This window comes from Telopea speciosissima, chromosome 5 (assembly GCF_018873765.1).
Source record: "Telopea speciosissima isolate NSW1024214 ecotype Mountain lineage chromosome 5, Tspe_v1, whole genome shotgun sequence".
Classification (NCBI taxonomy): Eukaryota; Viridiplantae; Streptophyta; class Magnoliopsida; order Proteales; family Proteaceae; genus Telopea; species Telopea speciosissima.
Genome location: NC_057920.1, coordinates 45,842,268 through 45,914,356, shown reverse-complemented (window position 1 = coordinate 45,914,356; position 72,089 = coordinate 45,842,268). Strand labels below are relative to the sequence as shown.

Here is a 72,089-nt window from a genome sequence, read left to right as displayed (position 1 = left end):
AACTTTAGCTCTGGCACAAGACCTATGTGGGACTCCTCCTTCGTCCCCAAATCAGGGCAACAGAGAATACTATGCATGGACAAGAGCGCATGACGATTTCCATATGTGTCATGTCAATGAGGAAGGGACGGTTAATGACCCAACAGGGAACATCCACCCAGTTATTTCAAGCCCTGAAGAGAGTTCCGAAAGTTCAGGTTCTCAAGGGGAAAGGAAGGATCGCAACTTCTATAAGTCATTAGCAGAAGCAAGAAAGATGTACCAAGCGACTTTGGAAGCATTTCACGCTGTTAGCCAATTGATACCGAAAGATTCTCACACAATCCAACAAGTGGCTAAGAAGTAAGAAACCCTATCAGGAATCCTAGATCAGGCCCAGAAGTCTATTGTGGCCTTGTCCGATGAGGGAGCTGAAATCCAAACTTGTCCCAAGGGTCCCCTTATCATCACTAATAGTGACGAAGAGGATGGTGACTTTTGTCCAGTCAAGTTGGTCATCAAAGGAAGAGAGTCAGAAGTTACGAAAAGCAGGAGTGGCCGACACTTCAAGAATAAGGATTTGACAGTGGAAAAATATCAGTCTAGCCAATCAACGGTGGTCGTTGAGCCAGAAAATTGAGTACTAGACCAATTAAAGAAGGCCCAAGCCAACATCTCAATCTGGGAATTACTAATGGCGTCACCAACCCACCGAGAAGCTATTTTGAAAGCTCTCACCAAGGTTCAAGTGCCCATAGAAATGGGACCTGAAGAATTATCTCACATAGTGGGGGCCACCTATGCCATTCAATCGCTCTTTTTCTCAGAAGAGGGCTTACCCCCGGGAGGAAAGAATCACAATCGGGCACTCTACATTACTGTGGAATGTAACAAGAATCAGGTCCCCCAGGTTCTGATAGACAATGGGTCCGCCCTCAATGTAATGCCTCTCAAAGCAGCAAGATGCATGGGTTTATCTCTAGACAAGATGAAGTCATCTAGTCAAACCATCAGGGCATACGACAATTCCAGGAGGGAGGTAATTGGGATTCTTATCACCAATGTCAAGATCGGACCAGCCCACTTTATTATAGACTTCCAAGTCGTCGACATTCAAGCATCCTTCAATATGTTGCTTGGAAGGCCATGGCTGCATTCAACAAGAGCCTTAGCATCAAGTCTTTATCAGAAGTTGAAGTTCATATATGACCAGAAAGCGATTACCATCTTCGGAGACCCAGAATGGTGCACACTTTGGCCAACATTGAAGTAGGTGGTTCACCCTCACAGGAAGAACAACTGGGTGGGTTTGAAATTGGCCACATTCGCACTACCTCTGCAAATGGAGAAGATTGGAGTCTAGAGAAATTCCCGATGATATGGAGCAAGGCCTCTATAAAGATCATGAAAAAGATGAAGTACTTTTCGGGACTGGGGTTAGGAAAGAACCAACAAGGGATACTAGCATTCCTAGGAATACAGGCCAATGCTAATCGTTGTGGATTAGGGTTTAACCTGAAGAACCCCAAGAAGAAAGCCACAGGACGGAAGAACAATGCAGCGAATGGTACGCCGTACTTCAAGACTTTGAACGGGTACTTCATGAAAGAGGGAGAAGACTTCCCTTACTGTGGAAATCAAGAACCATGGTTCAATCAAGAGCAGGGCAAACGTCTACCAGGGCTTAAAATATTCTTCGAGAATGAAGTGGATTAGGTAGCCATGGAATTGGATCAAGCCAGCAAGAAAGAAGCTCAAGAAGATCATAGGATCGGCGAGCTGTTCGAAGTGGCGGTGATCATTGAAGAAGAGGAAGAAGGACCAGCACCACATCTTCTCATACAACCCCTCCAAGGATCCATAGCAGATTGGGCAAGAATGATGGAAGATTTTTGTATTAATGAATCTGAAGTTATAACTAGCTATAGCATAGTTCTGTCTAAGTCTGTCCCTGAGTCTATATCTGAGTCCCGTGGCAATGTTCAGTCTGCTGGGTCTATCTGTACCTTTCCCCTTATCATGAACGAAATTGCTCAAAAATTGCTGATTCTGAGTATGCTTCTTCTTCTTCTTCTTCCTGTTCTTCTGATGATGATAATGTCCTAGAACATTGTCACTTGTTAGAACAATTGGAGCAAAGAAGAGCCCAACTTGTCTGAGAGGACACCAATCTCATAAATATAGGGACCGACCAATGCCCTCGAATGATAAAAATTGGTTCTTCTCTCAATAATGATGAAATGTCCCAAATGATCTCTCTCCTTAAGGAATTTGAGGAAGTTTTCATCTGGTCTTACAAGGATATGCCCGGTATCGATCCAAGGATTATACAACATAAACTGTCGACATATCCCGATGCTCGTCCAATCAAGCAGAAGCTGAAAAGAATGCAGCCGGAATGGAGTGAGAAGATCAGAGAAGTGGTCATCAAGCAATGGAATGCAGGATTTCTCCAAGTAACTTAGTACCCTCAATGGTTGTCCAATATTGTCCCAGTTCCTAAGAAAGATGGGAAAGTCAGAATGTGTGTGGATTTTCGTGATCTGAACAGGGTCAGCCCTAAGGATGATTTCCCATTGCCCCACATCGACATCTTAGTGGATAATACTGCAGGCCATACTTTGCTATCCTTCATGGATGATTTCTCAGGATATAACCAAATTAGCATGTGCCCAAAGGACAGGGAGAAGACTGCCTTCACCACACCGTGGGGAACATTTTGCTACAAGGTGATGCCTTTTGGGTTGAAAAATGCAGGGGCAACATATCAAAGAGCGGCCATGGCTATCCTCCATGATATGATACATAAAGAAGTAGAGGTGTATGTCGATGATATGATAGTCAAATCTGTTGACCAACAGGGCCACTTTGTAGCCCTCAGGAAGTTCTTTGAAAGAATAAAAGAATACAAGCTGAGGTTGAATCCTCAAAAGTGTGTATTTGGGGCGAGAGCAGGAAAGCTGCTAGGTTTCCTCATCAGTGAGAGAGGGATAAAAGTGGACCCTGACAAAATAAAGGCCATCACAGAAATGCCACCACCCCAGACAGAAAAGAGGTATGAGGTTTCTTAGGCCGCATTCAATACATTAGTAGGTTCATAACTCGGTTGACATCTACTTGTGAACCTATCTTCAAACTCCTAAGGAAGAAAGAGCCGAAAGAGTGGAATGAGAAATGCCAAGATGCCTTCATGAAAATCAAAGAGTATCTACTCTCTCCCCCTATACTTGTCCCTCCAGTGCTCAGTAAACCTTTGCTCCTATATTTGTCAGTAGGAGAAACAACGGTCGGATCAATGATGGCCCAAATTGGCAAGACAGATGGAGAAGAACACGCAATTTACTATGTGAGCAGGAAATTGTTGGAGTATGAAACTCGATATGCTCTTATGGAGAAAATCTGCACGTCCCTGGTTTGGGTAACTAAGCATCTAAGGCATTACATGGTATCACATCCCGTCAAGTTGATCTCGCGAATGGATCCAATAAAGTACCTTTTTGAGAAACCAGCATTGACTGGGAGGATGGCTAGGTGGTTGTTGCTATTATCAGAATTTGACATAACTTATGTTAATCAAAAATCTATGAAAGGGCGAGCAATTTTTGACCATCTGGCAGCATTTCCCTTAGAAGTTGATTCCCGAGCAATAGAGGACCTTTTCCCAGATGAAGATTTGCATTCCATAGAAGCGAAACCAAATGAAGTGTGGCAATTGTACTTTGATGGAGCCGCCAATCAAAAAGGATTTGGCGCAGGGGTATTACTGATAACCCCAAGTGATTTTTATTTACCAATGGCCTTCCAGTTAGAATTCAGTTGCACCAATAACATAGTAGAGTATAAAGCTTGTGCTATTGGGTTAGAAATGGCTTTGTCTGTAGGGGTGGACAAAATCACAGTTTACGAAGATTCCTCCTTTATGATCTGTCAAACACAAGGAAAGTGGAAGACTAAGGATGAGAAGTTAAAGCCCTACCGAGTTTATTTGGAGCAATTGATCGAATGCTTCAATGAAGTCTCTTTTGAGTATCTACCCAGGGATATCAATCGGTTCGCTGACACTTTAGCCACTTTGGCATCCATGGTAGAATGTGATACTCAGGACAAGATCCAGCCGTTCCTAATAGAAAGGAGGACCCGCCCAGTAAATGGAGAACCAGTCAATGCACTCACCGAGGATGGAAGGCCTTGGTATGCTCCCGTGATTGATTACATCAAGGAAAGGATGTACCCTGAAGAGTTTTCAGAAAAAGAGAAGAGGCATTTGTGAAAATATGCTACTCAATTCATCCTCTAAGGAAACTTATTGTACAAGCGGTCTTATGATGGTATCCAACTATTATGTGTAGATGAGGATCAGACTCAAACCATTATGGAAGAAATCCATCAAGGAATGTGCGGACCACACATAAATGCAAGGATGTTGGCCAAGAAAATTCTCAGGATGGGATATTATTGGGCCACTATGGAAGCTGAGTGTGATGCCTTCATCAGGCTATGCCATAAATGCCAGATATTTGTGAATATTATCCACATTCCTTCAACAGAGCTACACTCATTGAATGCCCCTTAGACGTTTTCTACTTGGGGAATCAATGTAGTGGGCAAAATAACCCCAAAAGCTTCTAATGAACACCAATTCGTGTTAGTCACCATTGACTATTTCACAAAGTGGGTAGAAGCCCAGTTTTATGCAGTCTTGCCCTCAGCTAAAGTGGCAAAATTCATAAAAGAGAATATCATCTGCAGATACGGTGTCCCTCAGCAATTGATCTCGGATCAAGGCTTGCACTTCAGGGGAAAAGTGGAGGAACTCTGCGATAGGTTTGGTATCAAGAGGCATAAGTCTACTACTTACCGTCCACAGACTAATGGAGCGGTAGAAGTAGCCAACAAAAATATGAAGGTCATACTACAAAAGATGGCAGATACACACAATGACTGGGCAGAGAAGCTTCCACTAGCCCTATGGGCATATCGAACTTCTATCCGGACCTCCACCGGAGCTACCCCATACTCTCTTGTGTATGGAGTAGAAGCTGTGTTGCCTATAGAAATTCAAGTCCCCTCTCTTCGAGTTTTACTCGATAGTTAGGTACCTGAAGGAGAATGGGTAAGGAACAGATATAAAGAGCTCAATCTCCGGGATGAGAAAAGGATGAAAGCCATAGATAATCTCAAGAAATATCAACAGAGAATAGCTAGGCCGTTCAACAAAGGTGTACGCACTCGAAGCATTGAAGAAGGAGATTTAGTTCTGAGAGAGCAGCGAGCTTCTGTTCATGATCCGAGGGGAAAGTTCCGGCCCAACTGGAGCGGACCTTACAAAGTCAAGACCATATTGCTAGGCCAAGCGGTTCAACTCTCTGACCTTGATGGAGAAGATCTTTGGGGATTAGTCAACATGGACCAATTGAAGAAGAATTTCATCTGAGTCACTTGACGTGACTTGAACTACGTTCGACCTAATTCCTCCTAAGGGATACGTAGGCAACTCGATATATCTGAGTGCGGTCTCAAAAAAAAAAGAAAAAGAGGGGGACATTGTATTGGTTCCCTTCCATAAACTCTGCCAACCGGCATCCCCTGTATGTATGGGTAAATCTCGCCACTTGGCCTTCTATTCATTGACTTAGCGTAGGTGAAAAATCATCTAGAGCTGATTATTAACAAAGGATTTATTTGTTCTATGCAACAAAATGCTAACCTGATCCTTCATGTAGGTAGTATGAGGGGACCAAAGAAAGAAGGGTTGGACGAACAGTTGCGCCAGTGGACCCTCTGGATGAATGTGGATGAGCCCACACTTCTAGAGGATCTCCATTTAACCGTGCTGGGAAGAATCGGTTGTTTCAAGCTCTATCATGACTTACTCAAAGAAGTGTCGAAGTGCTGGAACCCCCAATTACATGCATTTTGCTTCAGAAAAATCTGGCTGGCTCCGACCATTGAAGAATTCCGGGCTTGCATGATGGCACCCCCTCGAGGAAAATTGTTCTTCCCAACCATGAAGAAAGAATAACTTTTTAAAGATTTGGAAGATTTCTTTGCCATGAATAAGAAGGAGGTAAAGCAAGTTCTCAATTATGACAAGGTAGATGCGTTGAAAGTTGTGAAGATCTTCAACAACAATAGGTTTGAAGAGGAAGGACAGATCAGATGCAGAAAGCGGGCATACTTGTTCTATATGATTGGGAGGTACCTGTTAGTATCTCCAGGAAGAGGCATGACTCCAACGATTGCGAAAGTAGTTAAGCAGATTGAAGGAGGATGCGACATCACTCCCACCATTTTAGCAGAAACATTCAAAGGGTTTGATACCATGAGTCAATCTCAGAAATACAGAACAGACTTCTTTCATGGATCTCCAGCAGTGTTCCAAATGTGGTTGATGGAAAAATTGAAGTTGGTAGCACCAATTCCATGTCCTCACCTCCGACCCATGCATTACCAAATAAAAAGGGAAAAGCCAGAATCCCACAAGATCCAAGACTGGAAGAAATATTTGGAGGAAAGAGATGTTCAAGAAATCAAGTGGGATTGCCCCTGGATGAAGGCCGAGGTAGAAGAACCAAAAACCCTCGGGTACAATTATGTGAGATTCATGGGTCTGACTCATACCAGTTTTTACATCCCTTCCTTAGTATCTCTAAGGCAAGAACAACCCAAGTTGAAGAATGTCAGAACCCCAGAGATATTGACACAAGAAGTGGTGATTCTGTTGTCCGAAATGTGGAAAAATGTTGTAAACAAGTGATATCAGTCCAATGTTCCCATCTTCATTTGTTTTCCTTTCTCATGTAATGGAACCATTGATCAATGGAATTCGTGCTTCTAAGGAAAAGGATTGAGTCATGTGTGCATTTCAAAGAAAGAAGTATCCAATGAATTCATGCAATAATGTGTAAACAACTTGTTAACATGTATAAAAGAATAAAGTGTACAAAAAAAAAATAAAAAATCATAGCACATCTGTACAATGAAACAAAAAAAAAAAAATATCATACAAACAAAAAACAAATCAACAAGAAAGAGTAAATGTACATAGCTGTGCCAATTAAAAAATATATATATATATATATATATATATATAGAGAGAGAGAGAGAGAGAGAGAGAGAGAGAGAGAGAGAGAGAGAGAGAGAGAGAGAGAGGAAATCATGGCTCAGGGGAGTAATCGTCGACATCCAGGCCTCCCCCCTCCCCGCTCTGAGACATCCTCAGGCCATCTCTCTCGACCTTGACTCGCACGAGGTTGAGCTGCAGCTGCTCGTTCATAAGCCTTAATCTCTTGACCTCTCTCCGATAAGGGTCAAGCTCAATCTCTCGACCTCTCTCCGATAAGGGTCAAGCTCAACCCTCTGAAAAAAAAAAGCATTAAAATAGAAATAAATAAAAAAAAACAAAAAAAGAAGAAAAGAGAAAATAAGATGAACAATCAGCTTAGATTTACCTCACCAGGTTGCAGCTCATCCAGGGGGTTACGAATGGACACAAGGTCCTTATGGCGACCACTCCTGAGCAGGTGGGACTTACGCCACCGCGTAGATCTGGGAAAAGTGGTTCCGGGGTCATCCCTAGGTCTAAAGGTGGGGACCCAAAATCGTAAAATCTCGTAGCTCCATATCTATAATAGATGGTTGGGAGTTAGCAAAGCGAGCTCAAATAAACAAAAAAAAAAGGGGGGGGGCAAAGTTGAGGAAGCTTACCCAAGGACATAGCAGCATCTGATCAGATTCGGCAACCCTACAACTAGATAGTCCATCATATCCAGGAAGTAGGCATACGCCGAACCACCCCAATCATAGCCCGTGGCTAAGTCGAAGTCCCCAAAAAAGTGAACATATGCGGCATCGGCTGTCACCATACCCGTCATATCCCTGAAAATCACCTCCGCCAGCAAGAAGAGGAGGAAGCATCCAGCCTGCTGATCCTGAAGATCGGACGATGACTGGTCTGTAATAACCCTCTCATCCCAGGAACCCCTCAGGATCGATGCGGGGATCTCTCTCCCCGTAACAGCGATCCCCAGCAGTTGCCTGTAATACTCCAGGCGCTCTGACAGCTCTGTCGAGGCTATAACCCTCTCCTCCGGAGTCAAGGTCACGGGTACCCCTCCAAAGGGTAACCCTATGATCATGTAGAAGTCTAAAGGGGTGACCGTCGCCTCGCCAAATGGAAGGTGAAACGTATGGGTGCTCGGCCACCACCACTCTATCGAAGCCCTCGCAGTCGGGCTATCCAACTTGCAGGCTAGAGATGCGGCGATGTGTCCCAACCCGATCTGAATCACCAGCAACTGTACCGTCGGGCAGAGTGAGCGGTACCACTCTGAAACAGCCTCCAGCCCACAATACTTCTTGGGTGAAGGGAGAGGCTTACCATGGAAAGAAAAACAATGCAAATGGTCAGTCAAAGTGGTTGTGACAACAGTTAAGATAAATACAAAAAAAAAAAGAGAAACTGTGAAAATAAATAAGGGGCATTGCCTCCATTTACGTGCCAAAGACACTTAGGGTAGTATCAAATGGCATCACCTTGATTTACGTGTCACTGGGTACCTAAGGTGGTATCTAGGGACATCGCCTCCATTTACGTGCCAAAAGATACTTAGGGTAGTGTCTAATGGCCTCGCCTTGATTTATGTGTCACTAGGTGCCTAAGGTGGTATCTAGGGGCATCGCCTCCATTTGCGTGCCAAAAGATACTTAGGGTAGTGTCTAATGGCCTCACCTTGATTTGCATGTCATTGGGTGTCTAAGATGGTATCTAGGGGCATCGCCTCCATTTGCGTGCCCAAAAGACACTTAGGGTGGTGAGTAATGACCTAACCTTGATTTGTATATCACTGAGTGCCTAAGGTGGTATTTAGGGGCATCGCCTCCATTTGCGTGTCAAAAGAAACTTAGGGTAGTATTTAATGGCCTCGCCTTGATTTATGTGTCACTGGGTGCCTAAGGTGGTATTTAGGAGCATCGCCTCGATTTGCATGCCAAAAGATACTTAGGGTAGTTTCTAATGGCCTTACCTTGATTTACGTGTCACTGGGTGCCTAAGGTGGTATCTAGGGGCATCGCCTCCATTTACGTGCCAAAAGACACTTAGGGTAGTGTCTAATGGTCTCCCCTTGATATGCGTGTCATTGGGTGCCTAAAGTGGTATCTAGGGGCATCGCCTCCATTTGCATGCCAAAAGACACTTAGGGTGGTGTCTAATGGCCTCGCCTTGATTTGCGTGTCACTGGATACCTAAGATGGTATCTAGGGGCATTGCCTTGATTTGTGTGCCAAAAGACACTTATGGTAGTGTCTAATGACCTCGCCTTGATTTGCATGTCACTGGATGCCTAAGGGGGTATCTAGGAGCATCGCCTCGATTTATATGCCAAAAGATACTTAGGGTAGTGTCTAATAGTCTCACCTTGATTTGCGTGTCACTGGGTGCCTAAGGTGATATCTAGGAGCATCGCCTCCATGTGCGTGCCAAAAGACACTTAAGGTGGTGTCTAATGGCCTTACCTTGATTTGCGTGTCACTGAGTGCCTAAGGTGATATCTAGGGGCATTGCCTCAATTTGCATGCCAAAAGACACTTAGGGTAGTGTCTAATGGTCTCGCCTTGATTTGTGTGTCATTGGGTGCCTAAGGTGGTATCAAGGGGCATCGCCTCGATTTGCATGTCAAAAGACACTTAGGGTAGTGTCTAATGGCCTCGCCTTGATTTGCATGTCACTGGGTGCCTAAGGTGGTATCTAGGAGCATCGCCTCGATTTATATGCCAAAAGATACTTAGGGTAGTGTCTAATGGTCTCGCCTTGATTTGCATGTCACTGGGTGCCTAAGGTGATATTTAGGGGCATCGCCTCGATTTGCATGTCAAAAGACACCTAGGGTAGTGTCTAATGGCCTCGCCTTGATTTGCATGTCACTGGGTGCCTAAGGTGGTATCTAGGAGCATCGCCTCGATTTATATGCCAAAAGATACTTAGGGTAGTGTCTAATGTCCTCACCTTGATTTACGTGTCACTGGGTGCCTAAGGTGGTATCTAGGAGCATCGCCTCCATGTGCGTGCCAAAAGACACTTAAGGTGGTATCTAATGGCCTCGCCTTGATTTACGTGTCACTGAGTGCCTAAGGTGATATCTAGGGGCATTGCCTCGATTTGCATGCCAAAAGACACTTAGGGTAGTGTCTAATGGTCTCGCCTTGATTTGTGTGTCACTGGGTGCCTAAGGTGGTATCAAGGGGCATCGCCTCGATTTGCATGTCAAAAGACACTTAGGGTAGTATCTAATGGCCTCGCCTTGATTTGCATGTCACTGGGTGCCTAAGGTGGTATCTAGGGGCATCGCCTCCATTTACGTGCCAAAAGACACTTAGGGTAGTGTCTAATGGCCTCGCCTAGATTTACGTGTCACTAGGTGCCTAAGGTGGTATCTATGGGCATCGCCTCCATTTGCGTGCCAAAAGACACTTAGGGTAGTGTCTAATGGCCTTGCCTTGATTTACGTGTCACTGGGTGCCTAAGGTGGTATCTAGGAGCATCGCCTCGATTTGCATGCCAAAAGATACTTAGGGTAGTGTCTAATGGCCTCGCATTGATTTACGTGTCATTGGGTGCCTAAGGTGGTATCTAGGGGCATCGCCTCCATTTACGTGCCAAAAGACACTTAGGATAGTGTCTAATGGCCTTACATTGATTTGCATGTCACTGGGTGCCTAAGGTGGTATCTAGGGGCATCGCCTCCATTTGGGTGCCAAAAGACACTTAGGGTAGTGTCTAATGGCCTCACCTTGATTTACGTGTCACTAAGTGCCTAAGGTGATATCTAGGAACATCGCCTCGATTTGCATGCCAAAAGACACTTAGGGTAGTGTCTAATGGCCTTGCCTTGATTTGCGTTTCACTAGGTGCCTAAGGTGGTATCTAGGTGCATTGCTTCAATTTGCATGCCAAAAGACACTTAGGGTATTATCTAATGGCCTCGCCTTGATTTGCGTGTCATTGGGTGCCTAGGGTGATATCTAGGAACATCACCTTGATTTGCGTGCCAAAAGACACTTAGGGTAGTGTCTAATGGCCTCACCTTGATTTATGTTTCACTAGGTGCCTAAGGTAGTATCTAGGGGCATCGCCTCGATTTGCATGCCAAAAGACACTTAGGGTATTGTCTAATGGCCTCGCCTTGATTTACGTGTCACTGGGTACCTAAGGTGGTATCTAAGAGCATCACCTCGATTTACGTGCCAAAAAACACTTAGGGTAGTGTCTATTGGCCTTGCCTTGATTTGCGTGTCAATGGGTGCCTAAGGTGGTATCTAGGGGCATCGCCTCGATTTACATGCCAAAAGACACTTAGGGTAATGTCTAATATCCTCACCTTGATTTACGTGTCACTGAGTGCCTAAGGTGGTATCTAGGGGCATCGCCTTTATTTGCGTGCCAAAAGACACTTAGGGTAGTGTCTAATGGCCTCGCCTTGATTTACGTGTCACTGGGTGCCTAAGGTGGTATCTAGGGGCATCGCCTCCATTTGCGTGCCAAAAGACACTTAGGGTAGTGTCTAATGGCCTCGCCTTGATTTATGTTTCACTAGGTGCCTAAGGTGGTATCTAGGGGCATCGCCTCTATTTGCATGCCAAAAGACACTTAGGGTAGTGTCTAATGGCCTCCCCTTGATTTGCGTGTCACTGGGTGCCTAAGGTGGTATCTAGGGGCATCGCCCCGATTTGCGTACCAAAAGACACTTAGGGTAGTGTCTATTGGCCTCGCTTTGATTTGTATGTCATCGGGTGCCTAAAGATGGTATCTCGAGGCATTGCCTCGATTTGTGCTAACAAATATCTAAGGAAGGGACTAATGGTCTGGGTTCAATCTGCGTGTTGTGTAGTGCTTAAATGGTATTTTGAGGCATTGCCTCGATTTACGTGTCAGGAGACACTTGGGTCTCACTTCTAGCCGATAGTCGTAGGGCAAGGTCTAAGGTCTAAAGGTTCATCCAGGTGATAAATTAAATAACCTATAAAAATTAAAAGCATAACAGAGTGGGACTACTGACTTGGCCCCATATGGAGCGGCAACCGTGGCGGGCGGTGTCGACTAGGGTAACCCCTGAAGGGTACCATGCAGCTCGTGCGTCTCGAGCAGTAGTTCCAAGCATTGGCTCCCTGTGAGAGTGGATTGCAAAAGGAATGAAAAAGGTAGGGCTCCGCAGCAAAAATGGCAATAGAGAAGTGAGGGGAGGGCACTTTTAGTTATAAAAGAAGTCATCGCGCCCACGGCACCGTGGAGATCTCCATGGCCCCGTGAGACAACGGCCCACGACACTGTGGAAGTTTGCCCACGGAGCCGTGGGATCTGGCACGGAGCAGTGTATGCGGAGCCGTGCAAGCACGGAGCCGTGCAAGCATGGTGCCGTGCACCAACATATAAGGGTGTCAATTTGGGACCGGAACCGGGAACCGTCACAATACCGTCCTGTTAAAACCCAGTACCGGACCGTCCCGCTAAAACCCAGTACCGGACCGTCCCATTAGTAAATGGGACGGTACTGGTATCTAATTTTGGTACCGAATAATAAATGGGACGGGATGGTTCTGGGATGGGATTCCCAAAGGTACCAGTACCGAAATACCAATTAGGTACCGGATGGTACCGAAACTACTAGTACCGTTTAAAAAGAAAGAGTATATAAGATATTTTTTAAAGAAAAGAAAAGGGTATAAGAATTATGACTCATTAGGGTTTCACTAATTGCCTTTTGAATACGAAGAGGAACAACCGGTCAATAGCCGTAGCTTGAACTCTCTCCTCACAGAATCTGCTACAGTGCTACTCTCTCCTCCCTTCTCCGTCGACCAACTACATCTACCAGGTTCTTCCTTTTGCACTTCATACTTCATACCATACTACCATGTGACATGTGTGATGAATAGAGTTTTGTTTGGGAAAATCAAAGAGGAAACGCAACAGGATTCTTCCATTTTGTAGGACTTCTCTAGATTTAAAAAAATGAGACGCTTATTACATGTGATCTTAGGGAGTTTGAAGAAGTAAAACTATGATTTCATAATTTAAGTTGCTTTACAAAAAGCAGTTGACAACTTAGATTTCATGATAGTGAAAAAATTCCACAACACTAGTAAACCCGCTTTGTTAGAAAAAATTAAACTTCTTCTCCCTTTTTCTACAGTGCCTAGAACCATTTAAGAACCGGTACCGTCCCGTCCCGCTAGTAATCGGGACTGGGATCTAGGTTTGGTCCCGTTAACTAGATGGGACGGTACTGGGATTGGCACTTTTGGTACCGGTACCGTCCCGTCCCAAATACCGGGAACCGTCCCAATTGACACCCTTACCAACATAAGTCTGAGGATTACTCCTCATGCAAGTACTCATGAGCAAATGGATTATCCAATTACGATGAAAGCCACTTGCAACCCGAATCATGGGGCCTCGTGTACAGTTTGACCGAGGTTTCAATTACTTCTGCACTTACGAAAGTCACAAGTCTTCTTTACAGGGCTCACCCATTATTAAACTTTCTTTTTACACATCTGTGGAAGCATCGTAATCCCAGGAAAGTACATCTGTCCTAATATTCCTAGTGGTGTACGTGCCATACTAATCCCCAATAAAGTTGTCAAAACCCTATTGAGTGGTGCCTTATCACCCTCTAAGCTACATATCCCCAGTGGAGTCCTCTAATCCTGATTTCCATTTAGGAAGGTGTCCCTTCACCTTCAAAAGCCGTGGTTCATCACCCTCAGAGTCATGCATCCCCAGTGGAGTTGTCAAAGCTATACATCCCCAATGAAATCATTAAAAATTCCCCAGTGAAACCCAAAATCTGATCTACGGTCGAGTGGTGCCTTATCACCCTCAAAACTTGATTTCCGGTCGAGTGGTGCCTTAGCACCCTCAAAACCTAATCTTTGGTCGAGCGGTGCCTTATCACCCTCATATCTTCGGTCGAGCGGTGCCTTATCACCCTTAAACTTAATCTTTGGTCGAGTGGTGCCTTATCACCCTCATGATTAATCTTCGATCGAGTGGTGCCTTATCACCCTCAAAATTTGATTGAGCAGTGCTCGCATGATAGAGATTTGGTTTTTTCGAGTTTTTCTTTTGAGGATTATTGAAAGATTTCATCGTGATTAACCGTCTAGTTTTGGCAACTCTGTCGCCTTTGAGCAAAGCGTCAGCAATACATGCTCTTGGTGACAAAATTAGTTGGTCTTTTGTCTTTACCCTTCGGCTATTGGCACAGGCCTCGGCCAAAGAGGGGCAAACTGTAGACACTGATTTGTGTCACCCCCTGATCGGCAATGATGACAACGGGACATGGATGATGGATGATGCAGTTTCCCTCTTTCTGGACCTAAGATACCTGACCCATAAACCCGAGAACCATTCTGAACACAAAATGACCCATTTTAGGCCCAAAAACAAGGAAAAATGGCACTGCGCCCCCACGGCGCCGTGGGCTCCTTCCACGGCGCCATAAGCTCCTTCCCATGGCACCATGGGGATGTGTACCGGATTTTCAAGGTGCCCTGAGGGGGTGTGACATCAGCAAGCTGATGTCACCCACGGCACCGTGGAAAAGTTCCCCACAGTGCCGTGGAGGACTTATCTGGCCAGGAGATAGAGGGGACCCCTCCCTATAAATAGGAGGGTCCTGCTACCCCAAAAAACAAGGAATTCCGGGTAGAGAGACCCTTCCCAAGTGATTTCCACCTTCTTTTCCTCATTTTTCACCTTCCTTTCTTCCCTTTCTCCTATGAGAGTGTGAGTGAGTGAAATTTTCTTGGTCGTGGATAGATCCTTCGATTATCCCTTCGAGCATAGAGCACTTCTGCTCCTAAGCATTGTTATCCCGTCAGTGTACGGATAGCAATCAAACCCCCTTTATTCCAGACGTTATTTTGTCTATTTGCTCCTCTTCAAACCATCTGAAACAGCCGTTACTCTGCCCAGAAAGAATTGGCGTCAGGTCATTCATCTATCTCCCTTGAGCCAAGGGAATACAACCATACAGGTATAATTACTGCACTCTTGTTGATTCAATGTAGTCCTTTCATATTTCATCATTTTGGTCTGTATTTTTTGTATATGTAATGTAGTTTATTATGTTCTAGTTCAATTTATAACAGTTGAGTGTAGTTCATAATATCTCCCATCCCCGCAATAAAAGAGAGAGAACATTCGTCTTTATGTAGCATTTAAGATAGAGAGACCGGCTTCGGCCGGACGAGGTGGGTGCCTAACACCTTCCCACACTCGTAACCTGACCCTTTACCCGAACCTTTGGTCAGACCATATGGAGTCACGTAGCCCGATTCCGTTCACAATGGATAGGGCTACACCTAATGGGTCCTAGGCCCTAACCCTAGGTGGCGACTTCACATTATGTTAGCATATTTTAATGCATGATCCCAATCCCCATTTATCAACATTACACATTGACATTATTATCCATATCAATAAGATACAGTCATCAAGAAGAGGTTGAGGAAACCCTTGCCGGAGCCCGGGAGGACCACGGTACTTACAGTGGGATAGCTAAGTAATTGATGATAGCTCCTCTGAGGAGTTACTAGATTAGGCTACTAGGAGTTTTCTCCTTTATCTTGTCTCCAATGCCCTCTGAGGAGTTACAGATACTTCTTTTGTCTGTTTCTTTGAGGGTTTTGAGGAGACAGGGACTTTCAACTGGGGTAGGTCTACTTATGCCCACTTCTTGAAGATGTTGGATGTGTTGCTTTCTGTGCACCTGGCTTTATTGGCTGCGCCTATGTTCTTTGGGTATGCTTCGCTTGCTCGGCTTTCCTTTGGTCCGTAACCTTTCTTTTGTTCTTGATATCGCTTTCTTCTCTTACTGACAGGTATGGTGTTATGAAGTCTTGGGGATTCATGCCCCTTGTTTTCCTGATGAAGTAGCTCCGTACATCCCTAGAGCGACTTGTTGGGGGAAGGCAGGGTGTTCCTTCATTGATGAATTGCAATTGCGCCTTTAGCTTAACAACTTGTCAATCAACCAGGTAACATAAAAGAAACTTCTTTAGGCATTTCTATCTTTTCTGAATTGATCCCCTTTTGTATTGGCTTTACTGAGTTGATTCTATTGGCAGATCCACTGGCAACCCTATGATGAGGAGCAGATTAATGATGTAGCTGACCTAGAGGAATATCGGTATGTCTCTACGCTTATTCAAAGGCGGATAGCCTGCAAAGGTCCAACTGGGGTTGAGCTTTATCTTGGGGAGAGAGTTACCCTTCAATGGCATTCTGTTCAGATAGTGCCTCGACCTCCTCCTTCTCATATGCATTCTCCTCTCCTATCTCCTAATATTGAGGAATTGAGGGTTGGGATTTCTGCATTGGAGATGATTGTGACTAATCAGAACTATCAAGACTTCCTTTATCGAGAAATAGTCTGTGTTCGCATGACTCGAGAGGGTCCCGTGGTACATTCTTGAACCTTGTCTCCCTTTGTGGCATTCTTTTTCTTCTTTTCTTGAACTTGACAATCTTGTCTCTTTCTTCTTTTTTTCTTTTCTGCAGTATCCAGGTCATCGTCTGATCCTTGGCGAGTATGGATTGCCCCCTTCGCATGGTTGCAGCATGAATTATCGCCCCTCCCATGCTACTGGTGCCGGTCTGCCTATCGCACAAATAAATGTTCTCATTCCAGGATACCTGGGATGGACCATACCTTCTAGATTTGACACCACTCTCCAAACCGTTCTCCTTGCTTGTGAGGCTTTTGATCATGATCTATGATTCCTTATTCCTTTTGCTAGAATATGTTACCTCTTCCATTTCTTTCTTTTTTTCTTTGATTGATTTTCGGGTCTTGGTGCTGACCTTTGTTTTATGCTTGGTATCATCATAACAGATTAGTGCTAAATGAAATGCCGATATGCGACGGATGCAGGCGAGCATGGACACCGAACTCTTGGAGCGGACATATGATATCCAGCGGCTGGTGACTACTTTCTCTTCTGTGTCCTTTGTCGTCTCCTTTCCCTTCTTTGGAATCTTACTCTCTTGAAGTAATCTTATTCCTTTACCCTTTTAGAGTGGCCAACTTAATGAGATGATGGAATCTCGGGACTTCTTTGGGAATCACTGTCAGCAATACTCAGAGGAGAACAACCGCCTTCAGAGGCAGTTAGCATCTGCGGGACTCCTCCTATCGCCATCCATGGCACATGATGATGATGATGATGATGGCGACGTTGATTGTGATGATGATGATGGCGGTGATGATGATGAGTTTATTCCGGAGGCTGAGAGCAAGGCTTCATCCTCTGGTGCCTAGAATTAGCCTTCTCCCCCTCCCCAAGTTATTACACATACTTTTTCTTTTATCCTTTTTAGAATGTTGTATGGATTTTGGATGTTGGTTGTTTGTTTTCTTTGTTTTATCTTATGAACAAAACATGTTAATTATTTTGAGACATTTACTTTTTCCTTTGCAAAGCACATTCCAAAATGTTTTTCATTTAATCTCTAATTGTTACATGCATGGGAATGGAAAAGCAACGAAAGAAGAGATAGATGGAATTGATACATAGTTCAATAAGATCACCCTACAAATACATGTTTCATCCACAATTCGTCTAGTAGATTCACGACTTTCGGTGTTAGCTCTTCTGGTGGTGGAACCTTCACTGTTGATGCTTTTGGAGTTAAATGATACTACATGGGTACAAGATGAGGCAAATAGAAAGTGGTATGGGTCAAACCCATCCACCACACATAATCACAACCCTGGGTCTTAAAGATTGGGGCCTCTGTATTCCACCAATGGTAATTCCACTGAATCTTCTGGTCCATTCTTTCTTCCAAATATTTCCTCCAATCCTTGATTGCATGAAACTCTACTGTTTCTCTTAGGATTTGAAAATGCTTTAGTTGTAGCTTGGTGTTGGGTATTGGTTGGACCAATCGTAGCCTTTCCAGTAACCATGTTTGTAAAATTGCAGGCGATCCTGCATAATAATCTATGCCATATTTTTGGGAAGCACTCATGTCATCCAGACCCTTGAAAGTCTAAGCTAGCACTATAGGGGCGGTATCACATCCTTCCAGAAGCTGCTGAACAACATCGGCCATTACAAGGAGAACACCTTTTCTCTGGGTGCACAACAGGTATCTCCCAATCATGCAAAATAAATATGCTTTCCTTCTGTTCTTTTGTTGAGCTTCTCCGACGCTTTCCTGCTTGGAAAAGATTCCTGCTTCTTTCATAATGTCAACTCCGCCATAGTCCATGACCTTCTTTACTTCCTTCTTGGTCCATCCGAAGAAATCTTACAAAACTTCTTCATAGCTATTGCGTAGAGGGGGACGAAAAAGCCTTCCTGGTGGTGGTGAGAGCATGCAAGCTCGGAACTCTTCAATTGTGGGGGTTGTCTTCACATCTCCAAATCTGAAAATGTGTAGTTCTAGATCCCAACATTGGTATACTTACCGAAACATGTCATGATGGATCTCCACATACATTATCCTCCCAAGGATAGGTAAATGTACATCTCCCAAAGCGGTTGATCATCCGCACTCATGTCGATGGTCGATTTACGTAAAGTCTCATTGAGAGTTGCCCTCTTTGGGGATGCATCTTGCCTGTACTCAATCGAAGAACTTTTTAGTAAACTAGAAAAGATCTCTCTTTATTTTTTTTTGGACTCAAGGAATAGTCAGCTCCTATTAGTAACATATGAGAAGATGCCGGGTGGCAGATTTTTGTTGGTGGTGGAATTGTTTTTTGATGGGTGGTGGAGATTGTCAGGTGGCGGATTTAGGAATATGCCCCTGATGAAGGGTTGTTGTGACCGCACTTGAGCATGCCAAGTTGCTTACGTATCCTTTGAAAAGGAATCAGGTCAAACATAGTTTATGTAGACTTGACGGCTACACGAAATATTTTTTGAGTTGGTCCAAGTTGATAAGGCCCTTGACATCTTCTCCATCAAGATCCCCGAGTCGAACAGCTTGCCTGGTTAGGATTTCCTTTACTTGATAAGGTCCACTCGAATTCGGTCTGAACTTGCCCCTTAGGTATTGGACAGGTGCTCTTTGCTCTCGAAGAACCAAATCTTCTTCTTTAATGTTCCACAAGTGAACTCCTTTATTGAAGGCCCTCGCAATTCTGAGTTGGTACTTTTTGGGGTGATCCATGGCTTTCATCCTTTTCTAATCTAACAGGTTAAGCTCATCATGCCTTGCCTACATCCATTCTCTTTCGGATAATTTGTTGGCCATCAATACTCTGAGGGATGGTACTTGGATTTCTACAGGTAATACTATCACACCCCAAACCACCCCCTGGGAGGATTTAGGCAAGTGACCGAATATCCTACGACATCCGCCAATCCCCAAGGATCTAGAAGCAGTATTTACACGTCACAAACCACACATTGAGGTTAAAAGATAATAAAAGAATATCAGAGTGCAACGGAAGATCAAATTACCCACAGACGATCTATATCATCAATAAACAAATCCCAATTTCCTATGTTATACCATATACATATCCATTTATGTTCAATAAGTACATTATCTTGGTTATTACATTTCTTAAAAGAAAGAAACTTAAATAATAACAAAATCGATGAGGAAGATCTATAATTCCATCGACAGCTTCTTCGCCCATTACCAAACCCGTACCTGCAAAATCAGCTAAAAGAGAATATACAAGAGTGTGAGCTCCACCGAGCCCATGGATGAAACATAAACCATACAAGCGCATGCAAGCACAACCAAATGAGTCCTACATGAGATGCAATTCATTTTATTTATTAGCCACCTAACGTCACAACTAAGGCGGGTTAGTGCTACTACAATCCACAATACGTGTATCCCTGGTGCGGGCTTGGTTACCCCTTCCTGCGATACACCCATTGAGTTGTCGGAGAGGACCAGCTAGCTCTAGCATCTCCCTATCCAGGTCAGCCTGACCAGCCATCTGTGATCATCCTGTGAAGTGACCATCAACATATAACTCAATGATCACATTTCTTTTCTTTTGGATTATATTGTGGCATAAAGCCCGGCATATAGCTCAAGCTCACATTTCTTTTCCTTATTATGGTTTTAAGCCCGGCATATAGCTCATAATTGAATTGTGGCTTAAACTTGGCATATAGCTCAAGGTCACATTTCTTTTCCTTATTATGGTTTTAAGCCCGGCATATAGCTCATAATTGAATTGTGGCTTAAAACCCGGCATATAGCTCAAGGATTATACAGTCGCTCCAACAGGCATCCAACACCCTTAACCCCTGTTGGCAAGGGTGCGTAGCACGGGTGATGAAACTCTAGCCCCTTGTCTATATGGTATTGTATGAGTCAAGTGGTGTCAACCGTATCCCATAATACGGGATACCACAGGCCTCATTTTCAAGCCGGCTATGACATCTAATCTAGCAATTCCACATACAAGCATTATCATCCATTTCCAATGTTCATCAGATAAGATTCAGAATTCAAATGAGAATATAAAACAATTTAAAATAATGAAAGATAGTAAATATTGTTGTTGTCATGACCCATCAGTCATGTTACACCTACATTCATGGTGTAATTCCACTCACCTTGGTTTGATCCTACTGGTTCAGATGTTTGTTCAGTTTCGGTCGGTATCTGGCTGAGCACCTCGAGCACGGAAACAAATCCTAAAGTAATAAATCAGAAATATGTTATTTTAATTATTCAAAACTATTTTGGATAACCCAGTGTTAGTCTAGGCTCCTAGGTCTAACTCGGTGCTCAATCCGAAATCACTTTGAATTCTCTGGGCCTTGCACTGGGCTTTAGGCCCATGTCCCGGTGCCTCATCTGGAGAATGTGGCTTAGGGTCAATATTGTATTTTATCACTGTAGTATATGGTTCTAGGTCACAATATCCTTACAACACAGTCCCTAGGTCAGCAGTGCTGCAGGACCAACACAGACAGGGTTTCCAAGCCCTGCGGCGCCCACTTGGGTACCCAAGGTAGACATAATTATGGACAGATGTGAGGAGGGGGTATTTTGGTCATTTTCCACCTCCTTACACTGTTTATAGTCCATATGTGGAGGTCCCCCAAGTCAAATCAGCAAAACAGTGAAGTTTTCATTCACTGGGTGATGTTTGCATCACCCAGTGCCATCACCCGGAGATTGCAAAACCGGAATCAAGCTGAGATTCGAAGGTTTTGAACCATGGGCAGTGCATGGATCTTCTCCTCATGCATGTTAGGTCATCTTGGACCCCCACGGGTATACTTTGCACTGGTCCTTGTGGATTTTCACCTGGGCCCACTACTTGGCTGCCAGAAGCTGCCCAGACAACCCAGTGAATAGTAACCCAGCATAGCTTCAGCTGAAAGCCACAGTTTTGGCTGCATGCAAAGCTAGTTTTAGGTATAAAATAGTAATCCAAAGCTGCTACCACCTAGGGTTAGGTTCCATGCAGCCAGGGCATGCACTCAGGACTCCAAACAGTCAAATAACAGTGCATCTGGCAGTGCAGCCATGTACAGCCAGATTTTGCTTTCAAGACCAGCAAAACAGATCTGTATTTTTACTCAAATATCTCAGATCTTCCATGCTCCATGCTTGCATGGCAAATCTGGAGCAATTCTAGGCAGTTCCCAGCTGTTTTGGGCTGCCAGATGGTTAGAAACTCAACAAAATCACAGAGATTCAAAGAGGAAAGTAGTAAATCATCAAGGCAGCAGGTAGAGCTTAGGTGTTTATACCTGCATAGGTCTAAGAAGGCACAAAATCTAGGCCCAGAGGTGTAGGCTGCAGTCTCCTCCCTTCCTTCTCCTTTTTTCTTCTTCTTCTTCCTCTCTTTTCTCTCTTCTATTCTCTACCACGATTTTAGTAGTGAAATAGGGTTTAAAACAAGGCCAAGGCCCTCTATTTATAGGCCAACCCATGACTAAGGCCTGTTTGGCTGCCAAGGCCACTTTTGAAAATGCATTTTTAACCGCATTCTCAGCCATTCTGAGCACTCTGGTGGGGTCCACAGTGATCCGAGGGCATGAGATGGTCCCCCAGACTCCCCTCATCTTATGGAGGGTGCCCATGTCCAATATGTGTGGTCCCCATAGATTAAATCATTAAATTAATACAGTTTTGCACTTTTGGTGATGTCTCTGGGTGATGTGTGCATCGCCCAATGCCATCGCCCAGAGAATTCATCTGCAGAATTATTTGGATTGAAATGAAATTTCAGTCTATTTAGAGACATAATTGGATCATGGTTCCTTCTAAGAAAATGAAGTTCTTTAAATCTAGTTTCTAGAAAAACTGGAATCAAAGGAAATCATGATTGTATTATGAAGTTATGTTATTTTTATTACGCAAAGGTTAACCTGTCAAAACAGCTGGATCCGATTTTGACAGCAACTTGAGCTAAACTTTTAACTAACATAGAGACATATCTAGGTAATGATGTCTTCTAAAAAAATGCATCCCTATGAGTCAAATTTCGAACAAAATTGGAACCAACACAAATGAAGTTTGGGTGGTGGAGTTATATCATTTTAACTAAGAGAAGGTCAATCTGTAAATTAGCAAAATTTGTCATTTTTGTTGGGATTTAAGATGTATGTATGGAATTGAGTTCTCATCATCAAATCAATCATGCAAATTGATGTTTGGGTTTAAAAATGTTTTATCTAAAACATTCAAGTTGATGAAGGTCATCATTGGTTTAGCCTAGAACTAGGATTTAATTCCAAGGGTCCTAGAATCAAGGGATGGTACCTTCCTTAGCCAGTACATTTGGTGGTGAGCTGTACAGTCACAAGGAGTTGGTGTTTGCCTTCTTAATGGTATGTAGGTCCTCACCAATGGGGCTACCTCATTATGTTCAACCTCGGGTTCAATGCACCACAGTATACTGGTAGCCTTGACCTCGGATTCTGGGCTTTCAACAAAAATTCCAATTAGCCCCTATTTTTGGGTAGGGGTTTTACAAATACTGTCTCTATTTCATAGACCAATGAAAAAGGAGTTGCCCCAGTAGAAGTTCGAATGGATGTCTGATAAGCCCATAACGCATATGGAAACTTGTCTGTCCAATCTCTATGAGTATCAGCCATTTTTTGCAATATGACTTTGACAATTTTGTTGGCTGCCTCCACTACTCCGTTAGTCTTTGGTCTGTAAGTTATAGACAGGTGTCTCTTGATACCAAACTTGGCGCAAAACTTATATGTTTTTCCCCATAAATGTGCTCTCTGATTGGATATGAAGGCGTGTGATATTCCATATCTGCATATGATATTTTCCTTGATGAACTTTGCTACCTTCGCAGCCGTCAAGACGACATAAGACTGTGCTTCCACCCATTGGGTGAAATAATCTATGGCAACGAGAATGAATTCTTGTCTGTTGGATGCTTTCAACGTCACCTTCCCTATGATGTCAATGCCCCATGTGGAGAATGGCCAGGGAGCATTTAATGAATGGAGTTCTGTGGGAGGAATGTGAATAATGTTGGCAAATATCTGACACTTGTGACATCTTTTCACGAACGTGGCACAATCTGCTTACATGGTTGCCCAATAATACCCCAATCTTAGGATCTTCTTGGCGTGCATTTTGGCATTCATATGCAGTCCGCAGATTCCCTGATGGGTTTCTTTCATTATTGTTTGAGCTTGTTCCTCATTTACACAGAGTAGTTGTATGCCATTGTAAGATCTTTTGTACAACAAGTGTCCTTGGAGGATGAATTGTGTGGCATACTTTCATAGAAGTTTTCTTCCACTGTGAAATGTTCAGGATACCTCCTTCCTTTGATGAAGTCAATTATGGGTGCAGACCATATTTTTCCATCAGCTGTCAAGACATTCACTGATTCTTCATACGCCGGCTCACATCTTTTGTCTACTAGAAATGGTCGGATCTGAGTATCTGAGTTGCATTCAACCATTGAGGCGAGGGTGGCCGAAGCATCTACAAATCTGTTGTTGACTCTTGGCAAATATTCGAATGTGATTTCTTCAAAATTCTTGATTACCCCTTCCAAGTGTTCCTGATAGAGTTTCAGCTTTTTCATCTTTTGTTTTCCATTTCCCTTGAGTTTGATAGATTATGATTGATGAATTCCCATAAACTTTCAACATCTTGATTTCCAATGCCATGGTGGCCTCTAGGCCAATCACACATTCTTCATACTCTGCGGTGTGGTTGGTACATGGGAATTCTAATCGGAAAGCAGAAGGGAGGTAAAGATCTTCTGGGGTTATTAGCAATATCCTAGCCCCATATCCCCTTTGATTGGCTGCGCCATCAAAATACAACTGCCACCAGTCTTTGCATTCTTCTTCTTCCATGAATGCTAAGTCTTCATCCGGAAAAAGATCTTCCATTGGTCGTGAATCCGATTCCACCAGATGTGTAGCTAGATGGTCTGAGATTGGTTGCCCCTTCATAGACTTTTGGTTGACATATGTTATGTCAAATTTTAATAATAACAACAACCATCTGGCCATCCTTCCGGTTAATGCTTGCTTTTCAAATACGTACTTTATCGGGTCCATCCTTGAGATGAGTAGGATCGGATGTGAAAGCATGTAATACCTCAAACTTTTGGTTACCTAAACCAAGGCGCTACATGTCTTTTCCAAAGGGGTATAGCGAGTTTCGTACTCCAACAATTTCTTGGTCAAGTAGTAGATTATGTGCTCTTCTCCATTTTTCTGATCAAGCTGCGCTACCATTGATCCCATTGCCATTTCTTCAATGAATAAGTATAATAATAGCGGTTCGCCCAACACTGGCAGGACAAGTACTGGCAGATGAGTTAAGTACTCTTTTATCTTTACGAATGCCTTTTGGCACTTGTCATTCTATTCTTTTGGTTCTTCTTTTCTTAAGAGCTTGAAGATAGGTTCACATGTCGCGGTTAGGCGTGCTATGAACCGGCTTATGTATTGGATGCGACCCAAGAATCCTCAGACCTTTTTTTCTATTTTTAGTGATGGCCTTTCGGTTATAACCTTTATTTTGTTGGGATCCACCTCTATTCCTCTTTCGCTGACGAGAAATCCTAGAAGCTTCCTTGTCGTTGCTCTGAATATACATTTCTGAGGGTTCAATTTGAGCTTGTAGCCTTTGATTCGCTCGAAGAACTTTCTCAGTGTCGGAAAATGCCCCTGTCGGGTGACGAATTTGATGATCATGTCATCCACATGCACTTCTACTTCTTTGTGTATCATGTCATGTAGGATGACCGTGGCTACTCTTTGATACGTTGCTCCTATGTTCTTTAGACCAAAGGGCATTATCTTGTAACAATTAGTTCCCCATGGTATGGTAAACGCTATCTTCTCTCTGTCCTTTGGACACATGCTAATCTGATTATACCCAAAGAATCTGTCCATAAATGACAATAGGGCATGTTTTGCTGTGTTATCCACCAGTAAGTCAATGTGTGGCAATGGGAAATCGTCCTTGGGGCTGACTTTGTTGAGGTCTTGAAAATCCACACACATCCGTACTTTTCCATCTTTCTTGGGAACTGGGATAATGTTGGACAAACATTGAGGGCACTGTGCCACTTGGAGAAATCCTGCATTCCACTGCTTGATGAGTTCCTCCTTGATCTTTTTACTCCATTCAGGCTGCATTCTTCTGGGCTTTTGTTTGACAGGCCGAGCGTCTGGATAAATGGACAGTTGATGTTGATTATCTTTGGATCGATGTCTGGCATATCTTCGTAGGACCAAACGAACACTTCTTGGAATTCTTTCAACGGGGTTATCATATGACCAACTTCTTCCTTATCGAGTGAGGAGCCAATTTTAACCATTTGGGGACAATGTTATGTTCCCAGATTTATGAGACATGTGTCCTCTCAGACAGGCTGGGCTTTTCTTTGCTTTAGTTATTTTATTAAGTGATAGTGTTTAAGGATACCCTCATCATCGGAAGATGAATCGAAAGAAGAAGAAGAGGCATACTTAGAATGGTTAACTTCATTCATGATGGAAAGAGGAGTACAAGTAGACTCGACAAACTACCTTCCTTGATTACAATAGACTTACTAACAGATGAGACTAGTTCAGAGCTGACCTCTCCTTGAGACTTTATTTATTGAAACCTTTCAGAGACACTGATCTAGTTTATAATTGGTTCTTGGAGAGGGTGAATCAAAAGATGAGGTTTTGGCCCTCTTCGTCCCCTACAGAAATCATGGCTATCTCGAACAATTCTCCGATGCTCAATTCTTCTTTGGTAGCTTTCAATTCTGCATGTTCCACTTCTAGCGTCACCAGTCGGTGTTGTCTTGAAAGAAGACTTCAAATTCCGGTTGGAGGCTCTCCTTGTCATAATCAAATCAAGGCTCAATGTTCCCGCAGTATGGGAAGTTCTCCTCTTCCTCGACAAAATACTCGTTCAGAATCTTGAAATATGGAGATGGTCCCATAGTAGTGCTCGCCTTCTTACATTCCTGGCTGTTTTCAAGTTTGCCTTTTTTTCTTGGTGCTTCATATCCCAGTTCGTGACGGTTGTAGTAAGTTGGAAATTCAGGGAATTTCAGAATCCCTTGCTGATTCTTTCCCAGTCCAAGTCCTGGGAAATATTCTATGTTGTTCATCATCTTCAAAGTTATCTCACTCTACGTGGATGGATATCCGAATGGGATTATCTCTCTTACTTCTGAGGTCGTCACACCGATTGCCCCAATCTCAATTCCACCTAGTTGGGTGTCTTCTGGAGTTTCTACTCCTCCTCAATGCTTTATAAGGTTTGGACTATTTCTGGGTCACTGAAGATAGTGATCATCTTCCCTTCATGGATAAACTTCATTTTTTGGCGTAGGCTTGAGGCCATTGCCCCTACGGAATGTAGCCAGGGTCGTCCCAATAGCATGTTGAATGATGCTTGAATGTGACATTCCACTGTGAACTGGATAGGTCCGACTCGGATATCGGTGGTCAAAACTCCCAGAATTTTCCTTCTTGTGTTGTCATATGCTCGAATTGTCTGAGCAGAGGGCTTCATACGAGTGAGGTCTAGCCCTATGCAGCTTGCGGCCTTGAGAGGTATGATGTTGAGAGCTGATCCATTATCTAAGACTTGGGGGACCTGGTTGCCATTGCATTCTGCTGTAATGTGCAACGCTCGATTATGATTCTTCCCTCCAGGTGATAGATCATCTTCGGAGAACGAGAGAGAATGTGTGGCATAGGTAGCCCCCACGATGTTTGAAGGTTCCTTTGGGTCCCATTTCTATTGGTACTTGCACTTTGTTAAGTGCTTTCAGGACTGCTTCCCGATGTGGTGGGGAGGTCATCAACAACCCCCAGATAGAGATGTTAGCTTGTATCTTCTTCAGTTGATTCAACACTTGATTTTCTGGCTCATACTTGCTCTGAGATAAGGTAGGTGCGTATGGTTTCTCTACCATCAGACCTTTATCTTTGAAATTTCTTCCACTCCAGGTCTTTGATACTTCAGGTTCTTTCCCTTTGATAATGAGCTCTACCAGGCATAGCTCGTCATCCTCTAGGTTACTTTCAGTTATCACAAGGATTCCTACTATTGGGCTCTTTCGTCTTGGACAAGTGACTTTGCTCTCCGCCTTCAAGGCAACGTTTATCCTTTGGGTCTTTTGCAAGATCTTAAACAAGCCTCTTGCTTTCCGCAGAGGTGTCTGATAAGTTGGTCAATATCCAGTTTTTGCGGGCCTACTGGCATCATCTGCTAGATCATTTCGAAGATCTCATTGGCTAACTTTTGGAACCTCATAGCTTCAGCTAAGGACTCAAAATGTGTCTCATCTTCTGATGTTTTTTCATCGCTGGAGATTATAGGATGAATGTTCTTTGTGGGATCTCTTATTTGTTCATCCGCATTGATGTTGTAGAGGTAGAACCTATCATGTACTTGTGCCCATTCGCGATACTCCTCACTTCCACGGTTCGGAGATGCTGGAGGACTTCCGCACAAATATCTTGCCATAGCGAACGTGAGGGTGACCGCATCTTCCAGTTCTTTCAGGACTTGAGGTAATGGCCATTTTTCATTTACCGGCTATTGTCGTTGTAGTTCTTCTTGATATCCTTTTTCTGAAAGTACTACCTTAAAGAGCACTTGATGAATCTTATCGACCATTTTGAGGTTCCCTCTTGCTTCGAATGGAAGGGAACAAGCTCTTGACCGACAGATTTCCTTATACTGGTTGATAGTAAGTTCTTCCTCCATTTCAGATGCTTCGTTGGGTAGTCCATTATTGGTATCCTCATCCATTACTTCATCGTTTATACTTTCACTGGATGTTTCTTCATCTAAGTGTTCTTCAAAAGCTAAATTACTTGGGTAACCTTCTTCTCCCCTACTGCTGTCAAGAGGGTGAATTCCTTTTATTGGAACAAAATATAGATCTCCAATATTGATGTTACCAATCCAATTATCCCATTCCTCTATCATTCTCGGTGGATCCGCGTAGGGGAAGTCATCTGAGTATAACATAGGATCTTGAGGTAGATTCCCAAAGAAATCCTTTGTTAAGGCAAGATTCAGCCAAGCCATGTTTCTCATCTCATGCAATATTCTCTGAAGTACATCTTCTTCTGTTGGTAATTCTATCTTTTCAACTTGCTAAGCCAAATGATTGTTAGGAAGCTAGAGGTAGCTTTGTACATGATGTCATGGGTTGTGGATATTAGCTTAAGGATGTCTTGCAATTGATGGAATACGCTCATGCCTCATCTGTTGAAGTCCTCTTCTTTGATGAACCATGCTCTTCTTGGATTTTCTAGAGATCTTTCTTCTTCATTGCTGCTACTTGCCTCATCTGCGGGAGGGATAGATTGAATGAAATCAGTTGGGTCCATTTTGTAATTGTCTGCTCCGATATTGTTTATCACAGTTTCAACGGAGAACTCATCTTCAGATGTGACTCGAAGTCTTCTTCTTCGATGTGGTCAGTATTTCCTCCCATCTGGATAAGGAAAGTGTCTCTAGAGAGAGTCTCACCAAAGCTTGGCATGACGTCTTCAATGACTTTCATGTTACCCTCAGGTGGCTCTTCCCCAATAGGTTGAATGGAAACCGTTAAGTCAGTGAATTCTTCTTCATCTTCTAAGTTTTCCACATATGTCATGTGGCTGATCTCATAATCGGTGAAGCCAAACTTTTTCAATTGCATATAAGGTCTAAGGCTATCTAGCCCATTCTCTAGATATTCCAGTTTCATCATTCAATGGTCAGAGATTGGGCCCTTCCCTTGGTCACATCGTTGCCCATCGTCTTTGAACTTTCCATTACAGTTGGTTCTTGCACAATAGGTACACACCATCATCCCTTTTTGCTCTCCTCTTCCGAGCGTATCGGCTTCGGCCACGAAATGGTGTTGTCTGACTTTCAATCATCTCTTCTTTGTACATGTCTCTTAGGAAATTATTGATATTGGTCCTTGCTTCTACTGGGAGGTCCATCTGCCACATGAGATGCACCTTATCCCTCCAAATTCTCTTTAACTCCTTCAAGGGACCCCCTACGGACCGAATCAGTGAGGTTGGGTCCAAACCCATTGTCCCTTCTTCCAAGGCATTCATAGATTTTATGGACGATCTCGGGTAGTCAAGTTCATCTTCATCCAGCGACCCATTCAGGGTGGCAAATGCTTCCAGTATCTTATGCCGTTGAGGGAAAAGATATTCATGATACACTCCATGCAGATTTTCTAGGATTATCCCCACTTGCTCTTCCTTTGTTAGGTGGGGTTGTATTTATTTAGCTTCTTCACGGAATCTTTTGACAAAATCAAAGAATCCTTCATTTGGCTTTTGCCTTAGCGCCTCTAATTTTTTTCTTTTCTTCTCACTCTCCTTAGTTTGGGCTACTAGGATAGCCCTATAAATTCGAGAATCCATCAACCTTTGTTCTTGCTTCATGGGTTGAATCAGGACCGTCGGATCCTCACAAGTGGCATTCTCTTGCAACATATTCACCTTGTGGATTGGCAAAGGGTTAGTAGTTACATTGGGTTGTTATTCCACTTTCAATGCTGTCTTCCATGCGTCGATCAGGTCTTGTATGGCATACTTGAGGTGTATGCATTTGTCGGTGTGGTGACCTTTCTGATTATATAGTAGCAGTGCAATTCTGGCTTGTATCCTGGAGGTGGATTGGCCAAATCTATATGTCTTGGTGGTACGACATCTAGCATCCCTTCCCTCTTGAGCTTGAAGAAGAGGTGAGTAGGAGACATATTGCCAAAAGGAAAATGTCTAGGAGGAGCTGACTGTTCTGCTTGGATAACCAACGGTGCAGTGGTTGTTGGAGAAATCTTCTTCTCGGTGTATTGAACAGTGGTAACTGCATTCACTTTGGAAGCCTTCACTCTTCCTGCATTGTTGTTCTTATTAGGATAAGATCTAGAGGCCTCCTTAGTTGAAGCCTAGGCTTACTTTCCCTTGAAGAGCTTGTCTTCAATTCGCTTTCCTGTAGCTATGAGTGCTTTAAAGGTTTTGATGTGTTAATAGTAGAGGTGGTCATGGTACTCTCTATGCAAGTTCTCTAGTATCATTTCCACTTGTTCTACTTCATTCGGATGTTTCCACATCCTAGATGCCTTCTTGTGGAAACTCATAATGAAATTAGAAAATCCTTCATCGGCTCCTTGCCTTAAGGTTTCCAACTCATGTCGAGTGATGTCTACCTCAGTATTGTAAGAATATTGCTTGGTGAACTCCTTCACCACCGTCGACCAGGTTTGAGTTTGAGTCTAGTCCAATTGAGTGAGCAATCTTAGAGCTAATCTAATCAATGAGTATAGGAAGGCCTAACCCATTTGATTTTCTATAAGCTCCCATGACTTGGCCACAGTAATGAAGATCTTTAGGTGGGCTTTGGGGTCCCTTGTCCCATCGAATTTGTCAAGCTTCCATTTGAAGTCTTCAAGTATTCTCCCCGTCGGGAAGAAAACCAAATCATCTTCTAGCTTTGCTACTGCTTTTCCTTCCACAACAATCTCCAATTTTTCAACTTTCTCTCTCATCTGTTCTCTTTCAGTTTCAGGGGGATCCTGTGGGGGTGTTGATGACCACAACTTCTTCCTCCTCTATCACAACTTTGGGTTGTGCTCTAGGTATTGGTGTCACCCTAGGTTCTTCGGGGATTTGTGCATTGTCCCCTCTAGGCTGACTTTGCATTTCCTGAACCATCTGTGTAACTAGCTACTTCATCTTAGTCTTCTCTCTTCGCATGCTAATCATTTCTTGACCCAAAACTTCTTTTGAAGAGCCGACCTTTGGTGGATCCATGGTACTCATAAGAGGAGGTGACCTTACTGGACTCTGCCTTGCGGGACTAGAAGATGGGCTAGGACTTCTATTGGATGAAGAGGATGGGGACTGGTGGAGGTCGGCCTGAGTTAACCGACCGACCTGATGGTCCCAAGCGGGCAACAAAGAGTTCTTTCATCGCGGAATTGTGCCTTGCAAAGGCGAACGATTATTTTAGGATCTTAAGTGACAAACAAATTATCGTTTTTTATCTTTTTTTTTTAAAATTTTCTTTATATATGTATATGTACATATTTATGTTTAGATTTACAAAGCAAATATACAAACATATACATACAAGCAGTGGTTGGGTAGCGTAATGATCAGTTTCTTACCTCTTAGCTCCATCTTACTCGGGTAATTAGTGGTGAGATCTTCATCAGAATTTGAAATGACCTAGGAATGACTCGTATGGCCCTGTAAGTCGCTAGAATCTTGCCATAAATCCTTCCTTGTTCGATGATTCCCAGAGATTGAATTAGGATCGTTATGAAGATGCCTTCTCAAGTATCTCCCGACAGTCTATCCTTTATTAATATAGAGTACCTTCCATTTTGGGATAACCAAAGCTCCATTATTGACATAATATCCTGGGCAGTGTATCATTTTTCGAAGGACTATCAAGGCTACATTTTTTTTTTGATACACCACCTCAGACAATTGTGTTGCTTTTATTGAGGGACTATTGAGGGACAAATAGAGCTCTTTCCCATGATAGGTAAACTACATTAAGGAGGATATACTGCCAAGAACCTCGTTTTCGACCCCGAAGTATTGCTACGTCAGTTTGTGGCATATCCTAATCATATATGGTCTAATTTCCTACATGATCCATGCAATAGGTAGGCTGATAGGATAGAAAAAGGTTACCCTTGACAGAACCAATATAACTATCGCTAGTGGTCGTGAATTGCCGGCACGTGGTTCTTTTAATATACTTGGAGAGTAGGTCACACGATCTTAGAGTAATTAAGCTAGTGTCCTTTTTGAGTAGCGAAGTACCCCATGACACACTAGTGAATACCCTTGTCGATGATTCTAAAATCGTACAGTAAATATCAAGGGCTGTGGCTTAGCTGCGAATTACCCATATCTACATATAGGGTCCAACGACTATCACAGGGCTATGTGTTTCCATGTCGTGTGTGTGTGTGTGTGTGTGTGTGATAGTGGTGATAGAAGCGGATATCATCCGATCTTAGAGTACTTAGTATGATGGGCCCCACCTCCCCAGGGGTAGAGGCACAACAGGGAGTACCCTTGTCGTTTGATTTCACTTCGAACACGATGCATGATGTAGTTAGTACATAAAAAGGGTTAGCCAAACATGTTATCAATCAAACAATGTAGAAGGAAGAATATTCTTGTGTTCAATGGTAGCATTTAGTATTGAAAGCTTGACCATCACTGCCCAGTGGAGTCGCCACTGTGGGATCCATTCCCAGAACTTTGCATTCCGACTCTTGGTTCGGAGGGGTTTTGGGGTTATGCTCCTTGGTTAGAAAGAGAAGGAATGCATCTTCTCAGAGGTATGCTAATTTATTAGGGGGTGGGGGTCATACAATTGAATGAAACGGAGTTGCCACCTAGGATTAGGGCCTAGGACCCATTGGTGTAGTCTTGTGAAGGGCTACGGAACTTTGTTTGGTCTGGTCAAAGATTCGGGACAAGTGGTCAGGTTATGAGAGTAGGAAGGTGTTAGGCACCCACCTCGCCCGGGTAAACCAGTCTTTCTATTAGATGCTGGTTTTTGAATATTCACCCTTTATAAATGTCCTATTTCCACATGTATAGCTAAAATGATGCACAAACTGCTTAAAGTTAAACTAATCTAAATTTACTACTGTACACTACACAAGAGTAATTTAAAAGTCTATATTGTTACAAAATTAAAATGTAATGAAAGAGATGTGTACCTGTATGCTTTAAACCAATGCAATTATACGGGATAGATCGTGTACCCCAGCTCAGGTGCAGGTAAAAGATTAGCTTTGCCCTTCGTCGGACAGAGTAATGGCTTACGAATGTTGGGTAATAGGACCTCGGACAGAGTAATGGTGTCAGAAAATCTTTAGAAAGTAATCACCCGGATGTCGAGCAGAGTAACGACTCACAAGTGTTGAGCACTAGAACCTCGGACAGAGTAATGGCTTCAAAAAGCTTTGGAAAGTAATCTCCCAGATGTCGGGCAGAGTAACGACTCACAAGTATCAGGCACTAGGAACTCGGACAGAATAACAATGTCAGAAAACTTCGGAACGTAATCTTTCGGATGTCGGGCAGCATAACGGCTCACAAGTGTCGGGCATTAAGACCTCAGATAGAATAACAACATCGAAAAGCTTCAAAAACTAGGCATTAGGACGTCGGACAAGGTGACTAGGCCATGAGAGACTTCGGGGGTTTGGTGGCAATGGGTTAGGTAAGGTGGATTTAGGGGACCTAGACTCTGGCCAGAGGGACGAGGCTCGAAGGCTCGAAATCGAACTAGGGAAAGGCCCCAAAACTAGGTAAAAAAGGAAAAAAGAAAAATTGGAGCTCTGGGGGTGTCCCCTCTCCTCAACATGGAACTTGTTGAAATGAGAGGTGAAGGGGGGTATTTATAGGAAAAAAATCCCGTCTGGCAGCGCCACGATGAAATCTACGGCAGCGCCGGGCAAAAAAATCACAATTTAGGTTCCCCGTGGCACCGTATGGCTATTTTCTCAGCAGGGTGCGGCACTGTCGTGAGACAGTGCACGGTGCTGCCGGGCTAGGGCTTCACGCGGGGCCGCCGTGAGGGGTCACAGTTTTTGTGTGGGGCTGCCCCGAGGATACTAGGGGTTGTGAGTGCCTTCGAGGTGGAACAGGGGTTGTCTGGGTTACTCTATAGAAAAATGGGTTTAGAGGGCATTGCCAGTCTTTCGCATCCTATTGTCGTCATCACTGGGGGGTGACAAAATTTAGCGTCTATATATTCTAATTCACAAAGAAGCCAAAATATTCATAGAAACATTGAATGCTATTATACTAATGTACTTTAATGAATCCAATCCAATTATTTTATAACAATTCCGCATATATACTTCTACCAATCCATGTTTGACTTTTAGTGTTTTCAAATTAAGCAACAACCTATTGTCTGAAGGCACTAATGGTTAATTACTAAAATTACGTATTATACTAATATTTATTTGATTTAAATGGTTTACCAATGGTTTAAATGGTTTGGTTTAAACCGTTTAACTAAACAGTCCCAATTTTAAAACTAAAACCAAACCATTTATTAAACGGTTTCACGGTTATGGTGTAAACTTCTTGGTTTAGTTTTGGTAAACGATTTCGGTTTGATTTTGACACCCTTAGTTGTGGTGTATACAAATCACGTCTAATAGTAGATCCATATCTTTGCTATCCCATTTTGCGTACCTTTCTTCCATCAAATTTTCTTTCCTTATCATGCACTTTTTCTTAAGAACTTGGGAGCTGCAACAGAAGAATACCTTTTTTCCCCCTGAACTTGGGTTTTTTTTGTGTGCGGTTCACAGCCTGATCAGCCAGACAAGTTGGCCTAGATACAGGCAGCAGGTGGGCGGACGATATACTCGGATGGACCAAGGGTGTTATCGGAGCCAGAGATGACGATAACTAATTGGCCATATCAACCGATCTTGAGAGTCCTCTTCTTTATGGATACTCAAGATAGGGTATTCTTTCAGACAACAATCCTAATATGCCAAGAACTCTAGTTTAACATGTGATATGAATTACTTTATTTATCAAGGTCTCTATCCCTATGTAATCTCACATGTGATATGGATTACCATATACATCAGAATCCTATCTATTGTAATCCTCTAGTCATCGACTAGGGCTCCTTACACTCATATATAACTCTATATTGTAGAGAGATTGAATAAATGAATAGATATATCAATACCGTGTTAATAGGACAAAAGAGGATGAGTGCTTGACACTGGCAAGCAATGGGTTATGAGATGTAGTGTCTAACAACGTTGCCTGTAGTATTGCACAGATGTGTCTCTCTGGCTAAGGTTTGTCACCTCTTTTGTCGTCGGGAAATGGTATCGGCAGTGAAAATTCCTCTGAGGCGGGAAATGGCATCACCGGTAAAAATTCCTCTGACGCATCCATGTTACTGATTGATACGCCTAAAAATAACCTACCAACGGATGTGGGATTCGTGGCATGCCTCCACTACTTAATTCAACAGTTGGAGAGCACTACAGGTGAAAACATGTTATACCCGTGCCTAAAATACACCCTAATTTTTTTGGGCTAATTTGATTTTTCATTGTTAGGTGTTGCGACACTGCCAACTGTCGACACCTATGACCTTGTGTCATGGCAGTCAAGAGAAAGCTTAAACAAAAGGATGGCAATCACGCTTTGATGAGTAATGAGACCACCCAAAGGTGAGATTTTAGCCCTAAATGTTATATATATACACCCTTGAAGTCCTTGAAATGAGGGCTAAAGCCCGGGAGACTTGCCGAGTGATTTATCCCTTTTCAGCAAGGGCGGATGCAGTTGCTGTGCATCCGCCCAAGCTGTAAAACCCCAAGTGAGATGGATCTCATGTTGGACCCACTTGCCCCGTATCTCAAACATTGCATTGGTGTTCCTGGGCATGGTAGACCCCATCCCCATCACTCCTTACCTTATGGGGTCATGTAGGTGGGCCCACTTAGCCATCCTAGCCCTTAAATGGGTTTTGGAGCCTTAGGCTGATAGCCAAACTGGCCATAAGGCCACTTTATTTTTATAAAGGCTGAGCTCTTCAACTCATTTCCTTCCTTTCCAAAAACAAAACCAAAACCGTGGAGGGGAAGGAAGAAAGAAAAAGTAGAAGGACAGAAGGAAGGAAGGAGAAGGAGAAGAAGAAGGGAGGAAGGGGGAACCTTGCTGGCCTCACCCCTTGAGCATCACTCCCCTCCCCTATTGCTATTCGGACAAGGAGAAGGAAGGAGAGAAGGGAGAAGAAGGAAGGAGAGGAGAGGAAGGACCGATGGAGGGCTGGAGTTCTTGGAGGCATCCTTTGAAGCACTCCTCCTATTGGCTTAGGTAAGGTTCCTTGAACCCTACACATTCTCTTCTTTTATTTTTGGATTTTGGATGCCTATTGGGTTGGGAATGACCTAGGGTTCCACTTGGGACCCAAGGGATGTATGATCACTTGAATATGGACCTTTTATGGATCAATGCCACTCCCCTATTTGCACCTTAATCCCTCCTTTTGGCACCCTCTCTTGAGCCTAAGGCTCCAATCTCTCAAACCCCGGGGATCTTATTTTGGATTCAATCCTCCATTGAATCCTTTAATCCCCTCAATCCCTTGGTTTAGAGAGTGTTCATTGACCATTAGGGACTCTAGGACACCTTCCCCCAAGTCCTTGGGGCATTGAAATCCAAGGGGAATGGATTGGGGAAGGGGAGACTTTGAATTTTCAAATCTGAGGTCCGGCGGAAACATGGGCAGATTCAGATGCTGATGCATCCATTCATAAATCCGTCTGACCCCTGAGATTTTACCTGGGCGGACTCACACACGGATGCAAGACCGTGAATCCACCCTTAAATCCATTTGTCCTTGTATAGCGGGCGAATGCATGGCTGGATGCAAGCATTATGCATTCGCCCGTAATCCCTCCCATCCCCAGAACTACTAATCACTTGACTTCTGCTCACTATTTTGGTCATAACTTTGTCTATACATATCATGTCGAAGTAATTCAAGTTGCATTGTAAACTATGTCCCCATGTCCCGGAGACCCTAATTGGACCTTTGGACCATATGGACCCTCACCTTTACCATTAACAGGTTAAATAGGCCATGAAAGTGGGTCCACAAGACTTAATTTAAAGTGAATAATGAGTTTTACTATTTTTAACTAAAACCAAACAGACCTTAGAGGACAATTAGGTCCTATAGGACTTAGGACTAACCCAAACATGTCCTAATTAACTAAATGGACCTAATGGGTTAAGACATGGACCAAACAAGCCCTAAGACCTAATTGAACCCAAAAGATTAAAATGTGTTTTGGGGGTACCTAAACCAAACACAACCTAAGGCCCCTTCTAACCCCTTAAAGGATAAGAGAATCCTTTATTCCCTTATCTCTCCCCCTCCCAAGCAAACCGTGGAGAAGAAGAGACAAGAGAAGAAGGAGGAGGAAGGAAGAAGACGAAGTGGAAGTAGGAGAGGAATGAGAGGGGAAGGGAAGAAGATGGAGGCCATGCCAAGATGGCTGCCTGCCCCACATCTCCTTCTCTTGCTGTCCAGACAAAGGGAGAAGAAGAAGGTGAAGGAGAAGAGATGGAGAGGATGGTTGGAGGGAGAAGTGGTGGTTCTTCAAGGCTGGCTAGGGCTGGAATTGGAGCTCCTCCCACCAAGGTAAGAACTGAAACTTGGTTCTCCTCCATTTCCCTTTTCATTTTGTAGATTTCCTTGAGCTTGAGCTAACCTAGGGTTCCATTTGGGACTCAAGGTGATGCTCGGCCTTATTTGGGAGCTCTAATGGTGCTGACCTAGCTCTAGAAATGGTTCCTAAGTGCTGCATTTGCAGCCATTACTGTTGAGCTTGGTTTTGGACCTTGAAACCTAACCCTTGGACCAATTTGAGACCAATCTTTATGTGATCTTGGATCTATGAGGTGAACCTAGGTTCTAGTGACCCTAAGGATGCTTAGACACCCCCTCTATGACCCTAAAGTGCTAGGGTGCTCCAAGCTTCAAACTGGAGATGAAGCCCTTTGAAATCTTGAAAGAGACTGCCAGCGGACGCACAATCGGATCCACCAATCATGGTACCACCTGTCAGTCCGCCCAGTATAATCCCTGTGTCTTGGCCTGAACAGACAAAGGCACGGATTCACTATACTGCCTCCGCTCGTGGGTTAGTTCACTCTCTGGTATGTCTCAAGGATCGATCGGATGCAGGGGCGGACTAAGGAAACACATCCGCCCATGGGTCCACTCGCTCTTAGGAGTATCTCAGAAGTCGAATGGATGCACGACCGGATCCAGGTAAGAAGTTTCATCCGTGGATCCGCTCCTTGTCTTTTCACCTTTTGGCTTGAACGGAGTCTGGGATGGATTCACCTCTGCTGCAACTGTCCGTGAGTCCGCTCATGTTGTCTTGGTTGAAACTTGATTTTAACCTTGGGGTCCTAGCATGGGACCCTTCTATACATGCTTTAATGATTGCTTTTGTATGATTAGGCTACCCAACTCGATGGATAGCTGGTGCACTGGTGAGATTCATGCCAACCACGCTGGGTGACACCCGATGTTCGGTGAGTGGGTTCTGGGTGACTTTATTCGGTTTGAATATATATATATGACAATCTTAAGCATGGTATTATATAATTATAAGCATTGTGTGCATTGCATTGTTACTCAAATGTGAATTATTATGAATGTGATAATATTCTCACCATTGTATCTGGCTACGGTGCCGGGTATGTCGGTACTGGAACCCTAATTTATTTAATTATGGAAACTATTTTATGCCATCTTGATCTATATGTGCTGTGCCGTGCTGGTACCCGGGTACTAGATGGAATGGGATGTTGATGCACTCGGAATACCACTCTGGACGATAGGACTTGCATATAGTATATCTGTGGCTAGGATGGTTACTCCCTTATGCTACGACCCTTGCCAACAGGGGTTTATGTGTTGGATAGTCTGAGCACCTGTGGTCTATGGAGGTGGGAGAGGCCAGGACAGGGGTAGTAATGGCTATCGGAGTCTGCCACTGGGTGACTTGATGATTTCTACTGGCGTAGGTTCCTGTGTGATAATTGAGGGTTCACTGGGGAGATAAGTCAAGTAACCCTCAGTGTCTCCCGAGTTATCACAGTAGCAAATACTTGACCGATAGAATTGTGTGTTAGGTGGAAAATGAATCTAACATTAGCATGCATCATTCTGCTTGAAATTGCTTGTGTATGTATGTGCATTCCCCTTTGCTCCCTCACTAGCTGGTGTAGCTAATCCCGTTGCGCAACCCCTTTTTAGTCTATATGCAGGAGGAACTACTCTTGATGAGCACCGTTGGATGCAAAATAAGTGGAGCTGTTGGCTGTGACTTGGATGTAGATGTGCACCCAAGAATGGTGCCCTTGTGGCAATTATTTACTATTTAATTTCTGTATTCATCTGCAATTATGTATAAACCTTATGTTTAATTATAAGGAGAGAAATGAATGGTTACAAATATTGAGATTGTACTATGTGTTATCATTAGAGAACCGATGCTCTATAATTTCACATGATTTGATTTAATTTTGCTTCCGCTAACTCTGTAATTGGAACGTTTTATTCCATTTTGGTACGTTCCTTTCTGTTGTCATAATGTGATGACAAAGTGGACTGTGGCTCGGGACACTGTATCTGTGATCCTGGTAGGTGTTGGGATGATGTGTATTGTTATAGTCACCCCCTATGTGGTAAAATATCTTACATCGGGATGGGAGCGTGACAGAGTGGTATCAGAGCAATGATGCTCAGCATTGAACACAGTCTGGATGTAAACTTTTGATTTACTATCCACAAATTAGGTTCTAAATTAAAAACCTCAAGAGCATAAATGATTGTGTGCAGACATAGGAGAAGACTGATTAAAGTGAAAACAAGAACTTAGAAAATAATAGGCAACATAGAAATTAGTGTTTGAAACATAAGCTATTAAATATAATTATGCATTTGCTTGTTGGGTTTTAAATAGGTAATAGATGGGCATCTATATGTGAAGATTCATAACAAACAATGAATTGAATAAAATCAACCCACAATAATCAACAATAATCCAAAACAAGAGGAAGTAAGCAAACATATAGAAATATATATATATATATATATATATATATATATAATTAATTAATTATAAATTCCAAATTATTCCAAATCCTTCCTTGAAGACAACTATGCCCTCTCAATTCAACATCTGTAATTTTATTTTGTCCAACCCAAAATATACAAATCCAACCATAATTGTTCCAAATTCCTATTTGGGCATAACCGTGCCCTTTCCAACCCAAAACATAAGATTTCACCTGTTCCAACTCAAAACATCTGATTATGTCTATCCAAGATTAAAATATACAAGTCCACCATAATTAAAAGTTCTCAAGTTCCCAAACTGCTGATCAAAAGAAAAGAAAAGAAAAGAAAAGAAAAGAGAAAGTGCAAGAAAACTAAACAAGAACTAATAGAACAATTTCAAATCTATTGAGGAGAAAGCTAGGCTAGTCATCTGCACCGTCGCTACCACCACGATCCAGGAAAGCATTAATGTCATCCACTCCTTTCTCTATACCCTCTAGGCGTTGAGCCTAGTTGGAGAGTTGCTTCTTGACCTCATCGAAGCCATCCGCTACCCTCAGGTTCAGTCGCCTGATAGCCACAAGACGTCACCTCCACCCCCTGGTGCACCTGAAGTTCCTGTTGTAGATGGTCCAGAACCCATAAACTCGAGGTCATCATCACTGTTATCCTCATCATCTCTGGCCCCTCTGCCCTCTCCATACTTGACCTGCTCACTTGCACTGTCATAATCATAATATAGTCCCATTTTCTGCAAGGCATTAAATCCAATGGGCCCCTCAGTGCTTGATTCTTTGGGTTCACGGTCAAGGTCAACCCCAAAGTATAGAAAGATACGGGTAAGTTGTCTACCATAGGGCAAGGTGTTGTTGCGGGCAGGATTCAGTACCGCACGAGCCATGCGCTGCATGACCACATGAGGGAGGTAAATAGGCTGGCCAGTGTACAAGGAATGAGCCAGAACTGCAGACATCAAAGGAGGCTGAGTGCTGTGTGGCTTAGAAGGAGCCAGATTAGTCTTGGCAATGAATATGAGCACTCACTGTGAAGGAGGGAATTGGGAAAGATCCTCGTTCTCCTCAAACCTGTCATTGGAGAGGACCTTGAACAACCTCCGCTTCTCATCTGGATGTAAACACTTGTCTGGATGACTGCCTGGAGGATAGTAAACTCTATCACCCTCTGAAGAAACATCGAGAAGAATCCCCAACTCCACTGTAGTGAAACTGATGACAACTCCCTTCACATAGGAAGTTAACTTGTACTCATCATCATCCTCTTTGACTAGTACCAGGTTTGAATAGAATTCTCTGACTAAGGTGGGGTAGTAGAGCTCTGGCTGGATCAGCATGCCATTCCACCTCAACCTGTCAAATCTGGCCCACCTTGTATGCCAGAAGCTCCTCTACTGTCACATCCCTCTCCACTAGGATTTTCCTATTAAAAGGTAATCTCTAGAGATCCCCTCAGTCTTTTCCGAAGTGAACTGATTCACATTGTAGGCAGTAGGGATGGAAGCACGATAGCAAGGTCCCTCTTTCTTTTGGGAGACATGGCTAATCACCTATACACAAGATACCACCAAAGAAAATAGCAAAGGTACGCCAAATTGGGATAAATGAGATATGATTGGCAAATAAATTTAGAGAAGGCTATACATGATGAGAAAATAAGATATGGATACCATTGGAGATGTTTGGGAGTGAAGGAAAAGAAACAAGGTCAATACACACATAAAGTCTACATGAGATCCCTAGTGTGGATGTGAAAATTTGATCAATATAAACAATATGTGTGCCTTTGACTATCATACATCCCAAACAATACCAAACAAGGAATTGAATGAAATACCCCAACATGAGACAAGAATTATTGTTTGAGGAAAAAGGGGATAGACACCAAGAATTATGCAAATAATTCCATAAATAAGAAACGCATTTGAGGATACATCAAGGAAATGATTTACTTGAAGAATAAAGGATAGATTCCAAGGATTTTATCACCCGTCACATAAACAAGAGAATGTGCTTGAGGATAAGACAATGGGATAATTTTTTAAGAGATTTTACGGCATGCAAAGAATTAAACATGAACTTGAAGAGTTTTCCCAAGGTATTTAGGAATTGAGAATTTATCCAAATAAAAAAAAAAAAAACCTAGAAATAATCCAAGTAAATTAACTAAACATGGCAAACAATCTCTAAGATGCTTGCAAAGACTTGAAAATTTACAAAAGAGGCAATAATCATACAAGGAGCCAACCATATAGTGCCATTGACCGATTAGGGCTTGATTTAAACCCAAAAACCTTAGCCTAAACCAATTTTGGCATGAACTTGGTGTACATGGCCATGAAATGCAACCAAAATCAAAATATGGTCACAACCTTGGGAGGTTCATCCCAAATTCAGGAAAAAGAGAGAAGGAATATGAAGAGACACCATTCCAAATCCTACAAATAGAGAGAAGAAAGAATGGAAAAGAGAAAAGAGAAGAGAAATCTTACCTTGAGAGTGTGAGAGATGATCTTAGGGCTTGAAATCACCCAAAATGGAGCAAGGAGGCTGGGGTGAAAAATCCCTTGAAGCGGTTTCTCTCCCACGGTCGTATCCCTCTAGAGCCAAAAGTGAGTTTTAAAACTTGAGCTCTGTTTTATTAAAATTCTGCAAACAGACGAATGAACGGATCCACTTATCGTGATTCCGCCCGTTAATCCGCTCCACATAGAACTTGAAAATTTTATTTTTAAAACTGAGCGGATTAATGAACGGATCCACTCTTATGAGTCCGTTCGTAGATCCGTTCAATTCAAATCCTCTCGGCCATAGGAACTTCTAAGAACCGATGAACGAACGGATTCATGTTCCGCTTTCGCCCGTTAGTCTGCTCTGCCTATCTTGCGGAGGACCCACGAACGGACCCAGAGTACTGATACCACTCATGAGTCCGTCCAATTTATTTTAGGATTTAGAGCCCAAATTTTTGAGAAAACCTTTTGGCCACACCTATGTGTGATGATTCTATGCCTACACCCTAGATTTGACACCCTGTTGTGTGACCCAATTGTGGGGATCACCAAAAAATTAGTTAATGCCTTGAAAGTAAAATGGTTAGGACCTGCACCCGACTGGACCAGCCAACAAAAGATGGCAGGCATTAGTGTACGTTGTGACTCCCCTCCTGTGTGAAAGAAGGAGAGTTACCTTCAAGGATGAAAATCCTTAGACCCCGTTAGTGAGCGAACCAGGAATGAATAATAGAACCAAACCTATGTGGTGTAGAGACCCTTATAGGTGTTTATAGGATTCAACTCGTATCCAGACAAGAAGAAAGGAAATAATAGGCTGGTTTCAATTAGTTTGACCTAGGGTGGTTATTAGTGGCCATGTGTATGTGGAGGTCATCCATGCCACCTCACGGACTAGTGACAACCTCTATTTGAACTTTACTTGGTTCATCCAAACCTTGTTTAGACTCATAGAGGGAGTCCTAAGTTGTGATGTGACACCCAAAATCACTTAGTATGCCATACCTAGAGCTTGTCTACCTTTATGGATTTGACCTGAGTGACAAATATATCCTTAGAGATGAATGTAATTATTGAATTTATGCCTAAGTATTGGTGTGAAAATAAATATATAATTATATCCTTTAAACCCTTGTGTGTGGCTAGATTAATTCTTCTGGGCCACAAGTATGACTTTGGTTTGACCTTATCATGGTAGCTAGTTTAAGCCCCGACCCTGGTCAACCAAACCTTAAGTTAATAGGAAAGAAATTTAGTAATGACCAGGTAGATTAGTTATGGAACCTGCTTAAAGGAATTGACTCAGACCAAAACTATTAGCAGATTGGTTGGTTCTCGAAAGAGGACTGATACGGACTTTTCCCTATGGGATGACTATGTAGTAGGTTTTAAGGTTGTGAAAGCTTAAATTGAAGGATGTAACAAGACCTTCTCCAACAACAGATATGAATGGAGTAACGGGTCACCAAATACGTTCCCTCCGTACTGGGAGTGAACAATAGGAGATTCCATCAATATTCCAAATCATTCTAAAGTTGGGTTAGGTAGTGAGATAACCAGAAGTGAAAGCATTTGAGTATGAACCCTGTGTTGGGGACTGGACAGGTTAAGTCCTGTAACCCAAGAATGACCAGAGTAATGAAGGCTAGAGTAGTATCACCTGATCTGGAAGACCTAGGGAGCTTTTTGTTCCTAGTGGCTTAGTTTAGTGTGTAAAGCCTTACGTTACCCACTGGAATGTTATGACCACCTACTCTTAGCCCAATGGAGCCTAGGGTTATTTTAAACTACACCTTTTGTGGTAATGTGACCCTATAGGGAAGAGAAAATGGTGGGACCTTACCTGTTGTGCTGTGAAAGCACTGCCTTATCTTGACCCGACCTTTGACTTAGTTCGAGTAGTGGGTAATTAGAGGTGTTGTCTTTCAATAGCCCTCACCCTTAAGACCTTAGTTGCCTCAAATTTTGAGGACGAATTTTTTAATAAGGTTGGGGGAATGTTACACCCTCACCTAAAATATACCCTTATGCCCCAGGGTAATTTGGACCTTACCCAAAGGATAATGCCTTATGACTATGATAAACATTTATGACCTTGAACTTAAAATATTATTATAACTTTCCCCACGTAGTCTTGGAAGTGTGGGTCAAAGCCCCGCAACTTTTCTTTAAGTTTGGGCCCTGACAGCAGCACTGGAGTCACGAACGAACTCACTCGAACTGGATTCACTCGAAGATCCACCCGTGCTGTTACTTGCCCTTTTGGATTATTTTCCTATGGGACCCACATCCCCGTGTTCCAGACACCCTAATTGGACCTTTGGAACATATGGACCCTCACCCTTACCATTAACAGGTTAAATGGGCCATAAAAGTGGGCCCACAAGACTTAATTTTAAGTGAATAATGAGTTTTACAATTTTTAACTAAAATCAAACAGACCTTAGAAGACAATTAGGTCTTATAGGACTTAGGACTAACCCAAACATGTCCTAATTAACTGAATGGACCTAATGGGTTAAGACATGGACCAAACAAGCCCTAAGACCTAATTGAACCCAAAAGACTAAAATGTGTTTGGGGGTACTTAAACCAAACACTACCTAAGGCCCCTTCTAACCCCTTAAAGGATAAGAGAATCCTTTATTTCCTTATCTCTCCTCCTCCCAAGCAAACCGTGGAGAAGAAGAAACAAGAGAAGGAGGAGGAAGGAAGACGAAGAAGTGGAAGTAGGAGAGGAATGAGAGGGGAAGGGAAGAAGATGGAGGCCATGCCAAGATGGCTGCCTGCCCCACATCTCCTTCTCTTGCTGTCCGGACAAAGGGAGAAGAAGAAGGTGAAGGAGAAGAGATGGAGAGGATGGTTGGAGGGAGAAGTGGTGGTTCTTCAAGGCTGGCTAGGGCTGGAATTGGAGCTCCTCCCACCAAGGTAAGACCTGAAACTTAGTTCTCCATTTTCCTTTTCATTTTATAGATTTCCTTGAGCATGAGCTAACCTAGGGTTCCATTTGGGACTCAAGGTGATGCTCGGCCCTATTTGGGAGCTCTAATGGTGCTGACTTAGCTCTAGAAATGGTTCCTAAGTGCTGCATTTGCAGCTATTGCTGTTAAGCTTGGTTTTGGACCTTGAAACCTAACCCTTGGACCAATTTGAGACCAATCCTTATGTGATCTTGGATCCATGAGGTGAACCTAGATTCTAGTGACCCTAGGGAGGCTTAGACACCCCCTCCATGACCCTAAAATATTAGGGTACTCCAACCTTCAAGCTAGAGAAGAAGCCCTTTGAAATCTCAGAAGAGACTGTCAGCGAACGTACAATCGGATCCACCAATCGTGGTAACGCCCATCAGTCCACCTAGTATAATCCCTGTGTCTTGGCCTGAGCGGACGAAGGCACGGATTCACTCTGTTGCCTCCTCCCGTGGGTCAGTTCACTTTCGAGTATGTCTCAGGGATCGACCGGATGCAGGGGCGGACTAAGGAAACACATCTGCCCGTGGGTCTGCTCGCTTTTAGGAGTGTCTTAGAAGTCAAACGGATGCACGACCGGATCCAAGTAAGAAGTTTCGTCCGTGGATCCGCTCCTTGTGTTTTCACCTTTTGGCCTGAACGGAGTCAGGGACTGATTCACCTCTACTGCAATCGTCCGTGAGTTCGCTCATGCTGTCTTGGTTGAAGCTTGATTTTAACCTTGGGGGCCTAGCATGGGACCCTTCTATACATGCTTTAATGATTGCTTTTGTATGTTTAGGCTATCCAACTCGATGGATAGCTGGTGCACCAGTGAGATTCATATCAACCACGTCGGGTGACACCTGATGTTCTGTGAGTGAGTTTTAGGTGACTTTGTTGGGTTTGAATATATATATTTGACAATCTTAAGCATGCTATTATATAATTATAAGCATTATGCGCATTGTATTATTACTCAAATGTGAATTGTTATGAATGTGATAATATTCTCACCATTGTATCAGGCTACGGTATCAGGTGTGCTGGTACCAGAACCCAAATTTATTTAATTATGAAAATTATTATATGCCATCCTGATCTGTATGTGTCATGCCGTGCTGGTACCCGAGTACTAGATGGAATGGGACGTTGATGCACCCGAAATACCTCTCAGGACGATAGGACTTGCATATAGTATATCTGTGGCTAGGATGCTTGCTCCCTTATGCTACGACCCTTGCCAATAGGGGTTTATGTGTTGGATAGTCTGAGTACCTATGGTCTGTGGAGGTGGGAGAGGTCAGGATAGGGATAGTGATGGCTATCGGAGGCTGCCACTGAGTGACCTGATGGTTTTTATCGGCGTAGGTTCCCGTGTGATAATTGAGGTTTCACTTGGGCGATAAGTCAAGTAACCCTCAGTGTCTCCCGAGTTATCATAGTAGCATATACTTGACTGATAGAATTGTATGTTAGGTGAAAAATGAATATGACATTAGCATGCATCATTCTGCTTGAAATTGCTTGTGTGTATATATGTGCATTCCCCTTTGCTCCCTCACTAGCTGGTGTAGCTAACCCTGTTGGGCAGCTCCTTTTTAGTCTATATGCAGGAGGTACTACTCTTGATGAGCACCGTTGGATGCGAATCAAGTAGAGCTGGTGACTATGACTTGGATGTAGATGTACACCCAAGAATGGTGCCCTTGTGGCAATTATTTACTATTTAATTTCTGTGTTCATCCATAATCATGTATAAACCTTATGTTTAATTATAAGGAGAGAAATGAATGGTTACAAATATTAAGATTGTACTATGTGTTATCATTAGAGAACCGATCCTCCATAATTTCATATGATTTGATTTAATTTTGCTTCCGCTAACTCTATAATTGGAACATTTTATTCCATTTTGGTACGTTCCTTTCTGTTATCATAATGTGATGACAGGGTGGACTGTTGCTCGGGACACTGTATCTGTGATCCTGGTAGGTATTGGGATAATATGTGTTGTCCCAGTCACCCCCTATGTGGCAAAATATCTTACATCGGGATAAGAGCGTGACACTTTGATCCCCTTTTTATCTCCTTTAAACCAAGTTGGGATGCTTAGGGTTTCTTGTTCACAAAGCCCTAGTTTCGGATCCATTGTGGTTCCACCCTTGTACCTCCCCTACAATTGTTTAACTCCTATTCTCACAGGTTCCTACGCAATTAAACACCTATGGTGAGGCGTGTTGGGCGACGATCGAACAATGAACCATAACATCAATTCGTAAACTATTGAGTGAGTGTGGATTTGACTTATTTTGGGAGTGTTTTTGCACTATAACATGCTATGTATGCCATGTATCATGCATAACTTCATATTTGCATTATTATAACTATGATTGTGTTCTTGTGAATATGTTGATGAATATATGGATGTAAATGTGGATGGTTTACTGTTGTCATGTATTGCAATTGGTTTGTCATGTGTCGTGTCGTACTGGTGCCTGGGTATTAGTTGGTATGGGATATTGATGCACCCGGAATACCTCTCGACACGATAGTTTCATATATTATTGCGGTTAGGGCTATGCTCCCCTTGCTATGACCCTTACCAACAAGGGTTTAGGTGTTGGGTGACCAAGGCTCCCTGTGGGCCTAAGGAGTGATACAAGGCCAGGTTAGGGATGACCATTGGTTATCGGGCTTTGCCTTTGGGTGGCATGTGGCTTCGACCGGCGTGGGCCCCAAAGCAACAATTGAGGTTGCATCGCGGTCATAGGATAAGTGATTCGACATGTTTCCCAAGTTATTGTAATAACATTTACCTAGTGACTTAGATTGTTTGTTAGATGCCAATATTGCTAACTAATGCATGCATCATGAACTATGTGTTATTTCTTGTGTGCTCCCCATCCCCTCATTGGGCTCATGGAGCTTACCCCTCTTTGTGCAACTTTTTTAGATGTGTTTGTAGGTGATGTTTTGATGGCAACTTTTGAGGTTCTTTCGTTGGATATGTTTTGTTTGGTGTCGATGACCCAGAGTTGGTGATTAGGACTATAGCATTGAATATCTGATCGATGACTATGCCAATAGGGCGCTTGAATTGGGAAATCTTATCTTTTGCTTCTTTTGGATTCTTATCACCTGCATTGTTTAAACATGTATAATTTTGCTTATTATTGTTTTAACTTTCGAAGGTCTTTTGAGATAAAATGTAATATATAGTTTTATCTATCATTTAGACGAATGAACACCTTCTTATTTTAGTAAATGCTTCCGCACACTTGAGTTTACATTTTACCTATAATTTAATTGTGTTTTCTTTCCGCACTCTAACTTTCATGTGATTTTGTATTGAGTTGATTGTGATTCAAACCACTACATCGAGATCCTGGTGGTGGTTTAGGATGTTGGGAAGCATCCTAGTCATATCAAAACCCTAGGATAGGGTTTGAGATGTGACAAAATAGCTGGTGACCTACGATTTCCTTGAAGAACAAGGAAATCTCCTCAACACATGATCAAGTTGCAGTTGGAGTAAACCATCACATCACGGCTCCAACATAAAAGGCGTCATCCATCAAGGAGCATGTCCCCCAAAATCATTGAACAAACTATCCCCACTCTGCCACGTACAGAGAGGACACGAAGTCTAAAGATTCTAACCGCCTCGATAACTGCTCCAGGTATAAATTATGATAGAGGGACCTAGATCATCTAAAAATTATAATTATTACTGCTCTCTCTGTACCCCCTTTTCTAAACCTTATCTATACACAGGACTGACTTAGGCATCGGAGAGTCCCTCCTCGGAGTCCGCTCCAGGTCTCTTCAGTATCTTCTCCATCTTGCAGGACGGCCACGTTAGCATGAGATCTTTCGACAAAAGCATTGATAAAGGTAGCCGTGCCTAGGCATAGCGCAGACAATGTTAGTGTGGTCGTTATCGATCTCAAGAAGGAGATCGAAGAGGAGGGGGATGGTTTCCACAACTGCGTTCTATGAAAACGAAAAGGAGGAGGAAGAAGAAGGAATGAAAACTAAATAAAAATTATTGAATAAAAAAATAAAAATAGTAAGAAAATGAGAGGGAACTGGTTAAGAGGCGAAAATGAAAGATAATTTGGCCATTTTAAAATTGCAAGGGAGAAGGAGAGGTAAGAGTTCAATTTTTTGGGGGAATCAGGGATGAAACTTTTGATAGGGAAGTTTGAGTAAATATAGGGTAAGTTCAGGGGAGTAATAAAAATTTCCCCTAAAAATTATCATTACTTAATATGGTAAGAAATTTAAACATTGCAATGATTATAAAAGTTTTTTTTTGCAAGTTTGAAAATTTTCACTTCCCTTTCCATTGATTTCCCTCGCAATCAAACCAAATCAAAGTAATTTTGACCATTGGATAGAAAGAAAATGAGTCAAATATGCTACACCTCATATTTTATAGCCTATCTTAGCCATAATAATTTTCGTGTACAAGACTTCTGTGTGTGTGTGTGTGTGTGTGTGTGTGTGTGTGTGTGTGTGTGTGTGTGTGTGTGTATGTGTGTGTGTGTGTGTGTGTGTGTGTGTGTGTGCGTGTGCGTGTGCATGTGCGTGTGCACATAGTGTGCATGTGCGTGTACGCGTGCGTGTGTGTGTTCTCTCTCTCTCTCTCTAGGATTTCCTTATTGGCACCCCTCAAAGTGTCAAATAATTTGTAATCTTACTATGTTATCCTTTTAATATGACAATTTTTTCTAATAAATCATTTTCCACATGTATTAGAAAAATGTGCATGACAATGACACCTTTCGATAATGACATAATGATATGTCATTTTCAAATTATTTTTTACTTCTATCTTAAACAACTTTTGGAATAAGACAAGGGGTAATTAAAAAGGTGTCAAGTTCTAAATACACGTATAGAGGTGACATTCTATAGACACCTTGGGGTGACTCTCCGACAATGATGATTTGGGATCCACTTGACTCTTATGGCAACTATATGGCGAAAATGACAATTTTTGCTCTGGCCTAATTTCGATATCTAAACCATCCCAATTTGAGCCAAGATTCTTACCCTAGGAGCTAATAGGTTCTCCTTTTGTTGAGTATGCTTTGGGCCTTAGCCTGTTTATTTGAAGAACCCATTTTAGCCTACCCAGTATCCCATTGCCAAAGTACGCTTGATATACTTAACTCTATTAGCTCTTTGGGTATGATTGGGAAACATTTTCATGTTAAAACCCAATGTTTTTTTTTTTTGGTGAAATGTCAAAACCCAATGTTACCAGAGGCAAGAAAAGGAAAGGGACAATTTAAAAAGGAAGAGAAACAAAAATCAAGGGTTTGTACTAGTCCAAGCAAGGTCAGGAAAAATCTTACAAGTAACTGGGGACAAAAGTTGATAGAACTGGGATTAGCAGCCCTCATAGTTGCCAAAGCTGACTGTTTGTAATAAATCCCTAGAGATGAGACTCTACGATCCTCCTCTTCTCTGAGGAGCAACTCATAACTAGTTGCTTGGGCCACAAGCTGGCTGAGGTCTGGGAATTCTTGTCCAGCAAAGCGCTTTCGCAACTCAAAGGAAAGCCCTCCCAGAGCCATATGCGCATATTTTGGCTCTTGCAGAATGGTCGGGCACTTATATCGTGCCAACTTGAACCTATTCATAAACTTGGCAAGTAACCCATCAGGTAATTGGCACATCCAAGCCAAGCCTGCTATTGCGACCGTAGGTTCAGTTCGGTAAAACTGAGCGTGGAACTGATCTTCCATCTCTCGCCAAGTTTGGATAGAATCGGTCGGTAAGTTAATGTACCAAGTGAATGTCAATCCGGTCAGTGAATTTGGGAACAACTTAAGCTTCATAACTTCATTGGTCCCGAGGTTTCCACACTGGACGATAAACCTTGCTATGTGTTCCACAGTGGACATGCTATCCTCTCCTGAGAACTTAGCGAACTCAAGAGAATTTTTAGATTGTGTCCAAAATCCAACTGGTCATAATACTCGGAGTATGGCTTTCTATACACCGGTCGGGTGATGGGCCGAAATAAGGGGTTGATCTGCTCTTGGATTAATCGGGTCAGATCTACTCGGTTTACAAGTACCTAATTTGCTTGATCTGCAACAACCGACTGTCTTTATCGGACTTCTGCTTGCCCCTCATTAGGGGGTAGTGGGAAATGGCCGATGTACGGCCATTCAGGCAGGCTCTGGCAGGTTCATCCTAGGCACTGTCGACCTTTGGTAAAAACTTAAATTTTCATGCCCAGCGTGCTCTCCTCCAACGGCTTGGGGGCCTGTAGTTGGGCTTGATGTGGTGACCGGCACAGTTGGATTCCCAACTTGCACTGTCGATGTAGGGACTCCGCTCTGAGGAAGCGTGGTCCTGGTTGCACCATTTGGACGTACTGGCTGGCTGGAAGAACTAGCATAGCCGGCCTAACTATAGGCGCCAGGATACCTAGTCTAAGCAGACGGTAAGCTGTTTTCGGCCCCTACCGCACTGCCTGTCTGTACCACTGGGGTCTGGCTTATATGAAGTTGGCTGGCTTGCACCGGCCGCTATTGGGCCAAAAACACTGAGATCAACTCTTCAAACTGAGCCTGGGTACCGTTATAGACTTGAGCCATAGAAGCAACAATTGTTTTCATGTCTTCCATTCCCGTTTGTAGGTACCCTTGCGTTTCGGCGGCCGTACAGGGCTGCCCCTGCAAGATCACAGCCACATGAGGAGGAATGATAGTGTCCAGCTGTTCTTCTCCTTGTGCGACCAACTAATCAACATTTTCATGTCTGATTCATCAGTTCTGCTATCTTTGTTACGTAGACTAGCTCTGGTATCCACCATTGCTGTTGAGTGTCCCACCGGGCGTGCCAAAAATGTTGTGTTAAATTTCCTTCGGCCAACAAGTTATGGCCGGAATGAAGACAGAACACCCTGTTACGTCACGATGATCTAGAGCTCTACTCGTGCCCCGGTAATCCGAGGACTTCTCGAAGACAGCAGAACGAAGAGAACTGGAAATAGATGGTAATTGCACTTTAAATTACTCGAAGTAAACAATCTACAGTGCAAAGCATAAGGGTGCATAAAGCAAAAAGAAAAACCTTAAGTTCACACCATTGTGAGGGAAAAGTAAAACAGTGCAAAAAATTAAAGATAAGTAAATGCAGGTTTGATGTGTGTTTGATTGATGCCCCTCTTTTACTTCACCTGCTTATTTTATACGGTAGAAGTACCATGAGAATGGTCTCCTTATTTGTCTGTCACTATCCCAATCACGTCCGGGTTAGTGCATCACTTACATCTTAACTGTTGAAAACCGTCGTCGATGCTAATCGACTGATTCCTGGCCTATGAATCCAGCCTTGCTCCGTATGACCGGAAAGTGCAATGGCGTCTCGGTCATGGCCCCTTGGCCAAGTCAAACTATGACCGAGTACTTCCATTCGACCATGAAGGGATTGAGCGAAATCTGAGTGTAAACAATCGGTAAATTAAACTTATCCTGTTTCAGGATCCAATTCTGCTTATAATTCTAAATCTACCGATATTTGTTCATCACCAAAATATTGGACTATAATAATAATATATTGCATGGCAAATCAATCCCTCCCAATACCCACCCTACCGTAACCCCACTTTGGGGGAAAAAAAAAAAAAAAGCAAAAAAGAAAAGATAAGATTAAGAAACAAAGATAACGATCTATAAAAATCTTATCAAGCACTTTTGTTACCCAATGGCACAAAAGATACATCACAATAGCTAAAGACAGCGACTGCATCATGATTTTGTTGTACCGTGTAATAGGGAATGTGGATAAAATGGATTTAAGAAACCAAGGAAGCTGCACCACTGAGTACCATATTTAATCTTTCATCATTGGATTCTTAATTCACATTATTTCTGCTGTTTTTTGGGGGTAGGTGTCACTTATTTTTATAGTTGTGAAGGAAAAAAAAAAAAAAGATTCACACCAACTTAGAAAATTAAGATGATAGACAAGCAAGAGAAAGACAAAGTGCATCCTCAAAGCTCTGTTTGTTTTTTTATTTTTTTTGGACTGACATCAAATCTCTGTTACAATGCAATCAAGATGGACGGCTTTATTATGGCCCTTGAGGATAAACCACATTCTTTTAATATTATAAACAGATTTGAGTGATGTGAGATGAGATGCTATTTTTTTAACAATGTTTTAGCATGTGAACCGACCACCAAATAATTACCTTGGAAAAAGAAGGAACACGCCAACATTAATTTTTTAACACGACTATTGTATATTATTGTGTTTCAGATGTAACGGTAGTTTTAATTTATTGTCTATGTCGTTGGAGTTTCTTAATTAATAGCTTGTAATTATGTAAGAGAAATTATCAGCGCCATCCCTGACATTTGCCTATATTTTAAGACGTATCCATTAACTATCATAATATCAGCGCCACCCCTTGTTTTTTCAAACTAATTCCATACAGACCTCCTACCGTTAATTAAGAGCTGTTAAGTGGTGATGTCAGCTATTTAATATTTTTTAAAAGATAATTTTGCTCTTCTTTTCGGGTAAAGTACGTAATCTATCTTTTCAATTAAAACACCCACAAACCCTTCTTCTTCCTCACACTCAATGGACGACCTTGGAGAATATCCATTACAACCTACCATCTTCTGAAGAAAAGACCTACTTCGGTGACCAAGCATCAATCGACGAAGCTCGGCATAAACAATATTCTATTTACTATGTTATATTTTCGTTGATGATGTTGTTTTATAGTTAGGGTTTTCAGTTTTATGTCAGCTTCACATTGTTTGAGAGCAATATATCCTAGGTTTCTCCAGTTATAATTATTTGCATTAGTCTACATTTATGATGGTCCTGCTCCATTTTAATGGGGTAAGTTACTGATTCTCTTAAATAATGAACGACAAAGCCCTACCCCATGGATTTCAGCTGTCTCTTCTGAATTAAAGAGGTTTTACTCAGTGGATTACTGTGGATTCCGCAGCTTAATCTGTTAGATTCCAGAAAAAGTTTTCGGTGGATTCCAGATTTTCGTTTGGGTGGATTCCTGAACTGGATCTTCTATCCCTTCTCATATCTTTTCTGCTTTCCAAGTAACAATTTTCAATTCTCATCCCTAGGATATCTAGTTTGCCGGAAAAATTTTAACTTCTAGTTTGTGCTTAATTTCAACTTCAATTACAACATAGATCTTTGATAAAATTGTGCTAACATCTCTGTTGGATTCCCCCTTGAATCTGAGATTAGTTTCTGTTTTAAAGGTTCTGTTACTAATTCGATTTCAAGTACAACTCTTCAAATCTCAGTTTTCTGGTTTGATCTTCTCAATTTGATTTCTTTTATTGATTCTGGTTTTAGTTTGTTGCATCATAGATGATTAAAACATTAATTTTATTCTGTTTAAACCTGTCAAATTCTGGAATCACACAGAACAGTTTTTTAGTTTGCAGATGTATGGTACGACAAGCTGATAGATGGGAACTTCACAGTTTTGATAGTTCTTCCAATTGACTGATCTTGTGGTGATTCTAATTCACATAAAAAAATAGCAAAGACATAACCGGCGACGTCGACGTCAACGTCAAGGGTAGGAGATTGAGATCGAAAGGCAAGGGTCTGCGGAAGGAGGAAGAGGCAATATCACCGTCGTCAATAACCAATGAAGACGAGTCACAATCACTGTGGCAGTCGTCAAGGAGAACAGGTGGTGAGGGAGGGTGCCGGCGGTGGTGGTGCGACCTTACAACAACAACTGAAGTCTGAAGTCGGAGTGGACAAAGACAACTTAGGCTCTGTTATACTAGGCATATACTGTAAGACAAAGCAGATATACAGAAAATAGAGAAATACCTGTTATCGCACACCAGTTGCAGAGTGAAACGAACCAGAAAGGAAGAAGCACGGACAACCGAGTTGAGTCGTATCTGAAAGATACTTTCCTTAAGGATTTAGATGCCCCCTCTTCTGCAACGGGGTTGACCTTGCACCTTACCCTCCAAGATAAATACAACTCCTAAACGTATAGGTTGCAGAACCTAATACGAGTACCAAGGATACCAAACGGCTATACAACCCTCTTATTACTTAAACGAAAATACAGTAAGTATCTGTCTCTGGAACGGACTGTTGCAGAGACAATACGTTTCTGTTGTCTATATGAAATGCAGGCATGACATGGTGTATATATAATGCTGGAGTACCCTTTCATGAAGGGATACATCCGTATGAATATAGTTGATATACGTACAGGGGTGTAACCCTTACATGGGAGGAGGTGTGACCGTATGTATACCTCCACGTACAGGGAGGGGGTGTAACTATTCATATATATGTACGAATAGACAAGCGTGGTTCAACCGTATAGATGAACCACGGGTGAACCAAATCGAGTTTTAAATAAAACATAAAAACTCCTATAAGGTTTTGCCCACACACACACCCCACACCCCGACCCCGACCCCGACCTCAGCCACGGCCCGGCCCGGCTCGGCTCGGCTCGGCGCGCGCGCGATTCAAAAGCACCCCAAGGACCCCCCACACACTAGAGAGTAGGGTGTCTTCCTCTCCAAAGGGCTCACACCTTAAGGAAACAATCCTATATATATACCCCTCAAGTAACTCTCCCACAACCAATTTCAAACAAAATAGAGGAGGGAAACAAAAGAGGAGGGAATGAAACAAAACACAATTTTGAAACTTTGACACACACTTGAAAAAGTGCTTTTTGAAACAAGTGCTTTGACCCAAAAAATGCTTCTATAAAATAATAATACAACAATTCCCCCACAAGTTTCAAAATAGTGATACATATCGAGTGATAAGTATATTAGACATAGTAGGACACATCGTTGCAGGTGTCTTCGTGGACTTGAACCTACACTAGGTCCGATGAACTACGCCCGCAGTACAGTGAAGTCGACTTCTTGAACCTTTCCTCATCGGTGTAGCCGACTAGTTCACCAGCCACATCCTACTAGTCGACCGTTTGTGATATCCCTTTTATAAAGATGGACATTTTTTAACTGGCCTTGTCCCCTATCCTGGTCTCATAGATGTTTAGAGAATTCGCCTCTAAAATTCTCATCGGTAGGCGGCCTCACCTCCTACATCTATTTAGGTCAGTCCATAGTGTGCACCACAGTTAACACACTCCCATTTTACATGAGATCCGACTAGATTAAGAGTCTATAATACTCATCCTCCTTCCTTTGTGGTGGTACTACTTTTCCTATCTACCTAGAATGAGCAAAAAATATAGTAGTACTAGACAGATCATCTAGTGACTTCGTTTGTACCCTTTGAACCTAATTCAGGAATTTACCTCTTCACATAGGTTGGGTGTCCATCACATGACCTATGTCACAGGCCTTAAGCTCATTCCCTTAGATGAATCATGAATTATTTTTGTAGGCAACGGTTTTGTGAAAACATCAGCTAAGTTGCTTTTAGATTTCACAAAATCAATAGCTATTGTTCCTTCATTAATATACTGCCGTACAAAATTATGTCTTAGGCGGATGTGGCGCTTCTTTCCATTGTACATTTTATTCTTAGCTTTAGCTATTACCGCTTGATTATCACAATGAAGTGATATCGAAGGCAATGGTTTTGGCCACAATGGAATATCTGCCATCAAAGTTCTGAGCCACTCTGCTTCAGTTCCCGCCTTTTCCAAAGCTATAAACTCAGCTTCCATGGTGGATCCTGTACCACAGGATTGCTTTACCGATTTCCACGAAATTGCTCCACCTCCTAGTGTGAAAACATATCCACTAGTTGCTAATGTTTCCTTGGTATCTGAAATCCAGTTAGCATCACAATAGCCCTCTAACACGGCTGGTTTTCCACTGTAGTGAAGGCCATAGGCTATCGTTCCCTTTAAATATCGCAATAATCTTGTCATGGCATGCCAATGCTCTATACTTGGATTATGAGTGTATTGACTCAATTTTCCAACTACTAAAGCGATATCTGGTCTGGTGCAGTTCATTAGATATGTAACTGAACCAATGATTTGTGAGTATTTCTTTTGGGAGACAGGTTTCCCCAAATTCTTTTGTAAAAAACAATTAATGTCCAAAGGTGTTTTAACCGATGATAAATCATTATAACCATACTTCTTTAGTATGGTTTCAACATAATGGGATTGGGATAATATAATCTCTTTTTCTTTTCTGATGGTCTTAATTCCAAGAATTACATCAGCCTCCCCCATGTCCTTTGTATCAAACTTAGACATTAAGAAACTTTTAGTTTGCTTTACAATGTCTAAACTCGTTCCCATTATCAACATGTCATCTACATAAAGTACGATGAACGCTCCTTTGCCTTTATTGAACTTACTATACAAGCACCTATCAGCATCATTTATGAGAAAACCATTCGATACAAGTACCGAATCAAGTTTTTCATGCCACTGTTTTGGAGCTTGTTTGAGTCCATAAAGTGATCTAACCAACTTACACACCTTGTGTTCTTGTCCAGGCACAACATAACCTTCAGGTTGCTTAATGTATATTTCTTCTACCAAGTCGCCATTTAGAAACGTTGTTTTCACGTCCATTTGGTGTATAACCAAATTATACATAGACGCAACAGCCATCATTACTCGTATAGTAGTTATTCTTGCTACTGGAGCAAATGTGTCAAAGTAATCTATATTCTTCTTTTGTCTAAAGCCTTTTACTACTAACCGGGCTTTAAACTTATCTAGTGATCCATCTGGTTTCAATTTCTTTCGAAATATCCACTTAGTGTCCAACACTTTGGAACCTTTAGGTAAGTCAACTAATATCTATGTGTGATTAGCTAAAATGGAATCTAGTTCACTTTTGATGGCCTCTTTCCAAAACACGGCATCTAAAGATGTCACCGCTTCTTTATACGATAAAGGATCATTGTCTAAAAAATAGAGAACCCAATCACCATCCGAAAAAGTAGCTTTCTTTTGCCTTTTACTTTTCCGTAATTGACTTGAATCACTAGATATAGGTTCAATAGTCTTTGACACTTCTTGTCCAAAAGGTGATACACTACTATCAACCTTCCTTTCTAATAGGTTAGACTTAAGAGGAAATACATTCTCAAAGAATTCTGCATCCCTTGACTCAATGATGTCATTTTCTTCAAACACATCATCTATGGTTTTAATAACCATAAATCGATATGCAGTACTGTGAGCTGCATATCCAACAAAAACACAATCACATGTCTTTGGTCTTAGTTTCCTTTTCTTTGGTTCCGGTATAGCCACTTTGGCTAGACAACCCCATACCCTTAAATGTTTTATGGTAGGTTTTCTTTCATACCATAATTCAAAGGGTAACAATCCGGTTTTCTTGTGCGGAACTCTATTTAAAATATAACATGCCGATAACATGGCATCCCCCCACATGTCTAGGGGTAACCCTGAGCTTATGAGCATTGAATTCATCATTTCCTTCAATGTTCGATTCTTCCTTTCTGCCACCCCATTAGACTCAGGTTGATAAGGGGCGGTGGTCTCATGAATAATACCATGGTCCTCACAAAACTGAGAAAGATTAGAGTATTCAGTACCTCTATCAGTTCTAAGCCTTTTCACTTTCCTCCCTAATTGATTTTCCACCTCTGCCTTATAGGATATAAAAGCATTACTTGCTTCATCCTTGGACTTAAGAAGGTAAACCATGGTAAATCTAGAGTGGTCATTTATGAATGTAACAACATATTTTTTACCTCCTCTAGATTCAAGTGACTTATAGTCACAAAGATCACTATGCACCAAATCAAGAAGGCCACTTTGTCGTTCCATTGACCTATGTGGTCTTTTAGTGAATTTTACCTCCACACATGTGGGGCACTTTGTCAATGGTTGCTTAATATGATTGTCTATTAAGCATTTCTTATGCATATAAGAAATATAAGATGCATTGCAGTGACCTAATCTACCATGCCATAAATCATAATAATCAATAAAGTAAGCAGAAGAAGCACTAGGCTTTTCTTTTATTATCTCAGAAACACTTAGTACAAATAAACCATCGCTAAGATACCCCTTGCCCACAAATACATCATTTTTCAGAATTACAAGCTTGTCAGACTCAAAAAGTAACTTCATTCCTGCCTTGTTGAGAAGCGACCCTGAAATAAGATTGCGTCTTATTTCTGGCACATGCAGCACATTGTCCAAAACAAGTATCTTTCCTGAAGAGAGCTTCAAGGTAATTTTCCCTTTGCCGATAACCTTGGTTGACTGAGAGTTGCCCATATAGACCTTATCATCTAAAATAGAATAACTCAAAAAAGAGTTTCGGTCCCCACAGATGTGCCTCGTAGCACCTGTGTCTATTATCCAGTCATTTGGTTTTTCAACCAAAAATACTTCGGTTATCAGCGCTGCAAAGACTTCCTCTTCAGCAAGATTGACTTTTGCCTTATCTGGCAAAACCTTCTTCTTGTTCCTGCAGTCTTTCTTGAAGTGACCCGGCTTGCCGCACATGAAGCAATTTCCTTTCTTCCTCTTTGAGTTTGAATTTTTCTGAACAGGATTGCCTTTCCTCTTAAGATTTGGTTTCTTCTCTGTTTCCACCAGATGGGCATTGGATCGAATGTATCCAATGGGCTTTTCACCTTTGTCTTTAATGCGGTTCCGTTCCTCTATTTTGATGCGAACTATCACCTGATCAAAAGACCAGTCCTTCCTCTTGTGTTTCATAGTAGTTTTGAAATCCTTCCAAGAGTCAGGTAGTTTATCAATTAAAGAACTTGTGACAAACAGATCTGGTAAAATCATGTTCTCTTTAGCCAAATTCCCAACCATAACCTGGAATCTGTCTACTTGAGAAGATATGGTTTCACCTTCAGTCATCTGGAAGTTCAGAAAATTTGACACCATATACTTCTTTAAGCCAGCATCTTCCAGAGTATATTTGTTGACCAAAGCATTCCAAATCATGTAGGCATGATCAAAGGAATTGTAAACATTATACAATTCATTCGATAGAGCATTCAGAATCCTGTTCTTGCATTGAAAGTCTGCTTCGATCCAAGCAACCCTCTTCATATCGAGATCAATATCCTCACTGTCCGGAGGCTTGGGATCAGTCAATGCAAACGCCACCCCTATTTGCGTTAATGCAAATAGCATCATCTGCTTCCATCGTTTGAAATTCTGCCCGGTGAACTGTGCTATCTTATCAAACTCTGAGACTATTCTCAGTTTCTCCATACTCGGTTATATGGTAGCAGCAGTATTTTGGGCAGCGGCAGCAGTAGGTGGAAGGTCCACAGTAGCAGTAGTATCCACAGTATTATTCCCAGCCATAGTCTTACACAGATAATAAGCCAAGTAAGATCTAAATCCTTAAGATTGTTATACTAGGCATATACTGTAAGACAAAGCAGATATACAGAAAATAGAGAAATACCTGTTATCGCACACCAGTTGCAGAGTGAAACGAACCAGAAAGGAAGAAGCACGGACAACCGAGTTGAGTCGTATCTGAAAGATACTTTCCTTAAGGATTTAGATGCCCCCTCTTCTGCAACGGGGTTGACCTTGCACCTTACCCTCCAAGATAAATACAACTCCTAAACGTATAGGTTGTAGAACCTAATACGAGTACCAAGGATACCAAACGGCTATACAACCCTCTTATTACTTAAACGAAAATACAGTAAGTATCTGTCTCTGGAACGGATTGTTGCAGAGACAATACGTTTCTGTTGTCTATATGAAATGCAGGCATGACATGGTGTATATATAATGCTGGAGTACCCTTTCATGAAGGGATACATCCGTATGAATATAGTTGATATACGTACAGGGGTGTAACCCTTACATGGGAGGAGGTGTGACCGTATGTATACCTCCACGTACAGGGAGGGGGTGTAACTATTCATATATATGTACGAATAGACAAGCGTGGTTCAACTGTATAGATGAACCACGGGTGAACCAAATCGAGTTTTAAATAAAACATAAAAACTCCTATAAGGTTTTGCCCACACACACACACCCACACCCCGACCCCGACCCCGACCTCGGCCACGGCCCGGCCCGGCTCGGCTCGGCTCGGCGCGGGCGCGCGTGATTCAAAAGCACCCCAAGGACCCCCCACACACTAGAGAGTAGGGTGTCTTCCTCTCCAAAGGGCTCACACCTTAAGGAAACAATCCTATATATATACCCCTCAAGTAACTCTCCCATAACCAATTTCAAACAAAATAGAGGAGGGAATGAAACAAAACACAATTTTGAAACTTTGACACACACTTGAAAAAGTGCTTTGACCCAAAAAATGCTTCTATAAAATAATAATACAACAAGCTCGTTGAAGGAGTGACAACGAAGATTCTAACTGACAATGGATTAATTTAGTGGCTGTGTTGCCCTTTTATGTTTTAGCGTAAAGGGTATTTTGGTCAAATGAAATTCAGAGGTTAACACTGTTAAAAAATGGGTAATGGTTGATATTATGGTAGTTAGTGGGTGTGCTTTAAAATACAGGCAAACGTCAGGGGATGGCGTTGATAATTTTCCATTATATAATTCTAGCTTTTATAAAAATAAAAAAAAAATTATATAATTCTAGCATACATGAGTTCCATTGAGGCAATGAAACATCTCACTAAATCAAACAAGATAACAAGTCTTGTTAAACTATTTATATATTTCTTTTCATATGCTAAAACCTAACTTTTTTTTTTAAGGGATTTTCTTATTTTCTTTGCTAGGTTTTTTGATAATGACATAATGATAAGTCACTTATAAATTATTTTTGAGAAAATAGGTGACCATGATGTTAGGATGCCCATCCTGTGTCTATATCTCTTCCTTATCCATGGAAAAGGACCACCCTAGCCCTCCTACTTGGCAAGGCTGCTCACTTACTTGGAGCGAGCGGCTTATTTTTTTTGGAAAAATCTTATTTTACACAACATAAAGAACTTTTAAAAATAAAATAAGAAATAATTAAAAAAAAAAAAAAAAAAGAGAACAAACTCTAAATACACATATAGAGATGTCATTTAGACAATCCATTTAAGTGAAACTTTTTTTTTTTTTTTGGTCGAACATTTAAGTGAAACTTCGTTAGTATGTACAATCTTTGGAAATTTATGTACTTTTAAAATCTATTTTATCACCATTTTCATAGAGATAAAAATATAAAATAAATTATTTTTTAAATCTTATATTAAAAATATAAAAAAATTTGTTAGGTAATAATGACCTTCGATATCTGTAACAAATTATATAAAATCCTGGCGGTCATTAAGTGCTCACTTTTCATGACACTTCTCCACCATATACGACATAGATTATTTGAGATCAACATGTTTCAGAGGCATGGTCGCTCCAAATGCTTCCTTTTCCATTTTGTTGGAGTCTATTCACAAAGGTTATCTCAAAATCATCACTCTCCCTCACACAAAAAGAATGAGTGGAGGGGAATTCAACTGAGGGTAGAGAAATGAAAGGCATTCCATCTTGGCTGGCTGGCTAGCAATAAAAGTCTCCTCTGGAGTCCTATCACAACCTCATTGTTTAGTCTTGATCTGGTTTGGTCCGGCCATCTTGTTGGCCGTCGATATTAATTAAGAGAAATATTAAAATACTCAAATACCTAATACATCCCAAATAGAGGAAGGGTCTTGTCACTTGTGTTGTGTGAGATATAAAATTTGTGGATTATTATTAGTAGAAAGATAGTTACTGGGCATCAAGTCCTTCAACTTATTTTATACTAGGCTGATCCAATTTAGCACCTATACACTAGATAGAGCCCCATTAGGCACATAATAGATCATCATGCTTTCATAGCCATCGTTCTCGGCAGCTCTCACTCTAGGTAGTTCTCAATCTGGCAGTAGTTAGCCTTTTCCAAGCTACTCCACTCTGCTCTAGGGTTTGTGCTTGGTGGCAGATAACTATTTTTTGACGGCTTTCACTCTATTCTAGGTAGCCCTCTCCTAGTTTATCTTTCCGTGACTGGAACCCATGATGTGGTGCCCAATTTTGATATCTAATGTAAGGTACTTGACCGATTTGCCAAAAGCGACATAGATGATGGAACGTGTTGTACCCAGAATCTTGCCCGAGGGGAACCCTCTGGTAGTACAACTCTTAAGCTAGTTCTGGGCTAGTAGAATGGAAAAATGAAGATAGCACTGCAAAGTTCTCTTGCTTTCTTTATTGATTAATGGAGAATGAATCTACAGGAGTGCATAGGGCTCTTATTTATACAAATTTGGGGTTCACCCCTTTCCTTTTTAGTAACGACTCTTCTCTTGCGGGTTTGATTAGGAAGCTACCATGGAGGGCCTTCCTCTTCTCCGTGAATCTTGGGATCTTGTTATATGTGGCGCATGAGTTAGGATTAATGGTGTATCTCCAGTTGGAAGTTGCGTAACCGCTTGGGTGGGCCCGCCCTAGCTGGTACAATTGTTTCTGGCGTGGTTCTTTGAAGCCATATTTTGGAATTGGTTTGCTTGTGGTCTAAGGTAAGCTAGGTATTAGGCGGGATTGGTTGCATGAAAAGTGGTATATCATTTGTCCCCTACTCCCTTAACCTGAGATGAGGTATAGGGAGTATATGTCCTCGGTATCCCGTACTGATTTGTATGTAGCTCGGATTACGCGTGGATGATGCTGGTAATGGATGGATCAACCCTTTCTATCTTTTGGAGCCATAGTTTCTTCTGGGACAGAATTACCCCTCCGTAGGTCTTTTATGACCATGCCGCCATTTGCCAACGTTCGCATGTGGGAGCGAAATACTTTTCGGTTTTCAAGCCTTTTGAGGGAAGCTTGATGGGATGTCATAAAGTTTTGAATTTAAACTTTCTTGCTTTCTCGATGCTTCTTTGTAAAGGTAGTTTTTTTTTTATCTTCTACATCGGTGTCTTTTCTTCTTCTCCTTTCTAATATCTGGGCCGTTCAAACGGAATGAACGGTTAGATCTGGGGATCTTACTCCATTGCTCCTAAGGGTATAAAGTGTTCTAACTTTCCCAGTCTTCCCTTCTTCATTGCTTTCAAGTTCTTCTAGTAGAAAGTAACTTTCAAGCTTCTACAGTCATTTCGCCCAGTGTCTTCTTCTCGCTTCAACTGTAGTCTTTCTTGCCTCAAGTAAGTTTTCCTATTTCCTTTCTCTTTATTCTCTTTGCTTTTTTGTTCATTTTGGGAAATGGGGAAGTCTAAGAAGAGTTTGACCTCAGAACCCAATAAAGAGGTAGAATCCCTGTTAGATGAGGGAGAGAGATTGTTTCATGGAGAGGTTCTGGAAGGAAACCGGGGGGCTCACTCTCAGTCGTCCGCAGTAGATGCTGTAGCTTCTAGGATCCCCATACTAATTCCTCGAAGTTCCTCTGGCGCATCTGCCAGCACTTCTAGCTGTGGTTCCAAGAAACCATCGGTCAGAAGGGGTTATCGAGTTCGCCAACCCCAGCAGGATCCCACCATCGGAAAAGGGGTGGATGAGATCCCATCCATTTTGACAGAGTATAATTTGTGGGAGATCCGAAATGTTTATGGCATCCAAGAGTCTGTTGATCTCAAGGTTCCCTCTCCCAAGGAGAGGTTAAATCAACCGCAACCCAATGAGGTGGGTCTCAGTTTGGATGCCTTCGAGGTGGGGCTCCGATATCCTCTTCCCACTTTCATTTCTTTTCTCCTTAGGCATTATAGAGTTGCCCCCAGCCAACTAGTTCCCAACTGCTAGAGGTGAGTGGGAGCCTTTGCGATCAGATGTTCTCGGTTGGGAAGACGCCCTTCCCCTACTCTGTTCATTAGATGTTTCACCTTGAACCAAAATAATGGTCACCCGGGATGGTATTATCTTCGCCAGCGTGACGTTCCCATTGTGGGTCCTCTCCCGTGAACCATTCATGGTTGGAAGTAGAGGTTTTTCTGGGCTGCTTATGAAGGGCCTCGGTGTCCCATCGTATGGGGTTATGTCGATACCACTGCTCGGAATAGAATTTCTCCCCTTGACCCCGAAGATCAATCCACTCTAGAGAAGATGATGGCTGACAAGAGACGTGTTAAAGGAGATGCCATCGACGCCCTAGATATGAACGAATTGGAGAGGGGTGAGCATCTCGGGGATTTATCTTTTCTCGTCTCCTTGTAGATCTTCATGTGATGTTAACTTTTTCTCATTTTTTGTTTTGGCTGTAGTGGAGTTTCCTCTGGATTCCCTTACTGTATTTATGGAGAGCGAGAATCTTCAAGTGGCTGGGGATGATATCCTCCCTCCTCCTGATAAAAGTAAGAAAAGAAAAGCAGTCTCAACTGAGCACGACAAGGATCCTTCTAAGAAGGGATCCACTAAACCTCCTCCATTGCCTTCTCGGAGTATAAAAGTTGTAGAGCACTCCTCGGACAAGGGAAAGAAGACCTCTCTTTCAGGTTTGAGCGCCCAGGAGGAGGGGTCCCTCACGGTTCTCAAAAGTTCCCTGCTTTTGGATGCAACCAAGAAGAGCAAGGGGAAGGAGAAAGTCAGCCTGGACATATTTGTCCCTAAGTGGTCGATCAATACCGACCAAAAGGTGATCGGTGATGTCACTGCTGTCGAGAACTTGACCTAAATTGCATTCCCCCCACCGATCAAGATTGGCTTTCCAAGATGGATGATGACACGCTAGAGAGGTCCACCCTTGCACGGGCTTATGAGGTGACACCTCTTTCTTTTCTCGACATTCAGTTGTCAATCCATAGATGTTGATCTTTACCTTGTTCTAGGCTTTGGCTTTTGTTTCCGGGCTAGTGGAGCGTAAGGGGAGAATTGCTTCTGTATGTACCGATTCAGAGAAGGAGATCCAGGATCTGAAGAGAGCTTATCACGATAGCGAGGATCAAATTCAGATCCTAAATACCGAAGTGAAGGACCTGAAGGCAGGGAAGAAGGCTGCGGGGGAGGTGCTTGCTGAGGTGGAGACAAAGCTTGCGACGATGGAGAATCAAGCTAAATCCTTCTCAACCTCCTACAAGAAGGTCAAAGGGAAGCTGGCCAGGAAGGAAAGGCTAGCCGAGGAACAGAAGAGCCAGATTGCCACTCTGAAGTCCCAACTTGAGGACTCACGGACCAAGGCCGTTGAGGAGTATATCAATTCAGAGGCCAATACCATAGGGCACCTGAAGACGGCCTTGAAGGCATATCTGAAGACGACATACTCCATTTGGCGACAAGTAAAGGAGAGGCAGCCAGATTTTAATTTTGGGGGCATATCTGAGGTGGAATCCATGCTCATCAGATTGGCGTCTGGTGCTTATATTCCTTCTTCATTAAAGGGTCAATTGGACATTCCCCGGCCGCATCCTTCTTCTGTGATTCCCTCCGTGGTTAGTACTGAGGTCAGAGGGTTGACTTCAATAGCAGGCGGGGTGGAGTCTAATACGCTGGTACCCGAGCAGGCCGAGGCAAATACCCCAATTTTTGAGCAGGTTATGGCACAAAAAGGGGCCAAGTTGGGAGAGGAGAATCTGTTAGGAAAATGGTCCTACACTCTACTTCCTCCAAGTCATCCCTATGATGATGTTTTGATGATAACAAATAAGACTTGGACTAATGCTTGTGTTCTAAGTGTTTAAGGGTTAAAGCATAGCATCAAGTGAGGGAGAGCATATACAAGTGTTCAAAGACCACTTTCAAAGAAGATTGAAGCTTGGAAGTCAAAGACATATGTTTAGAAGCTTAAAGCATTAAAGAATTGCAGACTTTTGATTGAAGACTTTGTCTATTTACAAATATGTAATTTCTATTGTTTCTTAAGTCACATTCGATGTAATGCACACACACACGCATGCATCCATCTAGAATAACCTTAGGAGGTTATTCGAACTCCTGATCATGTGATCAATTGGGTTTGAAATACCTAAAACAACCCTTGAGGAAATTAGACTAAAATTCACTGAATTTGCCTAATCCGGTATACCGGTTCCTGATCCGGCATACCGGATTAATGGGTGTCTTAGAGAAACACCTCCAGTAACCCCTTTACCCATGGTGGATAAGGATCCAGCATACCGGATCCTCTCTTGGGTGTATTTTGCCCTGATCCGGCATACCGGATCCCAATCCAGCATACCGGATCAGTGCTTGACTAATTAAATATGACCGTTATTCTCCTATTTCTTAAGTAGGTAATCCGGCATACCGGATTCCCATCCAGCATACCGGATTGCTTATAGAATGTGGGATTCTTTTCTTAATTGGATTCCTAATTGGTTCTAAACCTCAAGCCTATAAACACCCTCTTGATTAGTGTTCTAAACACTACAACAATCATCAATCAAGAGCTCTAAGCAATCAAGCACTCCCTTGTGAGATTATTCTTTCAAGATCAAAGAAGATCAAAGAAAATTCAATCTCATTCTTGCTCCCTCATTGCATACTTGCATCCAAGCTACACTGACTAAGAGGTAGCACTCATTCTACTAAGTTTTAAGGTAATCCTAAACTACTTAGTACTTTACTTAAAATTGTTGTTGAGTCCTCTTGCTCCAAATCAAGAGAAGGAGTCCTCTTACTCATTTCTCAAGAGTAGTCATTTGAGTCATCTTGCTCATATTTTCAAGAGTAGTTGTACGAGTTTTCTTGCTCACTCAAGATTCGTTATAGTGAATTCTCTCTAAGGTGAGAGGAGTGGACGTAGGCACATTTTGGCCGAACCACTATAAATTGTTTGTGTCCTTTTACATTGCTTGTCTTTACTCTTGTCTATCTTTATTGTTTGATTTTAATTCCGCATAGTTATTTTAATTTTTGAACTTACACATATTCACCCCCCTCTAGGTGAATTCACATTTGGTATCAGAGCAGGAGCTCAAGACCGTGATTATTTTTAATCCAAGTAAGAGTTAAAGACTATGGGAACTTCTGCTAACCGTAAGTTCGAAGGTTATAACATTACTCGACCTCCTTTCTCTAAAGGTGAAGGATTCTCTTATTGGAAGAATTACTTCAAGAACTTCGTATGCGCCAATAACATTGATGCATGAGAAGTTATAGAGAACGGACCCAATACTATAGACAAGCCCAAAGAATAATGGACTCCAGTTGAGAAAGCTAAGATGCAACTCAACTATATTGCTATAAGTTATCTTCAATGTGCATTAGGAGAAAAAGAGTATAATAGGACATGCATGTGTGATTCCGCTAAGGAGATGTTTGATAAGCTTATAGTGACCTATGAAGGTACTTCTGAAGTTAAGCAATCTAAGATTGACATGTTAGTGAATGAATATGAATTGTTTAAAATAAAAAAATGATGAAGCTATATATGCCATGTTTACTCGATTTACTAACATCGTGAACAAGTTGAAAGGATTAGGTAAGGTTTACTCCAATGGTGAGAACGTTCAAAAGATTCTGAGATCCCTCTCAAAGGAATGGAGACCCAAGACTACAGCCATAAGAGAATCAAAAGACATTGATAAGCTAAGTCTAGATGAGCTGTTGGGATCACTTCAGACACATGAGATGGAGCTAAAGCAAGACACCAAGGAGGATGAGCCTAAGGAACCTAAGAAGAAGGTTGTCGCATTGAAAACCTATGATATCAGCGACGATGATGAAGAACTTTCAGATGATGAAATTGCCTATTTGTCAAAGAAATTTTCAAGATTTTTGAAGAACAAAGGAAAACCTTCATTCAACAGAAGAAAATTCTCAAAAGACCAAAAAGGTAAAAATGTCTCTAAGGATAATTCTGACTCTTTTTCAAAGAAAATCTTGTGTTATGAGTGTAGAAAACCTAGACATTTTAAAGGAGATTGCCCTAAAATGAAGAAGTATAAGAAGGCCTACAAAGCCGAACACACCTTCAACTCAAGTAAGATAATGAAGAATCACAAGAAGAAGAGGAACAATCCAACCTCACTTTAATGCCTACTGAAGAAGAAAAAGAAACTCAAAATGAGGTAACTCCTATTTCTCTGTCTAAAGATAAAGATTATTTAGAATTGGAAGAAGCTTTTGAAGATTTATATCAAAGTAGTATAAAATTGGCTACTACTAAGAAAGATCTCCTAAAGGAGATAAACACCCTCGAAGACCAAAACACATCTCTAACTTCTCAAGTAGAGACTTTGGAAGAAGAAAAAGAAAAACTGTGTAAAGCATTAGAGTCATTTACAAATGGTAAAAAGACTCTTGATATTTTACTCGAAAATACCTCCAAAGCACCCTTCAATAAGGAAGGAGTAAGTTATGATGTGAACAAGAGTTCAAATCATACCAATGAGGCAAGTTCAAGTAAAATAACAAGTAAGAAAATGAAGAAGAAGTTTTGCAATTATTGTAAAAAGAAAGGGCATTTGATTGAGGAATGTTATGTTAGAAAGAAAACTCCTCAGTTAAACAAATCAAATCCCAAAGGGAAGATCCTAAGCCCAAATATTCCTCAAACAGTTGTATGCAATAATTACAACAAAAAGGACACACTATTTGGGAATGTTATTATATGAAGCAACCTTTTTGACCTCCTAGAAGACCCTTCAATGATCAAAAAAGACCCTTCAATGGTCAACATAAGAAAAAATCTACCAAAGGTGCAAAGACCACCCAACAACCAAGGGTCATATAGAATGTCTCAAAACCAAAGACCTTGGAACCCTCATCCATATACAAACTGGTATGGGAATCAAAAGGCAAGTGGTCACCAAATGGTGTGGAGACCAAGAGGAATGTATAATACTAACAATAATGGACCCAACACCCAATGGGGACCAAAGTTTTATTAAGCATTCTTGTTTTGTAGGTACATCTAAGCAAAGATGAATGGTATATTGATAGCGGTTGCTCAAAGCATATGACATCCAATCCAAAGCTTTTTTCAGAACTCCAAAAGCAAAAAGGGGGATGGGTATCTTTTGGAGACAATAGCAAAGGAAGAATCATCGGTAACGGTTCAATAAAGTTTGGAGGTACGACAATCTCTAATATTAGCCTAGTTAAAAATTTAAAGTATAACTTACCTAGTGTAAGTCAGCTTAGTAACAATGACTATCTCGTTAATTTTAATGCCTCCAAGTGTGAGATTAAAGATTCTCATAATAACCTAATACTTGAAGGATCAAGAAAGAATAATGTTTATATTTATACCTTCAACATGAACTCTCATGATTCTTGTCTCTTATCTAAGTTTGATGATGCAACCTTGTGGCATAGAAAGTTGGGATGTATAAATCCTAAGATTATAAAATCCCTTTATTCTAAGAATCTAGTGAGAAATCTACCTAAGCTGAATTTTGATAAGCAACACACATGTGGAGCCTGTCAAAGAAGTAAGCTTACTAAAGCTTCTCATAAGGCTATTAATTTTGTTTCCACTTCTAGACCTTTACAATTACTTCATTTAGATTTATTTGGACCCATATAAACCACTAGCTTGGGAGAAAAGAAATACACTTTCGTTATTGTAGATGACTACTCCCGGTTTACTTGGACCCTCTTTCTCAAGCATAAGAATGATGCATTCGAGAAATTTATAGCTCTTTGCAAAAGAATACAAAATCAAACGGGTTATATGATCACTTCCATAAAAAGTGACCATGATAGTGAATTTGACAATATAGACGAATTTTGTGAGTTTTGTCGAAAGCAAGGTATAACACATAACTTCTCAGCCCCTAGAACACCATAATCAAATTGTGTGGTTGAAAGAAAGAATAGAACAATTCAAGAAACGGCTAGGACAATGCTCAATGAGTATTCCTTACCTAAATATTTTTGGGCTGAAGTTGTACACACGGCTTGCTATGTGTTAAACCGAGTTTTGATAAGACCCATCTTGTTAAAAATTCCCTATGAATTGTTTCATAACAAATTTCCTAAAGTAGACTATTTTAAAGTTTTTGGATGTGCTTGTTTCATTCTTAATACTAAAGATAATCTAGGCAAATTTGAAGAAAAGGCTGATAATGGTATATTCCTAGGCTACTCCACAAACAGTAGAGCATATAGAGTGTTTAATAAGAGAACACTAGTTGTGGAAGAGTCTATGAATGTTAGATTTGATGAATCTATGACAAAAGAAAAGTTCAAAGACCTAGATGATGATGATGAAGATGAAGTACTTGAAATTAGGAAGAGAATTGAAAAAGTCACTTTAGATGAGCCTGATGTTCAAGTACATCAACTTCCTAAAGAAGTTATAACTGTTAAAGATCATCCCCTTGACCTTGTCATTGGAGACCTAAATAAAGGAATACAAACTAAGAGTAAAATCCAAAATATTTGTTCTAATATAGCCTTTATATCTACCATTGAACCCAAGAACATTAGAGAAGCTATTTTGTATAGTGATTGGATAGTCGCTATGCAAGAAGAACTTAACCAATTTAAAAGGAATCAAGTTTGGGACTTAGTGCCAAAACCCTCTAACACCAAGATTATTGGGACTAGATGGGTATTTAGGAATAAACTTGATGAAGATGGTAATATCACTAGAAACAAAGCTAGACTAGTTGGGCAAGGATATAACCAACAGGAAGGAAT

General features: G+C 41.9%; 1 long non-coding RNA gene across 1 annotated transcript; it reads left to right on the top strand.

Annotated features, from left to right (window-relative positions):
- The first annotated feature begins 40,229 nt into the window (after nt 1-40,229).
- On the top strand, nt 40,230-55,352 carry LOC122662755. Its single transcript, XR_006333092.1, has 3 exons — nt 40,230-40,240; nt 43,605-43,610; nt 55,193-55,352. It is a non-coding gene; the product is annotated as an uncharacterized LOC122662755 (long non-coding RNA).
- The last annotated feature ends 16,737 nt before the right edge of the window (nt 55,353-72,089 follow it).